Genomic DNA, 72,089 nt, shown 5'->3' with positions numbered 1-72,089 from the left:
CTAAATCACAAATTTGAAAAATTACAAAAATCAATAGAAAATGACATATATCACAGAACAAATGACAGGAATAATTACGCACAATTAACGAACAATTAAAACAGAATTAATAACTCCTAAAATGAATCAAAACTAACAACATGTCCTCGCAATGACACCAAGTTGATAGACGATTGTCGAGTCACTACCAAAACAACTAAGTTTTCTTAAAGGACTTTTGCGGTATAGAGCTCAAATTAGGTCAATTCACAGAGACATATATTCATTTAAATTCAATTTGAGGTTCTTTAATAATGCGAGTAATAGTTTGGGGGTTTGTGAATTTCAAATCAATTAAATTAAACTTATAAATGTGTAACATCCTTATTTAATTTATACAATTTCTAAGGTGACTTTCATGTCAGAGGGAGATAACAACATAAAATATACCTATAAACATATTACAAAACTCATTAAAATTTTAAACTTTCATTTTATTACTTTGGTTTACAAAATGTACTATAGTAAAGAAATAAGGAATAAATAAATTTTGACAAGCTGAATTAAAATACATGTATACTAGTTTCACTAATAAACACGAGTTTAATAATTACAAAACATAATTCTAAAATACATTAAGACTCATGCTATTTACAATATCAAAATAAATCAATTCTAATGAGCAGTTATCTCCACCCCAAAATACTAAGGACGATTCTAGTCGTCATCCCCAAATCATCCCTCTATCTCAGCTAACTCCTCTGAGGACATGTCCTCATTCTCACCAAGATCACCCATACGGCCACCACCTCAATGTCAGTAACTTGCTCAAAGGTAAACCCAGTGGGTCTTCCCATGTACTCGTGGCCAAGGAAGATGTACAAGTAATTTGTCGCACATAGCATCCAGACTCTTCCTTAGTATATGTATAGACTGAGTGTGTGTCAAATTCTACAATGAACTGAGTACTCAAGAGGAATACTATAATCTATATCTATTTTTACTATAAATACATTACTAGATACATCATTATAATCTATGGTAAATTTACAATAACAGAATCGTTGTCACTCTCTAAATACAAAATGTAACCTACTAAGTATGAATCTTTCCTCTATCTTAATGTTTCTCTAGTGTGTGGTCATCTTGCTTCCCTGAAATATTTAGTAAGGATGAGTCTCTTTTCTCATTACTAGACATGATTTACAATAACATCAGGCAATATATACATGAATAACACACCAGTCAATCAGGAATACAAATTCATTCATTTACACACAGTAATCATAAATATTATAATTTTATTCTAATATCCCTTTTTATATTCCTAAATTCCTTATCTCAATCATTCACTGCCCCTGGGATCCCTTGTGGTTATACTTAATATAGATGGTTGCTGGATAGCTGCAATAACAAGGATACGTGTGCCAACCCGATCCCTTTTAGTAAAAGCATAGTTTGGAGTTTAAGTCAGGAAACAAGTGTGAGGCTTGTGGTGCCTTTACTTTAATTAGTTATAAGTATCCACCACCCTTATTTTCTCAAGATTTCCAAAATTGTCTCCATCTTCCATACCTCCAGTCTATCTCTGAACTATCCATAATCATCCTTCATTTCTCATTATGACTTTACTTTTTTTCATTTGTCATCATAACCTGAACTTGTCACTTTCATACCATATATGTATCAATCATTGTTGGAGATCGGACACCTCTGGACTCAGACAAAATTTTACATACATAAATACTCAACACACGTATCATTCAAGTCATAAAGGATAAGGAAAACACATTCCATTAACGATTTCATTCATACATATATTGACAAACAAGAAACACAACAATATTCACATGAGTGCAAAACAATCATGTTCTCAGTAATGGAATAGAACTCTCCTTACCTCAATAAACAGTTTTATGAAAGTTCTATAGAAAGGATCGTCCCAACGATCAAAGTTTTCCTAGATATCACAAAGACATGAGGTTGAAGAATGGATCTCCAAGAAACTTACCAAAGATTCAAAAGGATGGATGTTCAAAGTCGGATTCGAGCCAAGTTCAAAGCTTAGGGGTTTTCTCTTAGAGAAATGATAGAGAGACTTTAGAGAGAAAAGTTTAGAAATGTTCCTTGGATTGCAATGCAAGTTTTCTAGCTGAAAATCTCTTAAATACCCCTCAGATCTTGCACACTTTTGCTTGAGCGAGCTACCTCTTGCTTGGGCGAAGTACCTTCTTACTGCCTCACCCAAGCAAGCCCTTTCTCGTCTGGGCAAGAAAATCAAACAGTGGTTCCTCAAGTTTTTTCTTATATTCTCACTTAAGCGAGGATAGTTCTCGCTTAAGCGAGAAGAGGTCCGAAGAGTTATTCAATCTTTCCTGCAATGCCACTTGAGTTAGCTCCATCTTGCTTGTCGAGACAACAATTGAGCAAAGTTTATCCTGTCTCACTTGAGCGAAGAGGCTCTAAAATCTTGTGGTTTTGGACGCTCAGTCTCGCTTGAGCGAGACCTATCTCGCTTGAGCAACATCTCCTGCACTAAACCTCAATCAAACACTCATTAAATCAAATTAAAACACATTTCGACATCACCTATTATCAAACATTTTATCAAATAATAAATTAAACAAGATTACAAATTAAATTATCATTTAATCTAACTTGAATTTAATTATCAATTCAAAATATCAATCAAATCCTATTTTGAATTCTAATCCACTAAAAAGTTAATCATAATCCTAATTTGGGAGTTAGATTTGAGAGAGGAATGGAGAGGAAGGGGAGGGTTAGAGTAATTTAATTTATATTTGGGAGTTAATTATTTTGGAAGGGACGGTTTAGGGGCTTAATCTTAATTTTACAAGTACTCCAATTCTGGAGGATTTTTTAAAATAAAATTGTGATTGACTAATTTACCCTTTGATTGTTTCTCCCTCCTCACGACTAGGATTACTCTTTCACTCTATCTCTTGGGCCTTCAATACGCTCTTTGCTCTATATCTCTCTTGTTCTCTGCTCTCCGCTCTCAATATCTCGTTCTTTGCTCTCTCTCCGCTCTTGGCGCTCACTGTTCTCCGCTTTCTCTGCTCTTTGCTCTCTTGCTTCTCTCTCTAGCTCAGGTCTCACTATGCAGGTAATTTAGGCTAGTAGAAAGTTGGGTAGCCATTTTACTGGGGTGTTTAGCTAGCAAGCTCATGACTGGTAGAATTATTTTTACTTTTTTTTTCTAAATAAAAATTATAGTAATTTAGATCTTGGAGTTTCAGACTTTAGATTATAAATTTGTTTGGTATGATGATCTATAATGGACTACTTCCTGAACTTTTATGTGGAAACTGAAATTTATAAATTGAACTTGAAGCATTTTCTAGCAGTATTCTTATATCCTCAAAATTCATAATATTATTGCTTTTTCTTTCCCTGTTGTCCCAAGTAATTCTAGGCATATATATGAGATAATTTTTTCATTAAAATCTATGTTTGGGGATTTTAGTGGAGCAAGTATGAATGAACATAATTCTAAGGAGTTGATTCAACGAAGACTGCAATACTAGTAGAAAGTACCAACATTTGGGTATCATGCATTCTTGTTGATTTGTGCAGATTTGGTGTTATGGTGTTGGATGCAGTAAGTAACTAGTACGAGCATTATTCAAGATAAAATATTAAACATTCAAGTTATATATATTAATTGCCTTGCCTAACAAAAAATAAAATAAAATTACAGATAGATTATGCAATATAACATTCTCGGTTCCTTGAATCAGCGATTTTGCTATTTTTTACTTAACAAATGATAAATTAGATCACATGTTCTAATCTCCAATACTGTGTATCTTTCATTTTTTGCATCTTATGATGCTTTTATCCCAAATCAGAAGTTTGTAGCTAACACACAATAAAGTGCAAACTTAGCTTTAATGGTAGATAATTTCAAGAGGATTAAACATTTCAATAGTAATCTAAAATGAAGATATCATCTCTAGATCGCATTGAGTTTCCTGTAAAAACAGACAATAATCATTCCTTGGAGAAGCAAATTAGTCATTTATCCAAATAATAAAACTAAATTTTATTGACATGACAAGAATGATATTTAGAAGAATTTGATGAAATCATTCCTTGAATTTTATGAGTTCACAAAATTTATATATTTTAACATACAGGGTATTGTTGTAGTCATGTTGCCATTGGATGCTTGTATCTGATGACATTTTAAATCATTGTATATACTTGGTATGTATGTTGTAATGAACTTGTTTATTGTAACAGGGGAAGTGGTAAATGATAGTTGTTCTTCACCCATGCTTGCATATTGAAGGCTTTTAGCATTTTATTTTATTTTCATTGCATTTATAAGTTAATAGAAACCTTTATTGTCAATATAAACTTTGTTTTATTTGTCTATCACTGCAAAAAAATATATTAAATTATCAATATACTATCTTTATAGATGGACGAGCAAAAAAATCTTGAATTGCATAGAGAGATTCAAAGACTTCAAATGGCTACTGTTTACATTGTATACCTTATAGTGTATTATTACATAACTAAAATTCATCCTCAAAGTAAAAGAATCTATCATTCATTGACCTTAGAGAAAGATAAGGCCCGAGAAAAGATTATGAAAAAGATTAGTATTGATGAAGGTTGTAAGATAATACGAATGAGCCCTAAAGCCTTTATGGACTTAGATTTCTCGTTAGATCTAAGATTCTACGTCTATTCTGAAGGATTTGAAGTAAGTTTCTTTAAGTTTGAAGTTAGTTTCACCGTTCGTTTCTCTTCTCCTTCTCTTTCTCATAAAAGTTCATGGTGTTCTTAGGAGAAACTCTATTCTAAAGCCAAATCTTCGGTGAATCTTGAGTTAAAACAAGTAATATTCAGTAGAACTGGTGTGAAACATTGTTCTAAGATAAGGGGAGCTTACTTTAGCCTATAAACTATGTTTTGAACGGATTGACATGTTATTAAAGAAAGGTTTGAGTTGATTTTTGTTAGATTTCTTTGATAAAAGCTGAGATATAAAGGATTTAATACTTGAAAGTTAATTTTCTATGTTGTAACTACTGATAATTGATTTAATAACATTGAGATTTGGCTGATTTATTATAAACTTGTTGCGGACTTATATTGTGGAGCAGAGGGGTAATTGGGAGGATATGCTTCCTTTGGTAGAATTTATTTATAATAATAGCTACCATTCAAGTATAGACATAGCACCATTTGATGCTCTATATGGCAGAAGGTGTAGAACCCCTATCTGTTGGTTCCAAGATGGAGTACATTTGATGGTTGGACCTGAAATGCTGCAGGAAACTAAGGAGAAAGTTAAACTTATCAGAGAAAAGCTGAGAGCTACTCAGAGTCGACAGAAGTCTTATGCTGACCGACACAAAAGACCCTTAGAATTTGAGGTTGTTGATCATCTATTCTTGAGAGTGTCACGCATTACAGGTGTGGGGCGAGCCTTAAGGGCTAAGTTAACGCCTAAGTTCATAGGACCGTACCAGATATTACATCGCAGAGGACCAGTAGCCTACGCATTAGCGTTGCCACCTCAGTTGTCAAGACTGCATAATGTTTTCCACATGTCATAGCTGAGAAAGTATGTTCCTGATCCGTCTTATGTAATCGAGCCTGATGTTGTGGGGATACAAGATGATTTGTCTGTGGAGGTCCCAACTGCTCGTATCGAGGACACTAGAGTTAAAGAGCTTAGAGGCAAGTCTATTCGATTAGTAAAGGTAGTTTGGGACCCAGTCACTAGTGATGCCATATGGGAGTTAAAGGAAAGAATGAGAGAGTTATACCCTCATCTTTTCTTTGAGGGATGAAATTTTTTAGGCTAAAAATTTATTTTCAAGGGAAGAATTGTTAGGCCTGTAATTTATAATATTTTATACTTGTTAATTGAAGGATTATTTGGTATTGAAATAGATTTAGATGGAGTTTGAAATTTTGAAAAAAAAGAAAAGAAAAGAAGTGAACAGTGACGGTGTGAACAGTAACTCTACACGTGAACAGTACCAATTTTTTTTTTCTATAAATAGAGGTCCTTAGCACGAAATCTTTATTTCTCCATCCTTCTCAAAGGTTCCAAGGCCATATACCACCATTTTCTCTCATATTAAACCCTCCTAAACTTAGATTTCTCGTCAGATCTGAGATTCTACGTCTATTCTAAAAGATTTGAAGTAAGTTTCTTTAAGTTTGAAGTTAGTTTCACTATTCGTTTCTCTTCTCCTTCTCTTTCTGATAGAAGTTCATGGTGATCTTAGGAGAAACTTCATTCTAAAGCCAAATCTTCGGTGAATCTTGAGTTAAAACAAGTAATATTCGGTAGATCTGGTGTGAAACATCGTTCTAAGGTAAGCGGAGTTACTTTAGCCTATGAACTATGTTTTGAACGGATTGATATGTTATTAAAGAAAGGTTTGAGTTGGTTTTTGTTAGATTTCTTTGATAAAAGCTGAGATATAAAGGATTTAACACTTGAAAGTTGATTTTCTATTCTGTAACTATTGATAACTGATTTAATAACATTGAGATTTGGCTGATTTATTATAAACTTGTCTTAGCTGAGCTGTTGAAATGATTTTAGCCTTGCTGCATCATGTTGAGATATATGTCTTGCATCATTATAGAGCCGAGTTATACGTTTAGGTGGGTAGAAGTGTAACGATAGAGCATGCTGAGCTGTGCTATCTGAATCTAGATACCGGAATGGGTCACTCCTGGACTGGCTCGGTTCTTTCTAGATTACTTAGGCTGTGAAATCAGTTTGAAACTATTTTCATGTTGTGCATTAGATGGGCTGAGAATGCATGGGGCTGTTGCTGTGAGTAAATATTTTGCTCTATATATATATATGATTTTCTTTTATTTCTATAAGCTCACCCTTACATTTCTGTCTATGCTATAGTGTGCGTGAGTACTACGATGATCGTACGGTAATACGTAAGCAGATGTAATAGGTGTTGCATCTACTTCACAGGCTGAGGGCCAGTGAAGAAATGTTAGAAACTGAAGTTTAGTAATTTTGCATTAAAGTCTCATTTCCTTATATTTTGAGACCTCATATAGAGGAAGCTATGTAGTATAATTTTATGTATTTTGAATATTATGAACTAAATGTAATATTATGTTGTTTTATTGAATATTTATTGTAAGAAACTTTGTTTTATTTTGAATGAGAAGTGAATTTTATACTTATATTCTCCATTATTTGTCTATCTTAAAGAAGTAAGTGCTGTAGAAATAATGTTCTCGGTTTCTTATAAAAAAGGGGTCGTGATAGAAATGGATAATGCTCTTGTTGATGCCTTTCTACATCAACAAAATGAGGAAAATAAGGTGGGTGGAAGTTTTACAACAAAGGCTTATGACTCCATAACTAAAAAGTTGCAAGAAAATTTTAACAGACCTTTTAAAAAGGATAAGGTGAAAGGTCATTAGAAATTATTGAAAAGGAGTTTTACCAAATGTTATGAAATCTTCAAAAATTTAAGTGGATTTGCATGTGATTCAAACACAAAGAGATGGCTTGTTGAACCCAAAGTTTGGCAAAAACTAATTCAAGTATGTTACAAAATTTGAACTTCTTGATTTTATATAATTTTATAGTATTTATTTCTAACTTTGTTTAATAACTTATTTGATTAGCTAAACCTAAAGCTGAAGAGTGGATGAAAAAGTCTATTCCAAGCTATGACAAGATGGTGATCATGTGTTGAGAAGATAGGGCAACAGGAGAGTATGCTAAAACTACCCAAGATATTAGAAATAAAAGGTCACTTTCTAGGGAATCAGAGCCATTAGAAACTAATGAAATAACATTAGAGAGTATCTAAGAAGACAATGAGCAAGAAATTAATTCTCCTGTAGTGCAAGTTGCTCAACAAGAAACTAGGGCTAAGAGGTCTAGGAAATCCAAGGATGATATTGAAGCTGAAGGGATAAAAGAGGCACTTTTGAAAATTGTTGATGCTTTTAAAGATAGCAATAAAGCTTTAAGGGAAAGTACACTAGCTTATGATAAAGATCAACAAAAGCTTCTAGTTTCTGAAAATAAGATTTGGAATCTTTTGAAAGAATTGATGATTGAGTCAAATGTTTAACCGTGCATATTTATATCTTCTTAACAATCTTGTAAAGCTTAGAGGACTACTTGGATCTCTAAAGGATAAGCAAAAGAATTTGCTAATGGAAATGGTGTTTGGTCAAGTTGGTTCCTCAAGGTAGATCTCTCTTTTCTTTCTATTTTTTTTTATAACCAACTTTTTATTTTTTTTAAACTTTTTATTTCATTTTGTAAGCCATACTAATATCTAGCTAAAGGTATATCTAGTATATGTTTATCTTGTCAGTGCAGTAGCATGGAGAAAAAAAAATATTTCTTTTATGACTTCTCAGTTTGAACATATTCCCTTCTTTTTATGCTCAGTTCTTCTTTAGTGTGAAAATATATACTTGATGTACTCAACAAAGGTTGCAGATTTTATTATAATTAATACTTGTAGGTTTTCTAATAATTGTATGGAATACTTCTTAGAAAATATAGAAATTATGTTGTCGAGGTGTATGTTTATATTTGATATATAGTATTTTTCTTAGCTAATACTATTTGGTCCTTTATTCTTATCTTACCTGCGTATGTATATCTAAGAATGAATATAAATGTGCAATTTTGAAAATGAAGCAATGTTAAATAGGCATTAATAATAGCTACAGCTTTGAACATTAGTTGTAATACTGGTATTATTTGCTTTGCGATTTATATTTTAAATTTATACTCAAAATGCGATAACAAAAATAACAGAAAAAATTATTTATATTATAAATATGAATATAAATATAAATACGAATATGAATATGGCAAACTAGATATGTAACACGATATTAACCTGCATTATTTATATTATGGTTGTATTTCAATATTTTTCAGTTGTTGTTAATATTTAGATATATTGGTAAAAGGTGTTTTTAATATATAATTGATATTATTTATTTATTTATTTTCCTTACTTAATAAATTTGAATGAGTAAAATGTAATTTGAAATGTCTTTCTTTTATTTAGTTTATTAGAATTTTTTTTTCATGTTGATTATTAAATGAATGAAATAAGAAAAATAAATAAATACTTTTAAAAAAGTATGATGTTAATTTTTAAAAAAAGAATAGGAATTTTTTTTTAAATGATAGTTTTTATAGTGAGAATTTTTTTAAAAATATAAAAAAAATAGAAATATAAAATTTAAAATATTAATTTTTAGAGAGAGAAAAATATATAATGTGTACTTTTTGAAAAAAATTAAAGAAAAAATAAAAATAAATTAATTTTTTTAAAATATATTAATTTTTAAAGTGATATTTTTTAAAAAATTTATAAAAAATAAAAATATAATGTTTAAAAATATATTTTTAGAGTGATAGTTTCAAAATATATTAGTTTTTAAAAGTATTAATTTTTAGAAGAAAAATATTTAATATTTATATTTTAAAAAATAAAAAATATAAAAAGTAATAACGAGGGTAATAATGTTATTTACATTACTAACTCCCTGACACCTTTCCTTCCCCCACTTCTATTAAACATTTAAATAAGAGTTTTAATCTCTCCTCTTTTCTCCTTTAAAATCTTCTCTTTCCTCCATCTCTAAACTCTTAAAAAAAGTCGTAAATATCAATAGAAGAAGCGAGATAAATTTGTTTTAAGATAAAGACTTGAAAAAAGAACATAGTGCACAATTTGTTTGAAAGGATGGGTCTTTAACTTGTTTTTTTTTTTTGGCCATGTCTTATCGTTTTAAAATAGAAATAAATGATTATAGTTATTTAAAAGTAAAATAAAGAGTTTTATATTCCAATAAAAATTTTCACAAAAATTGCACAGTTTTTAATTTAATATAGAATAATTTCAACAAAATAGAATGTTACCGAACTAAGTTAGACGAATGTCTCTAAAACTCAATTAGATTATATTTAAAAAATTAGAATAATTTAGTAATTTTTTATATCCCATGCAATTAATTAATTACACAAAATTAAGATAATTCATTTAATATTATGAATATTTTTTTATCCTAACATTATTCCTACTGTGAATTATATTTTTTTTCCTTATTTTCTTAATCTTCTAGCAACTATTTTTTCTTAATTATAGCGCAAAACACTGTGGGGATAGTATAAAATAGATAAAAATAAGTTTTAAAATTCAAAAATAAATTAAAAATTATTCTAAATTTTTTTCTTAAAAGTAGTACAATTAAAGTCATCGTGTTTTTGTTTCTAAAATTCTAAAACTGATTAATAGAACTTTACAATTTTGGTTACATATGTCCCAAATGTCAATGAGCAATTTGTTCATGATTTCTAGTCTTCGGTAATAAATCATGAAAGATAGTCATAATTCTTTTCAAAGGTCTTTATACTTGACTCTACAAAAATTTATCAAAAGACTTTGGCAAAAATGACGAGTATATATATCCTGTATCATTTTTATTTTTTCCTGAGGCTATCTGGTACATTTGGAAAAACAGGAACTCCTGGATTTTTACTTCTAAATATCTCCTTTCTAATATTCTTCATAGAATTGTGGCTACCATGGGAAATAATGTGCAAATTTTTAATGATCGTTCATTTTTTATGATCTATAATTCCAAAAAAGAGATCTAAGTTGGTTGGACCTTGCCCCCTTATGGTTTTTCTAAATTGAATATAGACAAATCAGTTTTGCTTCCTTGCTCCTTGGCTTCCAATGGTGGAATTATATGTTGGATATTTTATGAGTAGACTAACATAAATTAATTCATGCTGTAAAATTTTGTTTAAATCCAAATTAATTAGATGTCAAAATTATTGAATTATATTGTTTAGCCCATATTATAAATAATTATTGTTATTGGGCTTATCAGCGGATATGGTTGTATGGTTATTATTATTGGGTTAAGTCATAGTGGGTAGGTTTGACCCATTTGATTATTAACCAGAGAGGCCCCTGCTCCTAACCACTTCAGAGTAACTGTTGCCCTATTCAGACAGCTTACGTGAAAGATCTGAAAGGGTGATAGGAGGAGTTTTCTCTCTCTGTTTTGTGTCTCTTTCATCAATCATAGAAAGCACTCAGTCATAGACTCATCAACTTCAACTGTTCTGAGTAATTCTAACATTGATCTCATTATAGTATTTCTTTATCACTTGTCATATTAAGAATTAGATTATAATTTTTTCTTCATTATAAGAAATTCCATGAATAAACAAATTGAATGCTTGCCTTCAATCTACGGAGGGCTTCAATAACCAAGGTTAAATTATAGGGTGATTTACATGGTCTCCATATATTGTTGCAAAGTTGCAGCTCGAGAAGCTGTTGGGGGATATGATTCTAAAGTTATTTTTAAACTCATTACTTGGTTACCTCCCTATCTCTCGTTAGTGTTATTAGAAAGATTTGTAGAATTCTAGCTAAGAATAAAAATATTAAATTATTTCACAGTTTTAGAGAGAGAAATATCGTAGTTATTTATTTGGCTAAGCTAGGTCATTATCTTGATGTTGATTTTCATGTGTGGCCAAACATTCCTTTTCAAGTTAGTAATATTATTAAAGAAAACATTTAGGAAGTTTACTTCCTACGTCAAGTGTCAATTACTTAGTTGTTTTTTTTTCTTTCGTTTTTTGGGCTATTTAGACTTGATCTTAATTTTAAAAAAAAATTATTATTAGGTAAAATGATTTTAAATTTTTTAATCAACTTTAAATTTTTACTATTTTCAAAGAAAAATTAAAATAATAATTTTATAATAAAAAATAAATAACAGTAAAACGAGAATAACAATTAAAAGAATTATTTTATTTGTATTTTTACTTTGAAAATATTGCAAGTCAATATTATGATATTTTGTTCAATTTTTCATTTATAATTACTCATTTTTCATTTTGAAATAATTTATATGTTTATTAAATTTATTCTTTTTTTAAGTATTTAATACAACTGTATTCATTGAAACTTGGATTTGAGACCATAAATTAAATTAGAATACTTTTTTTAAGCTTATCCATATACTCAGTGATATTTTATTAACTATAGATGAATAATTTTATTTATAATTTTATATCTTATTTGAAGTTTATTAAAAAGTGTTCTTTATTTTATAATGAAACTTATGCTTTATTAGTTCATAAAAAAACATTAAAAATATTATGTTTTAATCAACAATTTGCGGATAACAAATACAAATAGAAAGTTTCAAGTAAATTACAAGCTCGTAAGCTATGTTAATAAAATAATCTTATTGATTAAATGCCTTAATTTGGTCAAATAAATTTATAATTAGTTAAATAAGTTCAAAGTTAAATTATTTGACATACAAAACACACTACTCTTACTGGAAGTAAGTATATGACTTATAAATTATGAATAGTTTTTTAATTGTTTGTCAATTTTTAAAATATGATAATATTTTATTATCTCTTTATTATTGTTCTTTGCGCTTATTTAATGTACACGATAGAATAATAAGATGGATAAAGATATAATATAATAAGAGAAGGGTAAAGTCTTATTTTATCTTAAATGTACATCATGACAGTAGAACATGTAATATTTGTCATTATTTTTAATGTTTAAAACAAATAAAAATAATAAATAAAATGAATCTTATATTTAAATAAAAAATTTCTCTTTTATTAAAATTAATATAATTTTTAAAAATAAATTTTATTTACATTTATTTACTTTTTAATATATATATTAAAATTAAAAAAATACTTTAATATACATATAATATTAAAATTAGATATTAAATTATAATAAATTTTTTACCGTTAAATTTTTTCAAGAAATTATAATTAGAACAAAAAATTATAAAATGTTTTAAAATATATATTATAAAATGATTTTTACAAATGTATTTTTAGATATACTTTTCTTAAAAATTATAAACTTTTAAAAATATATAATTTTTAAAAAATATTTTAGATTAAAAATGCTAATATAAAAATATTTTTTTAAAATATTTAAAATGCATAAAGTATGAGTAAAAATGTAACATAAAATAGTTATCTTATGATTCTTAACCCAACATCTCCGACAAGATAAAAGTTTGAACTATATGATAGAATAACTCGGTAGGCTAAAACTATATCATATCCTATTAATCAATAAATATATTATATCTTATCATTATATCCTGTTTACCAAAGAGACCTTTATTTTCAATAAATATATTCACACATAGTTGTTTTATTTTAAATTTCTTTTATAACTTATATTTCATCTAATAATAATTGTAAAAATAATAAATTTGTTCACAAAATTTAAATTTTTAATTATTATACATACACATGCATTCTTGTATAAAATACTTTTTTATATAGGTATATAATATGTATCAATTAAATAGTTTTATTGGAATTAATTTATTTATTGGTATTTAATTTTTATCTTGTTATGCCAAACACAGCCTTAACGGATTCCTTTCATAACAAATGTCAGATCAACCGTAATTTAATAGGAAAAAATGAATAAAAGCCGAAATTCACCCATCCTTTATTAAAAAGAAAGAATCGTGTCAGCAAAAACAGTAAAAGTGGCATATCTTGGGAAATAATTTGAAAGTGGTATAAGATGAGAAAATGCTTTTATAAAAGCAATATATATAAATGGTTGTCTATAAAGTGACGATGCTTTAACAGAGAGATAATTATAAAGTCAAACAGGAGCAAATTCCCCTCCTCACATCACATGTTCCTCCATCCCTCAACAACACAATAAACCTCTGCACATGCCTTCAGGAATTCCCCAACCCTGACCCTAGCTAGCTATTCTGGTCCCTATAAGTCTTGCCCCCACCACACCTTAAGCCTCACTGATTCCTATATATTCATTAGAATGCTGCAACACTGTTCGAGGCCATGAAAGAAAAAGCTTCGTTTTGGAAGCAAGCCAAGAATTGATCCAAGCCAGAGAAACCATACTCTATTAGAGAAGTGGGTCTGCAAATCTCACTGTTGTTTGTTTCTGAAGAAAAGGCTGTGTGAAAATATGGGCGGGGATCAGAAAAGTGTAGCTACGGCTAGGCAGAATAAGAAGATGAAGAATGGGTCTTTTGGATCCATTTTCATGCATGCCGATGCCAAAGATTGGTTTCTTATGGTTTTAGGTACCCTTGGAGCAGTTGGTGAAGGCTTGTCCACCCCTTTTGTGTTGTATATCAGTAGCGGCATGATGAATAATATTGGAAACTCGTCTAACATGGAACCAAACACTTTCGTCCATAACATCAACAAGGTTCCATCACTTTCTCTCTCTCTCTCTCTCTCTCTCATACAGAAGCTTACTGGGTTTGTTTTTATTGATGATGCAGAATGCGGTGGCTTGGTTGTTTTTGGCTGGTGCGTCTTTTGTTGTTTGCTTCCTCGGTGAGTTTCAGTTTGCAACGGTTTTTACTTTTTATTATTTCCCTTTCCATTTATTTACTCGACTTAAAAGTATTGACATTGACTCTTTTTATTATTATTATTATTTTTGGGATTTTGAGAGGGCTATTGTTGGACAAGAACAAGTGCAAGACAAGCTGCGAGAATGAGATGCAAGTATCTGAAAGCAGTACTTAGACAAGAAGTTGCGTATTTTGATTTGCATGTCACAAGCACGTCAGAGATCATCACTAGCGTCTCCAACGACAGCCTCGTGATTCAAGATGTTCTTAGTGAAAAGGTCTCATCAGTTACCAAAAATAGTTATTATTTTCTTTTAGTGCTAGCTTGCAAATTTGCTTATAACATATTATATTTGAAAATTAGGTTCCAAATTTCTTGATGAACATATCTTTGTTCGTTGGGAGCTACATAGCGGCGTTTGCAATGTTGTGGAGACTGGCCATTGTGGGGTTTCCCTTTGTAGCGCTTCTCGTGATCCCTGGGATAATCTATGGGAAAACTTTGATGGGATTGTCGAGTAAAATCAGAGAAGAGTATAATCAAGCTGGAACAGTAGCAGAACGAACAATTTCATCTATCAGAACCGTCTATTCCTTCGTGGGGGAAGGAAAGACCATAAACGCTTTCTCCGATGCTCTTCAAGGGACGGTTAAGTTGGGCCTGAAACAAGGCTTAGCTAAAGGATTAGCCATTGGAAGCAACGGCGTTGTTTTCGCTATTTGGTCTTTCATGAGCTATTATGGAAGCAGACTCGTTATGTATCACGGCGTCAAAGGAGGAACAGTTTTCGCGGTTGGAGCATCAATAGCAGTTGGTGGATTGTAATAAATTATAACTCTCCTTTATCTCATTCCGTCCATTAATTAATTCAATTTTAATATCAAACATTAAGTGTTTAATAAATTTGTGAATTGTTTTGAATAGAGGACTAGGTGCTGGTTTATCGAACGTGAGGTACTTCTCGGAAGCAAGTGCGGCAGCGGAACATATAAAGGAAGTGATAGAAAGGGTTCCCAAGATTGATTCTGACGATATGGGTGGGGAGATTTTGGAGAAGGTTTATGGGGAAGTGGAGTTTGACCATATAGAATTCGCGTACCCGTCAAGGCCAGATAGCATTATATTGAATGACTTGTGCCTCAAGATTCCCGCTGGCAAGAGTGTGGCCTTAGTGGGTGGGAGTGGCTCAGGTAAATCAACAGTGATATCACTGTTGCAGAGATTTTATGACCCACTTGGGGGAGAGATTCGTCTCGATGGGGTGGCCATTCATAAGTTGCAGCTCAAGTGGCTCAGGTCTCAGATGGGCTTGGTCAGCCAAGAACCTGCTCTGTTCGCTACCAGTATTAAAGAGAACATACTTTTTGGCAAAGAGGATGCCACGGATGATCAACTCGTTCAGGCTGCAAAAGCTTCCCATGCTCATAATTTCATTTCTCTTCTGCCTCACGGTTACCATACACAGGTCCCAACTGTTTCTCATTTACGTCAATACATTTGTTTTTCCTAAGTTGGATGCATGTTAAGTACGAATTTTGACACCTGCTACTACAATTAAATAATACTTTTTTATTATATAATGCTTATCAAGTAGCTGCATGATTAACGTTTATTATTTAATTCATTAAAATATATAAAAATAATAATCATAAAAGGTACATTAAGAATGATTAACATCTACCCTCTCAAGCTAATATGAAATATGATGAATAATTTAACATCTTGGAAAGGGAAAGGTTTTATAACGGAACAGAAATAATGCAAAATCATTGCAAGTTAATAAATAGTTTGTTTTCCTTTACAGGTGGGAGAGAGGGGGATTCAGATGTCAGGGGGACAGAAACAGAGGATAGCAATTGCAAGGGCAATAATTAAGAAACCTCGGATTCTACTCTTGGACGAAGCAACAAGCGCGTTAGACTCCGAGTCAGAACGACTCGTTCAAGAAGCACTGGACAATGTAGCTGCGGATTGCACTGCCATCATCATTGCTCACCGTTTATCCACCGTCCGAAACGCAGACGTCATTGCCGTCGTTGGAGGCGGAAAGATCGTAGAGATGGGCTCGCACGACGAACTAATCCAAAACGACGATGGCGTCTACGCCTCCGCGTTCCGTCTCCAGCAACAAACAGAGCAATCTAAAATAGAGGAATGTGCGGAAACGGTTATTCCTGGAATTGTCCCTTCTGCGACGTCAATAACCGACACGGAAAACATGGGCCCTTTGAGCCCAACGCTTTCGTCACATAATGACAATGACCTGGCAGAAGGGAAGAAACAACCGGCGCCGTCGTTTAGGAGATTGCTGGCGCTGAGTGTTCCCGAGTGGAAGCATGTCGTTTTGGGTTGTTTGAACGCGATGATGTTCGGGGCCGTTCAGCCTGCTTACGCATTCACGATGGGTTCTGTCATACTTTCGTATTTTCACCCGGATCATGAGGAGATAAAGAGGAAGAGTAGAATGTACTCGTTCTGCTTTTTGGGCCTCTTTGTATTGTCTTTGCTTGCTAATATTGGGCAGCATTATTGCTTCGGTTACATGGGGGAGTACTTGACCAAACGGGTGAGAGAGAAAGTGCTTTCCAAAATCCTTACGTTTGAAGTTGGGTGGTTTGATTTGGACGAAAACTCCAGTGGCGCCATTTGTTCCAGACTTGCCAAGGATGCTAATGTGGTAAGTTTCTATTTCCTCATTTTTCTTGTGTCTTAAATTTTATCATCTCCTCTGTATACTCTTTTTTCTTTTCTAATTTGAGTAAGTGTGAGTGAGATAATGACAACACTAAGAGAAGTTTTTAAAAATCTCCCAACAATCCCTCTTTTAAAATTTGTTTTCTCTTTAATTTTCTTTTCTTTCTTTAACGGTAAAAGATAGTGTAAGGAGTAATGTAAGGAAAAAGGTAGGTTGATATCATGACTGTTTAAAATTTTGTTGTTTGGTACGTTAAATTCCTAGCTATACATGTATCTATCTACATGCAATGGCTATCGTTGTCGGTGAGAATTTTCTGTGTGTAGTTTCTTTCAGAAAAGGTTTATCGTGTGGATTAAAGTTAGCCAAAGGTTATTCACAATCTCGAGTTGTGCTTACAGCTTCCCCCGTACACTTTTTCTTTTTGAGAAAAAGGGGGAAGGCTCCACCTCACTTTCCGTTCCGTAATTTTCATTCTTAATTTTTCATAGAGAAGGTACTTATAAGGACATAAATATGAACTCGAGGTATATTTTGGTAGGTTGAATAACATTTCTCTCTTGCAAATCATTAAATATTTAAGAACACATTATTTATTTCTAACCAATCAAAAAGAATATTAAATATTCTAGTCTACTTAAGGAAATGAATTTAATTTGCCTACTAATCATTAACGGAACATACGTGTGTTATCAATTTCTTTCTCGTTTTGTTATAGCTTTTCTTAAAGGCCTTACTAATTGGTTAAAAATTTAATAAATAGTAATTATTTATAGAATCATGTTATGATGCATTAAAATTTATGATAGTGAATGTATTTTAATGTTTTTCAATAAAAAATATTTTAAACTTCTGAACAAATATTCCAGATACTAGTTAACATTTTCTTTTTCTTAAAATGTCTTATAATTAAAACCAAATTCAGAAAACGCAAAGAGGATAATATTTACTATTTAATTGCATATTGTCAGTTTATTTGAATTTATTAGTAATAACAGACACTTAACTAATTAAAATGTTTTTAAAATGTGTATGAACATATATAATTTAGTGACTTAATAATAAATTAAAAGCAGAAATATAAGAGGCATGGAACGAGGCCGTGCGACTGGTGTCACGAGTCATGACTGAAGAAAGTGAAAGTTGGCACGCTAGATTATTTCCTCGTCGTTATTTGCCGCCAAACCGGGTTTAGTGCCCAACGCACGCTTTGTTTTTTAGCGTTATCTTCATTTAACTTTTTGTACGTTAATTGCTTGGTATAGTTGCTACGATATCTGACTTGTGATTGCCAGTGAGTGACTGAGTGAGATTGTGAATCGATTCCTGACAATTTTCTGTTTTGGTGTTTGTTTGTGGTGTGAAGGTGAGATCTTTAGTGGGGGATAGAATGGCTTTGCTAGTACAAACATTTTCAGCGGTAGTAACAGCCTACACGATGGGTATTGTCTTTTCGTGGCGGCTTTCCATTGTTATGATAGCCGTACAACCCATTATCATAACATGCCTTTACACAAGGCGTGTCCTTCTCAAGAGCATGTCCAACAAGGCCGTTAAGGCCCAACAACAAAGCAGCAAGCTAGCTGCTGAAGCTGTTTCCAACCTCCGAACCGTCACTGCCTTCTCTTCTCAAGACCGAATCCTAAAACTACTCGATAAGGCCCAGGAAGGACCAAGCCGTGAGAGCATTCGACAATCTTGGTTCGCTGGTGTTGGGCTTGGATGTTCCCAATGCGTCGCATCTTGTATTTGGGCCCTAAACTTTTGGTATGGGGGCAAGCTTATCTCTTATGGATACATAACAATAAAAACATACTTTGAGAGCTTCATGGTTTTGGTGAGCACGGGACGGATCATTGCAGATGCAGGAAGCATGACCAGTGACCTCGCCAAAGGTGCTGATGTTGTGGGCTCAATTTTTTCTATCTTAGATAGGCGTACGAAAATTGAGCCTGATGACCCAAATGGGTACAAGCCAGAAAAGTTAATTGGCCGAATTGAACTTCATGGTGTGTATTTTGCGTACCCAACTAGGCCTAACGTGGTTATATTCCAAGATTTCTCAATCAAAATCGAAGAAGGGAAATCAACGGCGTTGGTGGGGCAAAGTGGGTCTGGCAAATCAACAATCATTGGGTTAATAGAGAGGTTTTATGATCCGGTGAAAGGAATGGTGACAATAGATGGTGTAGACATAAAATCATATAACCTAAAGTCACTAAGAAAGCAGATAGCACTTGTGAGCCAAGAGCCAGCATTGTTTGGTGGGACCATAAGGGAGAACATTGCATATGGAACATGGGACAAGGTTGATGAGGCTGAGATCATAGAGGCAGCAAGAGCAGCCAACGCTCATGATTTCATATCTAGCTTAAAGGACGGGTACGAGACATGGTGTGGTGAAAAAGGAGTACAACTTTCGGGGGGTCAAAAGCAGAGGATTGCAATAGCCAGGGCAATATTAAAAAATCCGAAAGTGTTGCTTTTGGACGAGGCCACAAGCGCATTAGACAGTCAATCAGAGAAGGTTGTGCAAGATACGCTTATGAGAGTGATGATAGGAAGGACCAGCGTGGTGGTGGCTCATAGGTTGAGCACCATACACAATTGTGATGTTATTGCTGTGTTAGAAAAGGGGAGGGTGGTGGAGATTGGAACCCACTCGTCTTTGTTGGCCAAAGGACCATGTGGAGCTTATTACTCTTTGGTAAGTGTTCAAACGAGACATGCAGCCACAGCCAATACCTCTACTATTAGAGGTTCCAAATCTATCAATTAAGCAAGCCAAATTACCAAGTTGTCTTTGTCTGCTTGGGATTGCTAGCAACTAGACCTCCTTTCTGAGGTTGATGGGTGATAGCTAGTGATAAAGATTATATGCGCTGGTCATAGATGAAGGCAACCGAAGGAAGTGGAAGATAGCTAGTATGTTACCTTTCTTATTTTTGTATTATGTCATATCCCGAACGACTTCCATGTTTAAATAATATAATGTATATATCTATGATATGAAGTAGAATACTTTTGACAAATGGTGTGAGGATTTCTTTCTATGACTAGATTAGATTAATACGTTACACCCTTTACAAAGTTTCATTTCGACCCTTTATTTTAAAAATCGGATAGAATTAAATAATATTAAGTATCATGCATAAAATAACGCATCTAATAATTTTTAGTACAATTTAAAAATCTAATTGCTGACTTTAAAGTTTTTAGAAAGTGTATTAGACCTATAAATTTTTACATATTCAAAAATTATTTGATACCTTGTTATCTCACTTTTTTTAATATGTAATATATTTAAAATATAATCAAATAATTATTATTGAATAATATATTTATAAATATCTAAATTCGAAAAAATTATAAATGCGTACAGAATCACACAATATTATATAAATCAAATGTTGGGTTGATAAAATTTTATTTCGATAACAAAATAATTAAAAGTATTATTTTACTGGGTTTGCAAAGATGACAGCGGGATGGGGTGGACAGGATGGTTGCTACCTGCTATCCATGAGCGAATATTTATCCCATATATTGGTAGGTATCTATCTACATATATTCACTGATATTTGTTAAAAAAATATGAAAAAAGAGATTCAATATCTTGAAAATAATCTAACATACACCCATGCAAAAAAAAAATTCTACAGTAAATTTTTATATCAGATAATAATTAATAATTAACTGATTTAATGAAAAGCACAATAATATTTTTAAAAATAATATAAAATCTTTAACATCAGTTATTAAAAATGATATTTTTAAACTTTTTCTAAAAATGATGATGCAAAAAATATTTCAAAAAATTAGAAAAAATGAGAAAAAATGTTGAAATAGACATATAATTTATATAAATCAAAATTTTATGCTAAAAGTTATGTCTCTTTGTTTGGAGTAAGAAAAATTTTCTAAGTTATTAAATCTCCTATCAGATTTTCATGATAAAAAATAGACTATGTTCTTTTAAAGAAATTTGAAGAATTGCAGAGCCTCTTCAAGAAGGTCATATTTCGAGTAATTTTGACAAACATGAAGAGGTACAAAACTAGTCAAAAACTAAGATTGACAAGAAAATTATTCTAAGTTCATAAGATTGAAAGCTTTTTTGAAAAGTTTATGAGGATTTTCTAGTTTCTAGACTGAAAATAACAAAAATTGGTCAAAAAATAGGACTAACAAAAAAATTATTCATTTATAAACTCAACAAAGATTAAATTTTAAATAAATATTGACAAACATTAATACTATTGACATTAACGACCATTGATATCATTAAAAATTTGTTTGTAAAACTGCCAAAAAAGCATTAACGTCGTTGACAAATAAAACCACTTTCTACATCAATTATTCATAATGTAAAAAGTCACAATTTTTTTACAATGTTTGTAAAAAGTTTAAATTTTCTATATTGGTTATATCTACGTTGATTTTCTAATTTATATAAAATGTCTTTTTTAATGGACATAAAAAGCTTTTTTTTTTTCACTAGTAATAGAGTATTTTGCATATAAAAATAAATTTTAAAATATAACATATGTAATTATAAAAATAGTATAATTCTTTTTGTTATAACAACGAAACTGTTAAGTTTACTCTTTTTTTTTTAAATTTTTCATCCAGTTTAATTTGGATCCGACTCGAGTCGCACACTTGAGTATGGTAAGCAAGTCTATCGTTAGAAATTTTTTGCATACATAAGAGCTCAAATTTAAGATCTTACTTAAGCGATATCAAGCTACTTGCCTCTTGAACTAATTTCTAGTAAGTTTGCTTTTATATACTTAAGAATCTTTTAATTTGATGTATTCTAGTATCATTTGTACAGTACCTCAATATTCACCACCACCTCATTGGTAAGTGAAAAAAATCTATTTAATTAATTATACTAGCAAACATTTATAGGTGCAAATATTTTTATCCACAGCGAATTTACTCACAAATATTCCGAAATGAAAACAGTTTTTATCGTCTCCAGATATTTAGTTTCATTTGATTCTGCTATGTAAAATTTAAAAAACTTATAAATTCTTACCATCAAAACTCATTTTAAAAAATTATAACAATACTCTAACAAAAGGAGAATTCATAGAAATTTTTGAAATATAAATCCCTTTACAAATTTCTTATGTCTCTAAAACTTCAAAGAATTTAATGGGGTTATTAAGTCCACTCCACCTTAAGTGTTTATGATCACTGCTCTGACAATATATAATTAATTAAAATATAAAATCACAAGCATTTCAGTCGTAAATTTTAAATGCATAAGAACTTAATTATAAGCCTTCAAAAGAATAATATAACTTACATATCATTTTAACAATATTGTAAGGCTGATATATTAAAAGTGAGTTTAGAAAGACTTTTCTGTTAGCTAAAAGTTTATTTGGCTAATTAAAAATGTTCTTTAATAAACATAAATATATTTGACAAAATACCTGAATTATGTAGTTATTAACATTCTTTTAAAAAAATACTTTAACTAGCCTTTAATAAAAATAAACCTATTTGCTAATTTTCATTTACTAACTTACCTATTTAATAGAAAACTACTCTAGTCTTGACTATTTTGAATAATTTCTCATTTATTCTTTCGATTTTTTAAATTTTAATACTTCTATAAAAACATCCTTATCATCCTATTCTATACTGTAAAATATTTATAAAAAGAGTAAAAAAATTATTATTCTACTTTTTAAGATAATAAATGATTTTAACTAAATTAAAATATACAATTTAAATTTTTTTAAGAATATATAATTATCAATGCTTTTAATTTTAGTTTAGTAATTAATAATGTCTTTATATTTCATTTTATATTTTTTTCTTAAAATATATCATTTTACCTTTATTAATTAATTTCATTAAACATTTTCAAATCAGTTAGTTTTTTAACTATTAATTTTTATTTCTTTGCTAGTTTATTTGCTAATTTTTACAAACATCCTAAATTTGAATTCTAACTCATGAGAATAGAGATTTTTCAAAATCTATGATTATTCATTTTAATGTGTCAAGTTGTTTTTTCTGTTAAATTTATCATAATATGTTATGTTTATTTTTAAATATTATTTATTATATTTATTCTATTCCAATTTATGTTATTCTTAACATTAAAACTTTTACTTTTATAAAATTTGAGTTTATAAAATTTAAAATGTATTTTATATTTTTAATTAATTTCATTTAAAAAGTTCTATATCTTTAATTATAAAATAAAATTAATATTATACTTTTTACTTATTTAAAGCATGTAATGTTTCTGTTAAGGATACACTAGTCTTCCGTAGTCTCTCCTCTTGTCATCTCATGTGACGTCTTTGTAGAATATTTTAGAAGGTAATAAATGCACTCTGATGATGAAGTCAGTATTCGGTGTATGTTAATAAATGCTATTTAATATTCAAAAGTCAACCTTTTACTTGTACTTTTTACTTTCCATTTATAAAAAATATATTGGGCTAATAGGCTTCATGACTCAGCCCTATCTTAACCTTTTGATTTATTCAAGTAATTAGCCTTTTTCTTCTTAATTATTTACTATTAATCTTTTACTTATTTTAATTAGGCCAAAAGGGTACTGATATCCTTCATCCTAGTGTTAGACTGAAGGGGTATTCAATTTTATTTTCCAATGGTGATGACCGAAGTGTCTTATCCAACACACTTGTCCTCCTAAGCCTGAGGATGTATGACGTAAGGGCTTTCGAAGTTGATCTGTGGGCTACTCATTACTTTTGTTGTTGATGTATATTTTTCACTTATATAGGTCGAATGGGCATAGGTACCCTTCGGTGCTGGTTAGCCTGAGGGGGTACTCAATTTCTTGTTTGTATGGTTCTTGTTTATTGGTGTTAGGCTGAAGGGGTACTCGGATTCTTGTTTGTGTGAGAATGACCAAATATCTAGTAAGAGTTTCGTGTTGGCAGATTAAGGTTTCAGCAGATTAAGGTTGCAACAAATTTAGGGTTTCATCGTAGTTTGTGCTTTGAAACGAAAGATTGCACGTGTATAGCCGTTAATCTAAGAAGAGATATGACGGTTGAGAGAAGGGGTGACCCTTCATCTACCTGAAGTCGTGTGTTCTATAAAAATTGTGAATACCTAATTTTATCCGGGTCCCATCCAAAAATAAATAAATAAATACATAAATAATAAAATCAAATAAAATAAAAATTAGGTAAGATTTTAAATTTTAGGTTTATAAAAGGTTAGGATTTTAAATTTTAAATTTTAAATATGTAGATATTAAGGTTAGTGGAGAAAAAAGTGATTAGTTGGTAGATTTAAAGGAAATAGATGAGATGTTTAAGGAAAATGTAAGAGGTGGCCATCAAAAAATAGGAAGGTGGAACCTTTTTTTAAAAAAATAAAAAATAAATAAATTAAATAGGATCTAGGGTTAGGAGGTGTGGCTATAAATAGGAAGCTTAGGTCTTTAGAGGGAGGACTTTTACACTTTATTTTTTTACAAGACACTTTGAGAGCATAGGGAGAAAAATAGAGAGAATCTAGAGAGATAGCTCGGGGAACAAAGAGAAAGAGGAGAGAGCTAAAAAGAAATCAACTGAGAGCATACCAAGGCACATCTAAGGTCAACAGAGAGAATAAACCAAAAGAGTTGAAGGATAAAGTCAACGAAATTCTTATTCTTCAGGTCAAGTAAGATTTCCTTTTTGTCGTTTTGTTCTTCATATATTATTTTGCTCTTATTTCTGCTTGTGTATTTTTTGTTTATATTAAAAGTCTCGAGTTTTGTTTCTAAACAAAATATCTTTTCATCTATTATCTTGCTCTCATTTCTTCCTTCTATTCATATTAAAAGTCTCATATTTTATTTCTAAACAAAAAAATCTCGTTCTTTTAGTATGCGTACTTTGCTTTCAGTTCTGCATTTCTCTTGTTTTGTTTGTTCACACTAAATGCATCGACCCTTTTCTAAATAAAATTGTCTCTTTTTTGCAAACCCTAATCTTCTCGAACCCTAAAAAAATCTTTAAAAAAACATTATTTGCTTTGCCTTTTGCAAACCCTAAAACATTTTCTAACCTTAAAAACATCCTTTTTTGTAAACCCTAAAATATTTTCTACCCAACAATGTCCTTTTGCAAGCCCTAAAATATTTCTTTTCTAACCTTAAAGTATCTTTTTTACAAACCCTAAAACATTTTCTACTCAAAAGTGTCTTTTTTTTTTTTGCAAACCCTAAAAACTTCAATTTCTTTGCAAATCCCAAAAAATGATCCCTAAATCAAACAATAACTATTTTCTTGTTATTTTTGCTCGCTTTGTGTTTGAAGGGCAGACCAAAGTGATCACTCTGATTCCATAATAGACACTATAGAGGCTCCAGTTTGAAGAGGTGATGCGCGTAGCTACTATGGCCCATAGTAGACACTCTAGGGCAGACCAAAGTGATCACTCTGATTCCAAAGTAAACACTCCAGAGAAGGCAAAAGTCACCCAGTCTTGCGCGTAACTACTATGGCCCATAGTAGACACTCTAGAGAGGGTCAATAACATGGTGACCTGCGCGTAATCACTATGAAACCATAGTAGCTACTATGGAAGTGCTGTGCATCATCACTATGATCCATAGTAACTACTATGGGCAAAAATCTCTGCATTATAAGTAGAACTTTAGAAATTAGGGTACGGAGCTTTTACACACTTTTTGCTTCTTTTGCCATTTTGGGGAACACTTTCAGAGCTTAGGTCATCCTTGGGTAACAACCAATGACCAATCTTAGGGTTTGATTTACATTTCTTTTTCACTTTCCTTTAATTTTTACATTGATGTCATTGATTTCCCTTTGTTTTCATCTTAAATTTGTAAGACCCATCCTCATGGAGGGCTAAACTTTCTTATAATCCTTAGTGAGTTCATGGATTCTTGAATTCCTGGGTGTGCATGTCAATATAATTCCCTTTCCTTCATGAATTTATATTTTCCAACTCTTTGAGTTGAATTAATGGTTGAATGAGGGGGACATTGCTTAATTAACCCTAATTCATTTTAATGAAATTCTTAACTTGGTTTGCTTAATCCTAAGTTAATTTCTAAGGTTGCATAATCTTGGGGAAAAGAGTTGGAGTCCATTAAATTTGCTTAAATTCATATAAGGTTTTAAGGTTAATTCTCGCTTGTTGAGTTAATCTAATTCAGAGGAAGAGGAAAAATATTGAATCTTGAGAGGAATAGGGATGAAATCACATGAATGAACTAAGGATTGCTACATTTCATTAATGGAACTCATTAATTTCATCACTTGCCTATACATTAAAATTGGAATCACACAAAACCCCCTTTTTAATTGCTTTCATAGTAAATGTTTATAACATGTTCAATGTATGTTACCAACCAAAGTCATTGGAGACAACCTAGGCTTGCATCCTAGACTACATAAAAATTCTGCATATTTTGATGAGATTGGCAACAAATCTTTATGCAAACGAAAATCGTACCATCAATGAACTACTATAGGACTTAGATTATATTTTTAAATTATGATGTAACTGAATTAGTCTTGTAGCAATCTTTGATATAAATTTGTAATTCTTCACTATTTTGAATTGTTTTATGAAACTTTGTGATGTGATCTTTTATTTAAATGAAAATTTTATTACTCCCATTTTGCGAAATTATTACTTGGAAATTGATTCAAGGTGTTACAGTGAGGGTTTATTGAGTAATCGTGTACTAACTTGAACCCTGTACAAGAGTGAATTTACAAAAAATAATAACAAATTACAAATCAAGCTAAAAAAAAAACTAACCTTTTCTAATTTAAAAAATATCTTTTTGCAAATTTTAAAAAATTAATCTTTCCTAACCCTATAATTATTTCTCTTGTTCATTTTTCATATGTATGTCTTTTTTTTCTCTAAACAAAAAGGATGGATTTATTTCTAAAAAATTAATATTAAAAACATTTTAAATCCACACAACGGCCAAGCAATTTTGATAGAGTGCTAGATCCACCTTCAACATTACTTGGATTGTAAGGGTTTATTGAGTAGCTGTGTGCTAACTTGAATCCTATGCAGGAGTGAATTTACCTAAAAATAAAGTTTTTAAAAAAACAAAAAAATATCTTTTTTTAAATTTATCAAAAACTCAGTTTAAAAAAAAAAAAGAACAACGTGGTAGCTTTGATTCTTCTGTTTCATACGAGAGATACATAGGAGTGAAAACCTGACTCGTCAAGTCTGAAAATTTTTATTTTATTTTTTCAAGTTTAAATTATTTTAAGAAAAATTTTAAAGTATGAGTAATCCAAAATAATTCTAAAAAGAATGAAATTATTATTATTATTTAAAAAAAAGGATAAGTAAATAAAATGTCAAGAAAAAATGTTTTAAGATTATTTTCATTAATGCAAAAATGTAAAAAAAAATGAAAAAAGAGAGGGGGCAATAATATTCTATGATTAAGAATTTTGTTGTTCTTTACATTCAATAAGCATTTTCATAATTAAGTTGTGATATGTATGATGAATTTGACATGATTTCCCTGCATATTCTTAAATTTTTACAGTGGGCAATTGTAAATCTTAAACTTGATTCATGCATAAATCAAAGGAATTTCAAGTGTACAAAGACATGGTCACCCCTGCCTCATAACAATGACCCTTTGGGGAAGAAGTTTCAATTTCATCATCAGAGGTGATCACTTTCATTTCATAGTAGTCACTTTCAGCTAAAGGTAAGTGATTCAAAACTTTTAATTGTATTCTTTTATAAAGAAAATAAAATTAAAACCTAAAAAAGATTGTAAGAATAAGAAACAAGACTAAAAAATAAGGACAAATCAAAAAATAATAAAAAAAGAAACATCAATGATTTTCTTTTAGAGTGAAATAAATATTTTTAAAGTAAAAATAATTTTTGCACAATTGATTAAAAAGTAACTGTTTTAATCAATGGACGTCGTAGGATGTTAATACATTCCTTATGCGTAAACGACTCTCGAACCTAAATTTAGTTTCGAAGATTATTTATATTAAAAGTTTTTCTAATGTTTTTCTTTAATAAATTTTGGCGGCGACTTCTTGTCATCGCTGTCCCGTTGCACCCTCGGTTGCAACAGATGGCGACTCCACTAGGGACTTTTTTTTTAGAGTTAAGCTTAATATAATTAATTGTGCAATATTTTTAACTTTTTTACATAGTTTCACTTTTTATCTTGCTTGTATATTCCTTCTATTTCATTTGTTGTCTAGTATACTTTGTTAATACCTTTGTACCCTTTGTTATTTGTTTGTTGATGGTCGATATTTGGTAAGGTAAAGGTTTGTATGCTCCTTCCACACACATCACTAACACTCACCTCACACACATTTGGGCTCTATACCTGAGTTTGTGTGAGCCTAGGAATAAAAGATGCTTTGACTGCTGCTATTGAGGGGCTTGATGCTCACTTGGTAGTCGTCCGAGTATCACTCAGGTTGTTATTGGCATCATGGCTTAGTCATATTGAGAGGATATGTCCCTACTTATGGCTAGGTTATGAGCTGGGTCCTTATCATTTTATAGGGGCAATCTGGGGACCATAATAGACTTAGGGATTTAGATCCACCTCAAAACCATGCACTAATTAATGGCCATAATGACCACCTCACCATAGGATTCTGCCCTAAATAAGGACACATGAGGAGCTCACTCTCCTTTTCTCTTCATTCATCACAGCCTTAGTAACATGACATGTATACTATGAACATACAATTTTCATTCATTTGCATCTAAAAATAATATAAAACATTGAATATATATATATATATATATATATATATATATATATATTTATTTATTTTGTGAAAATCAAGGTCATTGCATTTAACCTGCATTGGTAAGACATCACATAAACATGATAGGTTACATTCCATTTCATTATTTTCAATCATCCAAATTATCATGCATTCATTAAGTTTATAGGTCAAACATCAATTTTCTTTTATCATGTTTTTTTTTATATTTTTTCATTATACTCATTATTTTATTGTAAAAAAAAATAAATTTAATAGCATTCAAAATGAGAAAGGTTCAAGGTCACACTAGCAATGCATCAATGAGAAGCATCAAAATCACTGTGCTGAACAATGACCTTCAAAGAGTGAATGAGATTCGCCACCATATGCCCAAAGAAGCACATTCAAGCTTTGAAAGGATATACGTTCAAATCCTCGATTTGCTTTCTATATCAGTAGAAACACCGATGTTGAGTGCTCTAGTCCAATTCTGGAATTCAAAACTCAGGTGCTTGGAGTTACCAGCTTGGATCCTATGCCTACTGATAAATCCATATTTTACCATAATTTTTAGTATAGTTTTGTTAATAAATAAGTAGTAAAGTGCTAAGTATACCTGGAAATATCATAAAAATTGCATCAATATTCATAATTGTGTAAATAGTTTTGACTTTTAGATTTTTAATCCAATTCTGAACAATTTGACTTAAAATGACTTAATCCTTGTGCAAAAGCTTAAGCTGAGAATTTAAGTTGAAGATTGAAGTGAAGAAAGTAGAGGAATTAAGCTTAAAAGATGAAGAATAAAGTGTTATGTGTAGGGCGTAATCACTCTGAGCACATAGAGTTAAAACTTTGAAGAAGAAAATTCATGAAGACCAAGAGAGTAGCAATTTCAAGTGTTCAGAGTAGCTACGCAGTTAGCGTGTAGCCACTTCAAGCGTTCAGAGTAGCTATGCCCGAGGCCAATTCACTTATGCACACTGCGCGTAGCCATTTCAAGTGTTCAGAGTAGCTACGTAGTTAGCGCGTAGCCACTTCAAGTGTTCAGAGTAACTACGCAATAAGCGCGTAGCCACTTGAAGTGCTGAAAATAGCTACACGTGAGGATCTTCCCATGTAGAATACTTGCTCGTAGACACTTCAACCACTTAAAGTGTCTATGGAAAAGTAACAGAATTTTAAATACCACTTCTAAGTGTCAACCTTGGACATTTTGAGTTCCTAATTCAGTTATAGAAGCTTCTAGAATACCTTTTATGCTAGAATTCGTAGAGATTAATGTGTGGAGAGGAAAAAGGCGGGAAAAGCATCATAAAAAGAAGTTAGAGGTTCAGAAAATGGGACTTTGGTTCATTTTTGTTATTTTTCACTTTGTAACTGTTTTAACTTCCAAGGGAAGTCAAAGAGAGAGATTGGGAGCGACTTTCAAGCTTCATTGCTAGAGGAATCAGTGTGAAGATTGGGTCTTGGAAGATGTTCTTGTCTTACTTCTCCTTCTTCCATTGTAATGTTGTTCTAAACCTTTTTGGTTAGGGATCTATGGATCCAGATTTGATGTTGTGATGTAATTATGGATTGGATCTTGAGATTTTAATTGAATTAAGTATATGATTCTGTTCTTAATGCAGTTGTGAACTAATCCTTCATTCAATTGAATTTAGAGGAATATTCAACAATGGAAATTGAGTTTATTTCTTGGATTTGAATTATATGCCTAGGTTACTGAGATCTTAGGAATAAGTATCATGATCTAGTAATCCTATAATTTCCAGAACTTAATGCAGTATTTGATTAAATTTCACCTAAGGGATTAGGGAGGTTTAATTAGGTATTAGGATCAATGAGGCAAGGAATTGTCCTTTGGTTAAAGAAGTGAAATTGATTATCAATCAATTAAAATTCTCAAGAGTTCAGAACATGATTACATTGCAATTGAAAATCTGGTGAAGTGATTCTTAACTATTTTCAATATAGCATTCTTAATACAAAATTCGTACTCTATTTTTACAGCAAGTTTCTTACCTTTTATTGCTCTTATTTCTTACTTTTACACGTTGCGAACCTTTAAAATGAATTGTTTTGCTCAACTAATTGTTAAATTGTGAAATGGTAATTGAAATAAGATCCTTGTGGATGATACTTGGGGCCCATATTGAATTCTAAATTTTATTACTTGCTACAACTACCTAGTGCACTTGCTAGTTAGTATCCCTTTCAAATTTTACATAACAAGTTTTTGGCATTGTTGTCGGGGATCTTTATTTTCAATATCATTAGTAGCAAGGAGACAACTGGATTGAGCTGTTTGTTCTCTGTTTTCTTTTTAAAAATTTTATTTTTATCAATTGAATTTCGTATTACATTTTCTGCTAGTTTTCCTGTATACCTTTGTCGTCCAATTTTGTATAATTTCTGTGCCAATGTATTTTGTGTAGTTATGTGTTTAGATGTTATATTTTTTTCTTAATTCTTCATAGGATATTCTGCTAGTAAATTTTTTGCACTATATTATTCTGTATTTTCATCATTTTTTTAGTGTTTTTGCTGTGTTCAGTTTTTCTTAGTGTTATATACGTGGGAAAAATAAAAACAAGACTGCTCTTATGTTTGATCCGGACATAGACAGAACATTGAGGAGACTGAGAAATGAATTGAGAGCAGAAAATTCAGCAAGAAAAGAGCAAGAATTGAAATTTACACCTTCTACTCCTAAATCGGAATAACTTCAAATTCCTTCTCCTACACCACCAACACTTCAAGAGAAGATAATGGCTGAACAGGATATGATAAGAACTTTAGGGGATTATGCAGTGCCTAACATGCATGGATACAACTCCTATATAGTCAAACCTACCATACAAGCCAACCATTTTGAAATAAAACCACCTTTACTTCATTTAGTTTAGCAAGATCAATTTTCTAGTTCAATTTTGGATGACCCTAACTTACATATTTCTAACTTTTTGTAGCTTTGTGACAAGTTAGTGAAGATGCAATTAGATTGAGATTATTTCCATTTTCATTAAGAGATAAAGCTAAATGTTGGCTGCAAGCTCAACCACAAGGAAGCATCACCACTTGGGCAGACCTTGTCAATAAATTTCTTACCAAGTATTTTTCACTATCTAAAGCTGCCAAACTAAGAGGAGAAATTACATCATTTATGCAGCAAGAAGGGGAATCTTTATATAAAGCTCGAGAGAGGTATAAAGAATTATTGAGGAAATGTCCACACCATTGCATACTGAAATGGATGCAATTGGAAAAGTTTTATAATGGAATGAGTCTAGCCATTAGAACCATGATTGACGCAGCTGCGGGAGGATCATTGAATACTAAATCATTGGAAGAAGCTCAACGGATTATAGAGATGATGACTTCATCTATGTATCAAAATTCTAATTTTAGACACTCTATAAGGAGTTGAGGATATGAAGCTAAAATTCTTGAGACTTTTCTTGCACAAAACCAGGTGCAAAGTCAAAAGTTTTCAGAGCTGCACTAACTCAACAAATAAGCAACTTACAGGCTGCTCTAATCCAGAACATTCAACTTCTTATGATTTTTGTGGAGGAAATCATGTTAATGGTGCATGTGATGCACCTACAAATGAATCTTAAGAGCAAATTAATTATATGGGAAATTTTCAGAGACAACAACCTTCATTCCCACCTGGTTTTCATTATCCTAATAGCAGAAATCAACAGTACTCTAATTGGAACACTCAATATTCTGCTGCAAAGAATTCTAATTCTACTTTACCTTTTTCTGGTGCAGGTCCAGTAGCACAGCAATTCTATTTTTAAGGGAATTCAGCCACTGAACCTCAAAGGAATAAAAAATTCTCCAAGCCTATGACTGAAAGGTTGAATGAGATGGAAGAAACCATGCTGCAATTTATGAAAGTGACCCAAACAAGCTTCAAGAATCAAGAATCTTCCATGAAAAAGCTTGAAACTCAAATTGGACAGTTGGCTGAACAATTATCCAGCAGAGAAGAGGGGAGATTTCCTAGCAATACAGTTGTTAATCCAAAAGAACAATGTCAAGCTGTAATGACTAGGAGTGGAGCTGTTGTGGGGAGTCCTAAACCTACCGAAAAAAGAGAAAATAATTCTGCTGCAGAGGAGAAATTAAAAACTGATCTGGATGAAGCAAAATTTTACCTTGCTGAAAAGAGAAAATTTAGAAAAAGAGAGTTCTCCAAGGGCTATAAGGAAGACAAAGAGGCAAATACTTAAGGAAGCTAATCAATCTATTGATGAGGAGAAATATAAGAGACTTCCTTACCCTCAAAGAATGCCCAATCCAAAACAAGAAAAACAATTTGAGAGGTTTCTATATGTCTTCAAGAAACTTCAAATAAATATTCTTTTTGCTGAAGCACTTGAGCAAATGCCTTCCTATGCTAAATTCATGAAGGAGTTGTTATCTAAGAAAAGAAAGCTTGAGAATGATAAAATAGTCCCTTTGCTAAAGAATGCAGTGCTATTTTATAAAGGAAGCTCCCTAAAAAATTAAAGGATCTAGGTTCTTTTAGCATTCCATGTTCTATTAGAAATTGTACCGTGGGAAAACCTTTATGTGATCTTGGGGCAAACATAAATCTCATGTTTCTTGCTATCATGAAGAGACTTGGAATAGAAGAAGTCAAGCCTACTAGCATAACTTTATAACTTGCAGACAGATCTTACACATATCCTTATGGTGTTGTAGAGGATTTGCTAGTTAAGATTGACAAATTTATTTTCCCTGTAGATTTTGTAATTTTTGACATGGAAGTGGATGCTGACATTCCTTTAATTTTGGGCAGACCATTCTTAGCCACAGAGAGAGCTTTAATTGATGTTCAAAAGGGAGAGCTTATGTTGAAAGTGTAGGATGAGAAGGTTATATTTAATGTATTTAAGGCACTCAAACATCCCAATGATGATGTTACCTGTATGAGGGTTGATATTCTAGATTCTATTACTTTCCCTCATTTTATTGATAATGCTGATGAAATTTCATTGTTAAAGGAAACAATAGTTGCAGGGAATCATTCTGCTGCTGTAAAAAAGGAAGAATACTTGAAAGAATATGTGCAGTAGCTAGACACCTTGCCAATTACTCGTTTTTTGGAAAATTCAGCAAATGAAGAACTAAAAAATGAAATGAAGGAAGAAAAGATTGAGAAACTAGAGCTGAAACAGTTACCTTCTCACTTAAGATACTCTTTCTTAGACCAAGAACATAAAAACCCGGTGATTATTAGTAATGATCTCTAGAGAGAAAAAAAAAGAGAAATTGCTGAAAATTCTAAGAGCCCATAAATCTGCAATTGGTTGACATATTTCAAATTTAAAGGGGATCAATCTAGCTTTTTACAAGCATAGAATTATGTTTTAGGAGCATTTTAAACCAATAGTACAACTACAAAGAAGACTAAATCCAGCTATGAAAGAAGTAGTGAGAAAAGAAGTAATGAAGCTGCTAGATGCAAGTATTATTTGCCTAATTTCGGATAGCCAATGGGTTAGTCCAGTCCAAGTTGTCCCTAAAAAGGAGGGATGACTGTTGCTCCTAATGAAATGAATGAATTAATTCCTACCAGGACTGTCATGGGCTAGCGCTTGTGTATCGACTATAGAAAATTAAATGATGCAACTAGAAAGATCACCTTTCATTGACATTTATTGATCAAATGTTGGACAGGCTAGCTGGACATGCATTTTCTTATTTTCTTGATGGATATTTCGACTACAATCAAATAGTGGTGGACCCTATGGATCAAGAGAAGACTGCATTTACATGCCCATTTGGAGTTTTTGCATATAGAAGAATGCCAATTTATATTGTGCAACGCTCCACTAGTGTATGCTGTCCATTTTTTTTTATTTAGTAGAGAAAATTATTGAAGTGTTTATGGATGATTTCTCTATTTTTGGCAATTCTTTTGATGATTGTTTAGCTAATTTGACCACTATTTTGTAGAGATGTCAAGATACTAACCTTGTTTTGAATTAGGAAAAGTGTCATTTCATGGTCCAAGAGGGAATTGTCCTGAGCCATAGAATTTCAGAAAAAAGGATGGAGGTGGACCAGGCCAAAATTGAAGTTATTAGTAAACTGCCTTCACTAATTAAGGTTAAGGGAGTTAGGAGTTTCTTGGGTCATGCAGGCTTTTATAGCAGATTTATTAAGGATTTTTCAAAAATTGCAAAACTTCTTAGTGATTTACTTGTTAAAGATGCTGACTTTGTATTTGATGATTCTTGTTTGCATGCATTTTCTGTTTTGGAAGAGAAACTTATCTTTGTACCTATTCTTGCAAAACTTGATTAGAATTTATCTTTTCAATTAATGTGTGATGCAAGTGATAGTGCAGTAGGTGTTGTTCTTAGTTAGAAAAAAGGATTAGAAATTGCATGTCATTTATTATTCCAACAAAGTCTTAAATTTTGCACAAGTAAATTACACAACTACTGAAAAGGAACTCCTTGCTATTGTGTTTGCTTTTGATTAATTTAGATCATATTTGATAGGATCCAAAGTCATAGTCTATACTGACCATTCTGCACTTAAATATTTGTTGTCTAAACAGGATACCAAGCTAAGATTATTGAGATGGATTTTGCTACTGTAGGAGTTTGAATTGGAAATTAGAGATAAAAAAGGAAAGAAAAATGGGGTAGCTGATCATCTGTCCAGACTTCCATTGGACAATTTTACCTCTAATTCTTTGGACATTAATGAAGAATTTCTAGATGAAAGACTACTTGCTGTGGAAGATCTACCTTGGCTTGCTGATATTGCAAACTTTAAGGCCACTCAACTCATTCTAAAGAAATTTACTTGCCAACAAAGAAATTTATTTTTACATGACAGCAAATTTTATGTGTGGGAAGACCCTTATTTATTCAAAATTGGGGTGGATGTTCTACTTAGAAGATGTATCCCACAAAATGAACAAGCTGAGATATTATGGCATTGTCATAATTCAGACTATGGAGATCACCATGGGAGTTCAAGAACTACTGCAAAAGTCTTGCAAGCAGGATTTTTCTGGCCTACACTCTTTAAAGATGTCAAGAATTATGTTGAGAGTTGTGACAAGTGCCAAAGGACAGGCAACATCTATAGGAAACATGAGCTTCCATTGACAAATATTTTGGAAGCGAAGTTATTTAATGTATGAGGGATTGATTTCATGGGACCTTTTCCCACATCTTTCTCTCATGAATACATTATTGTGGCAGTTGATTATGTTTCTAAGTGGGTGGAAGCCATTCCAACAAGGACAAATGAAGCCAAGGTGGTAATTTCTTTTATAAAAAGGAATATCTTTGCTAGATTTGGAGTACACAGATTTTTTAATAAGTGATGGAGGTGCTCATTTCTGCAACAAGCATCTTGAATCAGTTTTAGCACAATATAATGTAAAACAAAAGGTTGCTACTCTATATCATCCACAAATAAGTGGACAAGTTGAAGTGTCAAATAGAAAAATTAAACAAATTTTAGAAAAAGTGGTGAATAATTCAAGGAAGAATTGGTCAAAGAAGTTAGATGACTCTTTGTGATCATATAGAACTGCCTTTAAGACTCCAATTGGTATATCACCTTACCAATTAGTTTTTGGAAAGACATGTCATTTACCTATGGAGCTGGAACATAAAGCATATTGGGCCACTCAATGGTTGAATTTTGACTTGGCTAGTGCTGGAAGAATTTAGGCAATAGGCTTATGAAAATGACAAACTGTACAAAGAAAGAACCAAGAGAATTTATGATAAATTCATTTTGAAAAGAGAGCTCAGACCTGGACAACAAGTTTTATTGTTTAATTCAAGACTGAAATTATTTCCAAGGAAGCTCAAATCAAGGTGGTCTGGACCTTTTCTAATAAAAAAAGTGTCTCCCTTGGAGCAATTTTAATTGAGGGTCAGAAGACAGGGAGAGAATTCAAGGTCAATGGCCAAAGGTTGAAAGTTTATCATAGAGAGGCATTCACAAAGAACATCTCTTGTGTTAAGTTGATTTCTCTTGAATAAGAAACATAAGGCGTCAAGCTAGTGACGTTAAAAAAGCGCTTGTGAGAGACAACTCACATTTCTAACCCTTTACTCTTGCTGGAATCTAGTTTAGGAATTTTCACTTTTAGTTATTTTTGAGTTTTAAAAATTCTGCATTTTCTGAATTTTTAGTTAAAAGTAATGGTGGAGTATGATTTTCATATTAATAATGAATCACATTGTTAATTGTGTTTACAGATTCTAGTTCAAGTAAGAACAATGTGTGGAATTGTAGTTTGAATGATGCTTATCAAGTAAGTAAACACTTTGAGGAAGAAGAGTTGAGGCGCAGAAGTTCATTCCTGAAGTTGATCATTCAAGTAGACACTTCAAGTGCATAAAGTGTCTACGCAGAAGTCCATTGATTCTGAATTTTGCAGTGAAGCAAGCGCATAGCTACTCTATCCACTTGAAGTGCACATGCGCAAATTCATGCAAATGCGCAAGGCTATATAACAAAAGCTGAAAAAGTGGCTCCTGCGTGGCTACTTTAGGCGTTTGAAGTAGCCACGCGCGTGTTTGCGCAACTACTCTACCCATTTGAAGTAGCTACACGCGTTTAAATGAAGCAAGGTCGCTGCTATTCTACCCATTTGAAGTAGCTACACGTATCTGAGCACATTTGTGCGCTGCTACTCTGCCCATTTGAAGTGGCTACACCCACAGGTCAGTAGTTTTAAGTCCTAACTTCAAACACTTAAAGTGGTCACGTGATTTGCACATTTCCATTTAAGTAGACACTCTGAATGCTTAGAGTGACCACGCTCACCTTTGATTCATTATGAAGTTTCCAGCGTGTCTACTCTCCCTATTTAAAGTGTCTACTTCTGCGTAGCCATATAAACCTTTTAGGTAATAATGCAGAGGCATCCAAACCCTAACGCTGAACCCAGCTCTAAAAATTTGATTTTCCTACTCAGTATTAACTGTGTTTTTGTTGATTATCTATTTTCTTCATCATCTGCGAGTAGGATTACATCATTTCTGCACTTCAATTCCAAGTAATTCTTTCTCCAATTTTGAAATTTATGATTAGGATTCTTTAGAGCTTGAATTGGGGAAAATTTGGGAATTTGAAATTGGGGGCAATTTCTGTGAAATTATTGATTCGAATATGAAATTGAAGGTTAATAAGGTTGATTCCATGCTCAAATTGTAATTTTTAATGGAAGATTAATGCTGCATGAAGGATTTTTGTATGAACATGTTGCTGCACTTGTGCTTGACTATGAGACCTGATTTCTGAAGCAAATTATTGTGAAATTTATGCATTTTAATATCTAAAATTGCTAGAAATATTCTGAAATAATTTTTTATTAATCAATTGTATAGAAAAGGGTTTTCAGAATGAATTTCTTAAGTACTAATGTGATTTTTAGGAGTGAAAATCTTTAAGGTGATTGTTCTTAAATTTTTCATCTAATGCACTACACTGATTGATTCTGAATTCCACATTTTTATCAATAAATGTTGATTCTGCACATGTTGCACATGAAAAATAGGGGTTGAACTGAGCATGAACATCCATTTTGCACCTATACATTGTTGCAATTGTAATGAATTATTGATGATTTGTAGTTGTTTAAATTGTATACAGTCCCTAGACATAATATTCTATATGTTTCAAATTAGAAAAATTATTGAGGTTGTTGTAATACTTGTTACAATTTTATCAAGTTTTGAAATTCATATCTTTTATATTAATTTGTAATTCCAGCAAAAGACATGATAAGCAGACCTAGAGGAACTCCAAGATCTAAGAGGGGAAGATTCTTAGCTGGTCCTTCTTCAAGGACGATACCTGATCATGACCCTAGATTCAGGAGCATTGCACATGAGAACTATTTTAAGGCCAATATCTTGAGGAGGAAAACAGTTCAAGATAGGAATTTTGATCTAGCTAAAGGAGAACACCCTGAATTTTCTGAATAGATTCAGAAAAGAGGATGGGAGATTTTTACTACCTTAGCTGGAAAAGAGTCCAAGGATATTACACAAGAATTCTATGCTAATGCCTTAAGGACCAAGGGTGACCATCTACCTCCAAATCACGTTGTTGTTAGAGGTACTGTAGTAGACTTTTCTGCTGAAAATATTAACAAAGTCCTGAAGATTACTGTTGGAAAAAAAGAAGGACAACAGGAATTTTTAGATTTTGGGAAATTTATGGATAAGGATTACACTGAAATCCTCCATAAAATTGGCAGACCTGGAACTACATGGGAGTTGAGTGCAAGAGATGAAGTTAAAAACATCTCTACTCCAAAGAATATTCTGACCAGAAATCTGCTGCCCTTTGCAAAAGTATGGAGTATTTCCATACTCAGCTCATTTGCCAGTGATCCATAGCTCCACCATTGCTGTCAAGAGAGCTGAACTCATTTTTGTCATAGTGAGTGATTTCTACATCAATGTGGGAGAAGTGATCAACAACTGCATGAAAACAATTCTGAAAACAAAAAGGAACTCATTGGGATTTCTAGTGCTGATTACTCTACTTTGTGAAGATGCTGGAGTAAATTTTGGGGAATATTATGAGAAGAGTAAGGTCAATCCTCCTATTACAGCAACAATGATAAAGGAAATATATGCCACCGCACCAGTCACTGCTGCCTTACCAATTCCTACAAGGTTTAAGAAGGATTCTTCTCTCAAACTCAGGCCTTAATTGCAGAAAATTTTGGATGACAAGATTCCTTGGCTGAGAGGAAGAATGCTTTACATGAGAGCAACAAGGCTGAAATTCTTTTGATGGAAAATATAATGCTGAACATTGGTAAAAAGATGGGCATGACAAAAGAGCAACTCTATGAGTCAGAAATAGAAAATGTCCAATGCCTTAGAGCCACCAAATTCAACAATCTACCTCTCTTCAACACATGCTTCAACATTACCCCAAGAGCCAAAATGAAAGAAAATAATGAGAGTGAAGAAGAAGATGAAGAAGAAGAGGGGAGTTCAGATGAAGAGGATGCAGAAGAGTAATTTAGGAATTTAGTTTTTACTATTTTTCTTTTAATTTTCAGTTTATGTAATTTTTAGCATTTAGCAATTTTTATGTCTGCAAGTTTAGTAGTTAATCTTCAGTTGTTAAAAACTTATTTTAAGTACTTTTTCAGTAGTAATGGAGTATAAATTTCATTTAGTTTTATATTTCTGTATTTTAACTATTCTATTTTTCTGCGTTATTGATGGGAATTTTGGTGTTTTGTGCATAATATGTCACCATTACACAACACCCAAGCACTTGGATTTGACACTTGCATAAGCTGCCATGAAAGGGGGTGAATTTTGTACCTCTTATTCATGAGTTTAGCTTCACATACACTGAAAAATTTCCAGAAAAACACAAAAATATTATATTAGATCATAAACTAACTTCTATGAATACACTGTATTTGATTGCAATTTTGTAAATTCTGATTTTTATTTTTTTTAAGTTGTTTTTCCCATTCTCACATGATTGTCACACTTGTAATTTTCAAAATGAGGTAGTCTTGCTACTTTGTGCATATAGTTCTGAAAAAGTTGATTGTAAGCTTGATTGTTTGACATGTTCACTTTAAAGTACCTTGGTGAGATTTGAGCCTCATGAATAGCAATTTTTGTTGTGTGAAATTAATCTCATTTGTTGTTGCACTTCTAGAACTTGCTTTGTTTCTTGATTGAATATGTAATTTGCAGATCTCACATATATGATGGAGGCCTTCTTTGATCATGCTTTGCTAGCCTAAATGAACCTCCTTTTATGTTTGAGAGAATCCTAGTTTACCCCCATTATACCTTTAGCTTTTTCTTTGAAAAATCTCAATATAAGCCTTGCTACAAAACCATGAGTCCTATCTAAATTAGAAAGAGGAAGTTTGAGTTTAATCAAATATGAATTCTTAAAACTATGTTTGGGGTGACATCTTGTTTTGTATTGCTTGAGGACAAGCAAAGTTCTAAGTTTGGGGTGGGTAGCAGCAAAGCTCTGAGTATTTGAAAAAGAAATAACAAATGTGAAAAACATAAAAGAATTGAAAAAGAAATTCTCTGCATAATTGATGCAATGATAATTCTTTAAATGCTGCATAAAGTTGAAAAATTCTGTGCAAAAATTGGATGAATGGGAAAGATGAGGTAACCTTAGTTTAAGTTTTGAACATTCATCTACTTGAATTGCATCTTTTCTATTTTCAAGTAACCACGTTGTTTGCCTAAATTGATTGAGAGCAAATATTAAGCCTAAACACTGCTGAGTGATGAGAGAAACTATTTGTGAGCTATGAATCATGTTTTTCAATTTTTCTCACATGAAACTTTGCTGAATTATTTTGAACTCAGATGACAAGTTTTTGTTGGTTATTTAACTAATGCACTATGATTGTCATAATGATTGAATGGATTAATAACTTGATTGAGAATGAGAAATTAGAAAACACAGAACTGGAAAATAGAAAATTTTTGAAAAAAGTCAGTTTTGTTGCTTGATTTCAATTAGTGAATGAATCTTTTCCCTTTATATGATTTGATTTGCTTGAGGACAAGCAAAATTCTAAGTTTGGGGTGGTGATAAATCCACATTTTACCATAATTTTTAGAATAGTTTTGTTAATAAATAAGTAGTAAAGTGCTAAGTAAACTTGGAAATATTATAAAAATTGCATCAATATTCATAATTATGTAAATAGTTTTGATTTTTAGATTTTTAGTCTAATTCTAAACAATTTGACTTAAAATGACTTAATCCTTGTGCAGAAGCTTGAGCTGAGAATTTGAGTTGAAGATTGAAGTGAAGAAAGTAGAGGAATTGAGCTTAAAAAATGAAGAATCAAGTGTTATGTGTAGGGTGTAATCGCTCTGAGTACATAGAGTTAACACTTTGAAGAAGAAAATTCATGAAGACCAAGAGAGTAGCAATTTCAAGTGTTCAGAGTAGCTACGCCCAAGGCCAATTCACTTATGCACAGTGCACGTAACTACTTCAAGTGTTCAGAGTAGCTACGCAGTTAGAACGTAACCACTTCAAGCGCTAAAAAGTAGCTACGTGCGAGGATCTTTCCATGTAGAACACTTGCACGTAGACACTTCAACCACTTAAAGTGTCTACATAAAAGAAATACAATTTTAAATACCACTTCTAAGTATCAACCTTAGACGATTTGAGTTCCTAATTCAGTTATAAAAGTTTCTAGAAGACCTTTTATGCTAGAATTCTCAAAGATTAATGTGTGGAAAGGAAAAAGGCGGGAAAAACATTATAAATAGAAGTTAGAGGTTCACAAAATGGGACTTAGGTTTTTTTGTTATTTTTCACTTTGTAACTGTTTTAACTTCCAAGGGAAGTCAGAGAGAGAGATTGGGAGTGACTTTCAAGCTTCATTTCTGTCACAAAGCTGAGAGAACATGAACTAGCAAGTGTACTAGGTAGTTGTAGCAAATAATAAAATTTGAAATTCAGTTTGAGTCCCAAGTATCGTCCTTAGGGATTAATTCTATCAATTACCACTTCACAAATCAATAACTAGTTGAGCTAAACAAATTTTGGAGTGTTTTGAGCATTTGCAAATAAAAACAATAAAGTGTAGAAATCAGAAAATAACAGCAAAATAGAGTGACGAATTTAGAAATGAATTGATGTGTGAATGGAGTTAGGACTGATTTTACCTCTTTATCAATTGCAAAACTGAAGTAGATATGAACTCTAAGCTCATTAATTGATTAATGATCAATTTCACTAGATTAATCAAAGTTCAATTCCTTGACTCATTGATCCTAATATTCAATTAACTACCCTAATTCCTTAGGTGTAAATCAATCAAACATTGCATTAGGCATTGAAAATTAAGAGATCACAAGATCACGAATTCTTATCCCTAAGATATCCATAACCTTGACATTCAATTCAGATTTGAGAAATTAACTCAACTTCCATTGATGTAGAGAGGTTCAATTCAATTGAATAGCAAATTTAAGAATTGCATTAAGGAAAGAATTAAACATTAAATACAATCAAGATCTTAAAATCCAGATCCACAATCAATTTACAATATCAAAATCGGATCAATCAATCCATAACAAAAAGAAATCAAAACATGTTCATAGAAGAAAAAGAGAGAGAAATAGTAGAAGAAGAGGAGCTGCAGAATTTCTTGATAAATCCAATCCCCATCCTGATTCCTCAAAGTCCAGAGCTTGGAAGTCGCCCTCAATCTCTCTCTCTAACTCTTCTAAGTTGTGAAAATGAAAATAAGAAAAAGATACAAGTTTTTGGGCTAATCTCTTATTTATAGAATTTCTCGCCTTTCTGGCGTGATCACTATTTTTCATAAAAGTAGCAATGCAAAGGTTCGTGGTCTGTGCATGTTCACTTTTCCTTACAATGATAACGCGCATCTTGCTTTGATAGAAGCTTCTCTGGAATGATCAATTTTGTGAACAAAAGTGGTAACGTGCAAGTCTTTCTTCAATATTAAGCTTTTGGAACAATCACTTTTATGAACAAAAGTGATAACGCCCAGTTCTTGCTTCACTAGACCTTATTCCTTGATTCCAATTTTTGCTACTTTATTCTACTTTCTCTCTTGTTCCTCCAACCTTATGATCTCAACTCAGAGTTTCCTACAAAACTAACAAAATTACATCAAAATTCTATTAAATTCACACAATTTGAATTATTAAAGACAGCAATTTACTTTATTGAACATTTATATATTTTTGTGCAGTTTTCACATTCCAAATTACATTTTTTTTTTATCAAAAACAACCTAGAAAACTACATAAAAACCTAGTAAAATCTGCATTTATCAATTGCTAGAGGAATCAGTGTGAAGATTGGGTCTTTTAAGATGTTATTCTGCTTCTTGTCTTCTTCTTCTCTTACTTCTCCTTCTTCCATTGTAATGTTGTTCTAAACCCTTTTGGTTAGGGTTCGATGTTGTGATATAATTGTGGAATAGATCTTGAGATTTTAATTGAATTGAGTCTATGATTCTGTTCTTAATGCAGTTATGAACTAATCTTTCATTCAATTGAATTTAGAGGAATCTTCATCAATAGAAATTGAGTTTATTTCTCATGTCAGAATTATATGCCTAGGTTATTGAGATCTTAGGAATAAGTATCATGATCTAGTAATCCTATAATTCCAGAACTTAATGCAGTATTTAATTAAATGTCACCTAAGGGATTATGGAGGTTTAATTAGGTATTATGATCAATGAGGCAAGGAATTGTCCTTTGGTTAAAGAAGTGAAATTGATTATCAATCAATTAAAATTCTTAAGAGTTATTACATTGCAATTGAAAATCTAGTGAAGTAATTCCTAACTATTTTCCATATAGCATTCTTAATACAAAATTCGTACTATGTTTTTACAGCAAGTTTATTACCTTTTATTGTTCTTATTTCTTACTTTTACATGTTACGAACCTTTCAAATGAATTGTTTTGCTCAACTAATTGTTAAATTGTGAAGTGGTAATTAAAATAAGATCCTTATGGACGATACTTGGGGCTCATATTGAATTCCAAATTTTATTACTTGCTATAACTACCTAGTGCACTTGCTAGTTAGTATCCCTCTCAAATTTTACGTAAAACCTACCATGGAAGAATATGAAATGATGGTTTGACTACCAATCAAGGAAGACAATAAGGTATATCTATATAAAGGAAATTACGTGGGATCCAAGAAAATAGCTACTTTGATCGGCCTAAGCACAGAAAGAGCCGAGTTTGAGAACAGGGGATCAGTCCAGGGTTGGAAGAAGAGTTATTTAGAAGAAGAGTTATTTAGAAGAACATTTGGAGTCTTTATACAAACAAGGGAATTGGGACAATTTCAGCAAGACTCTCGCATTATTGATCTATGGACTAGTTCTATTCCCATTCACCTCAAGTTTTGTAGATCAAGCTGCTATAGACGTATTTCACCAGTATGAAACAAACAGAGTGAATTCGGTTCCCGCTATCCTAGTAGATACTTTACTTTCTATGGAAGTATGTCATCAGAGAAACGGGGGTACATTACGATGTTGTTCTCATTTACTGCTTATTTGGTTCACAACCCATCTCTATGCAGCAAATCATATGGGTCAAATACCCGATCCTTTGAAAAGTTTTCATTGCATTCCAATCAAAAAACAAGATGCTCGAGTATGGAAAGAAGACTTCTTGAGATTCAACGCTAAAAATTTTCCATGGTATGCCCTTGGTACCACCTTAGAGACACCATTGTTAGTTGCAGAAAGTTTTCAAGTGTGCCTTTGATGGGACCAAGAAGGTGCATAGCATATACTCCGACCGTAGCTCTCAGACAACTCAAATGGACTCAAACTAAGCCAAGGAATGAAGAACTGGGAGGACTGATATTCCAATATACCAAAGACAGTGCAAATAAGCGTCTAGAAGAAATTAGAGCTGCATGGGAGAATGTTAGAAGAAAGGGAGAGAAGGAGCTGGTAAACCTCGCGTGACCATCTCACCGCAATATTGAGAGTGGAGGGAATCTACAAGAACCCAAAATCAAGCCCTAAAGTAAATTGTCAAGAAAAGAAATCTTCTCAAGCACCCAACGAAGCAGTGACTTCCTTAACAACCAGTTGGAAGGAGCAAAAGCACAAATGAGATTATTTGAAGAGGAAGGAAAACACATCAAGGTAGAGGTTGACTGACTCAAGAGACAATGTCAAAAGAAAGATAGAGAAATAAATCATTTGAAAGATCAATGCGCCGACAGGTTTGACGACTCAAATGGAAAAGGGGCAAAAAGGAAGAGGAACGAAGAAGCTTCTTTCTCCAAAATAAAGAGAATGTGAGATAAGATAAATATGCTAACCGAGGCTCTGAAGGTGGAGAAGGAGGCATCCTTCTCTAAAATGAAGAAAGCGCAAAATGAAATGAATATGTTAAAGAAAGAATTGACTGAGACCCTAGAAAGGGAGAGGAAATTACAAGATCAGAATGAAGCGCTTGAGAATGAGAAAGATAAATTGAGCGTGAGAGCTAAGTACCAATAGGAAAAGAAGAGGGAATGGATGAAGAGGTGCAATGACATGTACAATTGCATCCAACGTCACACCACACCACTGTTAGAACACTTTCGAGAAGCAAAGGAAGAGTACCAGAGGAACCATGAGATTGTGTTCTCTCTTAAAGTCATTATGTCACTACAAGAAAATTATGGTTTACCAATGGTTAATTATAACATTAACGAGGGTTTAAACTATCGTAAATGATGTTACCCGCGGTTGATAAAACCGTAGTTAATTTAAGCGTGGCAAACAGATTACTGGCGGTTTTGAACAACCGCAAGTAATTTTGGTATTTGTCGCGATTAAACCAACCTCTGTTAATTAACAACGGTTTCAGATAACCTTCGTAAAATTGTCAGCGGTTCATTAACCATCGTTAATTGCCCGCGGTTCCGTAACCATTGTTAATTACTTACGGTTTAGTAACCGTCATTAAATTCCCGCGGTTCAGAAACTGTTGTTAGTTAGCCTGGGTTTGGTAACCGTTGTAAAATACTTGCATTTTATAAACCACCATTAAATTTCGTATGGATTACCCGCGGTTTAAAACCCCCGTTAATTTGCCAGAATTGCCAGCAGTTTTGAAACCCCCATTAAATGCATGTGAATATATATAATTTGAATAATTAAAATATAGCTTATTTTTAATTCACCTGTATATCATATAATATTACATAAAATTCAAATAATTTTGTTTAATTGATAAACATAACAAATTTTAAAATCCACAAACACTTGTATAAAATCAAAAGTGATACATAAAGATCTTATAATACAAACTTATAATAATATTCTAATTAAAATAAAACATGTCATGTCTTTCATTCATAGATAAACTACTGCTATAAATCCCTAAGAAAACTACTCTTCAGCTGGAGAATTTGAAGGAGAATGATCAGTCACATTAGTTGGTTGTGCACTTCCTTAATCAGACACCTGAAATATAGTAATTAAGAACAAGTTCAAAATTTGAATTGTATGTAATTTATTTAATACATTATTAAAACAATTAAATTTAAAAGGATTACCAGTGAACTTTGAAACATAGCTAAGTGTGGAGGTAGTTGACCTTGAAAGTTCTGAATGAAAAAATTCATCATTACATCAAATTTTTTATTTTGTTCATCCATTTGAGACTTTAAAACAGTTACTTGATTCTGCAATTCCCTATAAGAAGGAAGAGATGAGGACATTCCACTATATGAACGAGCAGGATATCCAAAGACTTGAGACGGACAAGGACCTAATCCCAAACCTTGGACTACGCCACAATGCTCTTTACTTCCTAAAACATGAGCTAATGAATCTTGAGTAGATATTTCTTGGGATAAAGATCTACTTGATTCATATTCTTGAACTTTTTCCTACAATAGCACCATTAAAATAGTCAAGCTCAAATTACACAAATAACCAAATGTTAATGTTAACATACTTGTGTTTTGTGTTTAAAGATAAAAGCAACATATCTCAATACCAAATATAAAAGTGTATATCATGTAGCAAGTAGTTCAATAAAACATAATATACACCAATTTCTTTGGCCTCCTGGCTAACAACATGTCCATCAGCCAACAACTCTAGGATCATTGACATTGCCTTGTCACTTACTTTACAAAGACATTTAATATGATACAGCTTGACCAAGAATGAAAGTTTTGAATATTTATCACATCCTTCGTACAAACTTTGTTGACCATCCCTAATTAACTCCAAAAATTCTGCATTGTTATTAGGCAAGGCTTGGTTTGATTGTGGACAAATATCATCATTTTCTTGCATATCATCACGATTTATATGATTTCTAAATACATCATTGACCATATCACATATAGGATCACTAGCAATAACTCTATCTCCAATCTTCCGAGACATTGAAGGTGTTTCAACTGTAGTATCTGCATCACTTATCTCTCCGTGTCTTAACCAAACTGTATACCCTTTCGGTAAAGGTTTTACAATCAAATGGTCATTTACTTCTTCTCGAGGTTTCCATCTATTAAACTTGCATTTAGGACATGGACATATTATCCTACCTTCAACACTCCCATTGGCAAATGCAAAATTTAAAAAGCTATTCAATCCTTCCACATATTGTGGTGTATTTCGAGGCATGTTAATCCATGATTTATCCATTATTTCTGAAAAGCAAATATAATGAGTAAATTAAGTTTCAATAATACTAAGTTTAAGCACCCATAAACAAGATAGAATCAATTTATAAAAATACATTCTTAAATAGATCAATTACTCTTTTATCTATATATATATATGTAGGTCGATTGAAAACATGTTACGTTTCTAACTACTTGAAAAATGGCATATAAATAGTATTCCTTAAAGTGGTAATGATACACAAGTTATAGCTATCAGCAATTATCACAAGTTAACCTCAAAATAAATCTTCAAATAATGCTAACTTTGAAATGTAGCTAATGTACACTTACCAAGATGGAAAATTTTCTAACTTTGAAATGTCCTTGTTTGTAAATAGAAACTCAACAAACAATTTTAATCGTCAAGCCACCAAAGGAGGGAAATTAGCCTGCAAAATTGTATAGTGACAATGAATAAGCCTGCAAAAATTGTATTGTCATAAATAAACTAGTTCACACAACAGTGACACTTGTAAATTCATTCCTTCACACTACAACAACACCAATAACTCAAAAATTAAACAATGCACTACAACTTCAAATACTTTCAAGTGAATTATTGGATAATATCTATCTTACCATAACTTTTTGGCAAATGGTCTTGTACTGTAAATATTTAGAGTCTACATCTCTTAATTTGATATTAGTAGTCGCAGCATTACAAATTAAGGTATAGTTAAATGGTCAATTTTTATATTTCTACATTTTTTAAAAGATTTAACTAGTTCCCAAACAATGTTTTGGTTTTTCAATTCTATATAAAAAGATAATTACAAACTCGTAATTCAAACGTAGATGTGGGCTTATGAGTTGTTAACTAATGAATTGCCTTGCACGAACTTATTTGTAGTTTTTAATTCAATTGGTTAACTGAATTTTAAGGGAAAAAGGAGCTAAAAATCCAAGTCAAAAATAATATTTTGATCACAATATAATAGTAATCAAGCAACTTAATGACTCGGCCACTTAACAAGTTTAACAGAGGAAAGTGGTGGTTTCTGTTTGCCAACTCTACAGCAATCTTATGTCTATTGAATAATATTTAAAACTGAACGTAACCTAAAGACGCTTGCTATTTTATATGAAGTGTTTCTTGTTATTCTTGTCAGTTTAGTGTTTACCAACTTCCAAAATCATTTTCTCAATCTGTCAACAATATTCTATCCCCCTAACCACCACTATATTCCAAACTTTACATGTACCTCAGCTGCAAATAATGATAGAGTCGATCAAAATGGATATGCAAGTGAACACAAATTATTTTTCATGACATTGCTTTTGATAAGAAAAATACTGAAATACCATAGCTTTTCTTAAGTGGCATGTTCTAACCATGTTCAAAGTGATTAGGATATATAAGGATCAACCCTCAATGTTACACATTTAATTATTTTTTGTGGATTTAGCATTAATCATTATGATGAATAACATGTAATCAGACAAGGGTCCAAAGCCAATAGTATTTTGCTTTATAATTTACACTACAATTTGATATTTTATTATATATCTTTAGACATATGTTAAAAACATCATTATTTTATTAAAGTTATAAATTATAAACATTTTCAAATTTTTAGATCTATGAATTTTTAATATGAATTACATATCCTGCGAGGAAAAATAATCTACTACAGGGGATCCTGTTCCAAATTTTAAAATAGTTGTATAGTAACAGTACATTGAAAAGGAATAATGGAGACACAGCTGATATTAAATAGCAAATTTTGTGACCCCTTTTCTTTTTTGGCTCAATGCTGAACCAGTTTCAGCTCTCTCTTATTTTCTTTTGAGCTTAAACCACTTTGCTTTTTCTTTCATAAACAACTATCAGGATACATTTGAGTGTAAACTTTACTGCACAAGCTTTGAAAGTAAACACTACCTGAACACAAGATCTACCAGTTTACATCAGCTGAACATGATAGCATGCATAAAAAGAATTGGCTTTTTATTTCTTCAAACAAAAGAAAAATAAAGTTTATATTTGTATGAGGCATTCAGCAAAGCTTTGATTCAGAATTCAGCTCAACAATGAAGTTTTGGGCCAGTGAGGTTTTCAATGGGAAGTAATACACAACACTAAACACTCCCAAAAGTTTTGTCTTGTTACCATTCACTCTATTTCTCATAATTCTTCCTCTTTCTCTTATGATATTCTCACATGAAACATACCCAAAGATATCTACTATCACTACTTTGAACAGCACAAAAGTAAAACAATGTGAAATTTTTTCTGGGAGATGGATTCGTTATCCTAAAGGACCTTACAACAGCAACAAAACATGTCATTTCATTATAGACACACAAAACCGCATCATGTTTAGGAGGCCTGATGAAGATACGTACATTTGAGATGGAAATCAGATAAACGTTATCTTCCACTCTTCAATGCAACTTAATACTTAAAACTTATTAGTGGAAAGAAAATCACATTTGTTAGAGACTTAGTGGCCAGAAATCAGATGCAGTCTTTGTTGTGCCTCCTTAATCATCAACTAAGTTATCAAACCTTGTTTTATTTCTTGATTAATCATCCATATTATAAATGCAACCAAAACAATTGCAAAAAAAACAATTATAAATGTTCATCTAAAACCCTAAACATAAAACTCCAAACATAAAACAAAAAGCATACCTTCGTACGACAATAAGAGCAAAATAACAACACCAAATCGATTCAAAAAGAGACGCCAATTTGTGAGCACAGGGAAGAGAGGATTTGTGAGTTGTGGAAAAGTTAGGCAAGGGACTTTCAGAAAGAGGGCTTTTGTTTCACTTTTTCGAAGAGAGACATTTCTAAGCGCGAAAGCTGATAAAAAAAATTTTAACATTTAGCAGGGGTTTTCTTAACCATCGTTATTTAACAACAGTTACAATACAAAATCGCAGGGAATATTTATATGTTACTATGGTTATTTAAACTGTGGGTAAAATTCAAATTTAACAATGGCTATATGAACTGCAGGAAAAAAACCGTGGGAAAAATTCTTAATTCTAGTAGTGTGTTCTTCAGATATTGTAAAAATCTTGCAATGAGTTTTGGGGTGCATGTGTAATTCCATCGCTTGAAAATGACACTGTATTTATTCTATTTTGAAATGGAATAAAATTTATTTGTGGCATTCATATTTGGATTTAATACGAATTTTACCTATCGAGGGCACCCTTATTCCTAACTGAAGTGATTTGCTATGGAATGAGAGTATGAGGTATATGATGCATTGCTAATGGGTAAGACCTCGTCTATTGAGAAGTGAATGCTTCCTTAGATTGAGTGTCAACTACTTCTCCACCTAAGAAGGATTTTTCTCTAGCGTTGAAAAGTAGGGAACTTCTCTAAAACATTGAATGCTTAACAAAAATATATTCATTTTATTAGTCTTCCTTTTACTCATCATGTTTTTTTTTTTAGAATTAAAATTAGCAAAACTGTAGATCAGACATCCTTACAGAACACGTTCTCAGTCAAAGATCATGGACGAATTAGAACAACATAATAAAGAACTAGGGAATGAGGTCAACCGACTGAAAGATTAAGTGGCCAGAATTTTGGAAATACTGCAATCTGTGGAAAGGAGAAACATTGAGGGGATCATACCAGTTAATGAAGGGCCACCCTTCACTCCCACATATCCACTCGGCTTTATTTCCCAAGGGACAATGGCACCACTAACCTTGCATCCCACTAGGTCTGTCCAACAGGCTAATTTTCAAGAGGCTCAGCTCCCACCTTATGGCCTTCCAGCTGGCTATGCAGCACCTATGGCTCAAGAGGCACAATTTTCATCATACAATAATCTACTCCCAGTTGTAAATGATTCATTAATCACTCAACAACAATCCACCCAACCCCAAGGCATGCCCTCAAACGTCATCGAAAATCCTTAAATCCTCCCAAAAGATACCATCCCTAAACCACAAATTGTCCTCCAACTACAAACACATCTTTTCATCCCACTATGGAAGAGTTTCAGCCAGAAGAGAATGATCATTCTAGAGAAAAGTTGCAACTTTTAGAAGAAAGGTTACGAGCTGTTAAGGGTAATAGCTATGGTACTGGAGATGCAGTTGACCTTTGTTTGGTGCCAGACCTGGTAATTCTGCCAAAATTTAAAGCACCAAAATTTGACAAATACAAAGGCTTTACATGTCCAAAGAGCCACCTAACCATATATTGCAAGAAAATGGCATCGCATGCCTGTGACGACAAGTTGTTAATCCATGTCTTCTAAGATAGTCTAACTAGGGCAGTTTTAAATTGGTACATGCATCTAGAACGTACTTGTATGATGCTTTCCTAAAGTAATATAAGTACAATATTGACATGGCCCCTGATAGATTAGAGCTTCAAACCATGATGAAGAAAGACCATGAAACTTTAAAAAGTACGCTCAAAGATGCCGAGAGACAGCAACATAGGTTGAGCCACCCCTTTCAGAAAAGGAAATGGTTTCCTTATTCATTGATACTCTTAGATCTCCCTTTTATGACAAAATGATTAGAAGTATCTCTGTAAACTTGTCTAATGTTGTCATAATAGGAGAAAGAGTAGAAAGTGGCATGAGAAGTGAAAAAATTGCATATGCTACAGGGGCAACTAGCAAAGTTACTATCAGATGGATCGTACATGAAGCCAAGCACCATGGTGGTTAAAGCATTCGATGGCTCTCGAAGAGTAGTGATTGGGGAAATAAATTTATCGGTGATGATTGGACCTATTATCTTTGAGGTAACATTCCATGTGATGGATATCACACCGACCTATAACTATCTCTTGGGTAGACCATGGATTCACTATGCAAGGATTGTAGCTTCTACACTTCATCAGAAACTGAAGTTTATTATAGATGACAAGTTAGTCATTGTCTTAGCTGAAGAGGACCTGTTGGCGACTAAGCCCTCCTCCACCCCCTCATTGACATCACTGAAGAGGCTCTGGAGACCTCATTCCAGGCACTCGAGATTGCTAATACGGCGTATGTGGGGGAGGGAACATCTATCATAAAACCCCAACCATGAAATACAGCTATGATGATAGCAAAAGTCATGCTTGAAGAAGGTTACCGGCTCGAATGCGGGTTAGGTAGGAATGAGCAAGGATTGATTGAGTTGCCTAAACCAATTGATAATAAAGATCGATTTGGACTTGGTTATAGGCCAAAGGTAAATAAAAGAAGGATAATAGCTGAGAGAAGAGAAAAGAGGATGGCCAAATTAGAAAATAGAGACCCTGAAACTGGAAGGATCCCCTTCTGTGATCTCCTACAAAGCTTTCAAAGTGCAAGATTTGAATTTGTAAATTCAGTGGTTGCTGCTGAGGAAGACACCCCCTGGAGATGAACATGTCAATTTAGTTCGTGCATGCTTGCCGAATACAGAGATCGGCACTTGGGAGATCATTGAGCTTCCTGTGATTTTAGAGTAATTTGTAATGCTGATTCTATTGCTCTGCCTAAGGCTTTAGGATATTTGTTTTTCTCTATTTTGTTTTATTGAATCGAGCATACATGTTTCCTTTCGATATTATCAATAAAATGCATTTTGATTTTTCCAATAAAAATAAATTTCCTTCCTTTCTTATTATTAAACCTTTCGCTATCTTTTTATCTTTTTGTTATTGTAAACTATAAATTGTACAGACCTGATGATGATGTACTTGAAAGTGTCAATGCTAATATCGCTCTGAATAATGTTACTGTCTCATTAATCAAGCTAATAATGAAACTCAACATGAGCATGATCCTTCTCTTGAACTGCTAAGGCTAGTAGAGCAAGAAACTAAAGAAATTTTGCCTCATCAAGAACCTACAGAGATGATTAATCTGGGCCTCGAAGAAGAGAAAAATGAAGTCAAAATCAGCACCTTATTGAAAGAGGACGAACACCATAAGTTGATAGAACTCCTCCATAAATATAAGGACATCTTTGCATGGTCGTACCAAGCCATGCCTGGCCTCGATGCAAATAATGTGGAACATAAATTACTATTAAAGCCAGACTGTCCCCCAATCAAGCAAAAGTTAAGAAGGATGATGCTCGAAATGTCCTTAAAAATCAGAGAAGAAGTGAAGAAACAACTTGATGCTGGTTTCCTAATTGTTGCAAAATATCCACAATGGGTTGCAAACATAGTGCCTGTCCCTAAGAAAGATGGAAAAATCTGAATGTGCGTAGACTATCGAGATCTGAACCGGGCTAGTCTAAAGATAATTTCCCACTGCCCCACATCAACATGCTTGTAAACAACACAGTCCAACACCAATTCTTCTCCTTCATGGATGGCTTCTTAAGATATAATCAGATCAAAATGGCAGAAGAAGATAGGGAAAAGACTACATTCATCACACCCTTAGGTACCTTTTGCTACAAAGTTATGTTGTTTGGGTTAGAAAATGCCAGGGCAACATACCAAAGAGCAATGGTGACCTTATTTCATGATATAATGCATAAAGAGATTGAGATGTATGTAGATGACATGATTGCAAAATCTAGAAGTGAAAGAGGATCATATTGTTCATCTTCAGAAGCTATTTGAGCGACTAAGGAAGTTTAAACTGAGATTGAATCCAACCAAATGTACCTTTGGCGTGAAATCTAGCAAGCTACTCGGATTCATAGTTAGCCATAAGGGGATTGAAGTGGATCCTGAAGAATATGCCACCACCCAACACGGAAAAAGAAATTCAAGGGTTCTTAGGGAGACTAAACTATATTGCCTAATTTATATCCAATTGACTGCTACATGTGAACCGGTTTTCAAATTGTTGCACAAAAATCAACCAATGAAATAGAATGATGATTGCCAAGAAGCCTTTGAGAAAATCAAGCAATACTTACAAGATCCTCCAGTTTTGATTTCACCAGTTCCTGGAAGACCCCTAATCATGTACCTGACAATACTCGATGGATCAATGGGTTGTCTGTTAGGGCAACATGATAACTCTACAAGAAAAGAGCATGTCATTTATTACTTAAGCAAAAAATTCACCAATTATGAAGCCAATTACTCGTTGTTTGAGCAAACTTGTTGTGATTTAACTTGGGCTGCCCGCCGATTGAGACAATATATCCTTAGCCACACGACTTGGTTGGTATCAAAGATGGATCTAATCAAGTATATCTTTGGAAAGCCAGCTCTCACTGGGAGAATTGCTCGTTGGCAAGTATTTTTATCTGAATATGACATTGTGTACGTCACTCAAAAGGCAATCAAAGGCAATGCTCTAGCAGACTACCTAGCCCACCAGCCAGTAGACGACTACCAGTCAATGCAATGTGAATTTCCTAATGAAGACATAATGACTTTGTTTAAAGAAGAAGGGTCAGGAAAGGAAAAATGGATAATGTTATTTGATGGGGCCTCAAATGCATTGGGACATGGAGTTAGCGCTGTGTTAATCTCCCCAGAGAAACACCATATCCCAATCACAGCAAGGCTATCCTTTGATTGTACAAATAATGTGGCAGAATATGAAGCATGTGTCCTAAGGATCCAAGTAGTTATAGAATCAAAGGCCAAGATTCTTAAAGTATTCGGTGATTCGGCCTTGAAGATTCATCAATCGTGAGGTGAATGGGAGACTAGAGATGGAAAACTAATCCCTTATTAAGCTTTTATGATAGAGTTGATAAAGCAATTTGACAAAATCACCTTTCATCATATCCCACGGAAGAATTATCAGTTGGCAGACGCATTAGCTATCCTAGCATCCATGTACGAATTGAGCAACGAAAAAGATATGCCACTTATAAAGATTCAGCGTCGTGATCAGCCAGCCTATTGTCAACTAGTAGAAGAAGAGTTAGATGGACAACCATGGTACCACGACATCAAGCAGTATATCCAAAATAAAAAGTATCTGTCAGAATCTTCAGAGAATAACAAAAGAACTCTAAGATGATTGGCAACGAGTTTCTTTTTAAATGGTGACGTATGCTACAAGAAAAATCATGACATGATACTTCTTAAATGTGTAGATGCCAATGAAGCACAAAAAATTATAAGAGAAGTCCATGAAGGTTCCTTTGGAACCCATAGAAATGGACATACCATGGCAAGGAAGATCTTAAGGGCTGGCTATTATTGGCTAACTATGGAGACTGAATGCTTCAAATGCTTGAAAAAATGTCACAAATGTCAAACTTATGCAAATAACATCCATATCCCACCAACAACATTAAATGTCTTGTCCAGCACCATGGCCCTTTTCAATGTGGGGGATGAATGTCATACGACCCATTGAGCCTAAGGCATCAAATGGACATTGTTTCATCCTGGTAGCAATCGACTATTTCACCAAATGGGTTGAAGCCACCTCATACACCAATGTGACTCGAAATGTAATAGTAAGGTTTATCAAAAAGGAATTAATATATCGATACAACCTACCAAATAAGTTGATCACGGATAATGCCACTAATTTGAATAACAAAATGATGACAGGGTTATATATTAATTTCAAGATTCAGCATCATAACTCTTCCCCATATTGCCCAAAAATGAATGGAGTAGTTGAAGCAGCTAACAAGAATATTAAAAAGATTATTCAAAAAATGGTGGTGACATATAAAGATTGGCACAAAATGCTCCCTTTTGCCCTACATGGATATCGTACGTCTGTCGGCACATCAACCGGGACAACTCCATTCTCTTTGGTATATGATATGGAAGCAATTCTTCTAATTGAAGTTGAAATCCCTTCCCTAAGGGTGCTAATGGAAACCGAATTAGAAGAAGCAGAATGGGTACAAACTCGTTTTGACTAATTAAACCTTATTGAAGGGAAAAGGTTAAATGCAATGTGCCATGGTCAATTGTCCAGAAGAGGTTAAAGAGAATGTTCGAGAAGAAGGTACACCCTTAAGAGTTTCAAGAAGGGGATTTAGTAGTCAAGAAGATACTCCCTATTCAAAAGAGTCGTATTAGCAAGTGAGCTCCAAATTATGAAGAACCTTACGTCGTAAAGAAGGCATTCTCAAGAGAAGCCTTGATTCTTTGGAACATGGACAACAAAGACTTATCATATCCTGTGAATTCTGACACAGTCAAAAAATACTATGCTTGAAAAAAAAAAGGTGAAAGCTCGCTAGGTTGAAAACCCAAAAGGGAAATCTAGGCAAAAATCAGAGCAGCTCGTTGAATTGAAAACTCAAAAGAACGATCTAAGCAAAAATTAGGGCCAAAAAACTCACCCTTAGGCTGTGACCCAAAAAGGTAGCCTAAACAGACATTTGAAGCATTATCCAAACCTTTGAAGTTCCAAGATGAAAAATCAAAACTCTAAAATTAGGGCATCAAAACTGGTTGAAGTTGCAAGGTGAAACAATCAGATGCTTGCAACTTTAGGAAGCATATGCCTAAAGCTTTAAATTAGGGCAATTTATGATTTGCTAAAAGGGTGCTCAAGGTCATTCATGTATGGAGACAGTCACGTGCTTGTAGCTCTAGGAGAAACACATGTCTGGAGCTCTAAACTAGAGCAATTCGTGGTTTGTTTAAAGGGTAGTCAAAGTTATTCATGTACGATATTAGCATTGTTCATCTAGAAAGTGTTCATCAAACAGCTATATACTCTTACCTTCTCCAAATTTCCACTCATCCAAAAAAAGCTTGTTCATGTAAATACATTCTCCTTATTGAGTAAATAAAGTTATCTTCTTTAACCTAACCATGGTTAATTCATTGTGCATTTTGTTAAACACATATCAAGAGGAAACAACCAAAAAAAAAAACAAAAAACAAAAAAAATAGAAAAGGAATGAGTAGAGAAGGAAAGAGAGAAAAGGCATCAAAGGTGTCTTCATAGATTTAGCAATCGCAGTAAGCTCATTGAAATCCCACAACTTTAATCCCCCTACGAACTGTTATTATGGATCGATAATTGCAGTCGAACTAGAATACACCTTGATAAGAATTCAAATAATAAAAAGAGTTAGAAGGTCTAATCTCGTTTCGAACTAGAGGACACGCAATTCTGTAAGGGTGACGAATCCCAAATTCAAAAATGAAAATATATAGTTTTGAAAAGACTCGCATCATCATTGCTTTCAAAAGTCTTGCATCACATCATCATTGCTTTCAAAAGTCTCACATCATTCATCATCATTGATTTCAAAAGTCTTGCGTCATCCATCATCATTGCTTTCGGAAGTCTTGCATCATGCATCATCATTGCTTTCAAAAATCTTACACCATGCATCATCATTACACCATCTTCACATTATGAATTATCACGCATAGGCGAACATTCGCGCTTATAGGCTTTTACCTTACGTAAACATTGAACTTGTCAAAAGTACCATACCCCAGTAATGACAAAATTGACCCTTTTCATAAAGTCTAGAACTTGACTGGCACGTCTACCTTTTGTCCAAAGTTCAAAACTTGACTGCATGTCTACCGTTTGCTAAAGTCCAAAACCTGATTGGCACATTTACCGTTTATCAAAAGTCCAAAACCTGATTGGCACATCCATTCTTTATCAAAAGTTCAGAACGTGACTGGCATGTCTACCTTTTGTCCAAAGTCTAGAACCTGATTGACATGTCTACCATTTGTCAAAAGTCCAGAATTTGACTAGCACATCTACTCTTTGTTAAAAGTCCATGATCTGACTGGCACCCTTTTTCAGACCGCAGATAAAATTGATTCACTTCTTTACCAATTTCTTACCATACTAATATGAAGAAATTCATTATTCATACCATTGAGTAAGAAATAAGTAAAGAGGGGCAATTGTGAATACTCAATTTTATCCAGGTCTCATCTAAAAATAAATAAATAAATACATAAATAATAAAATATAATATAAAAATTAGGTAAGATTTTAAATTTTAGTTCTATAAGAGGTTAGGATTTTAAATTTTAAATTTTAAATTTTAAATATGTAGAAATTTAGGTTAATGGAGAAAAAAGTGATTAGTTGGTAGATTTTAAGGGAAATGGATGAGATGTTTAAGGAAAATGTGAGAGGTGACAATCGAAAAATAGGAAGGTGGAACTTTTTAAAAAAAAAATAAAAATAAAAATAAATAAATAAAATAGCATCTAGGGTTAGGAGGTATGGCTATAAATAGGAAGCTTAGGTCTTTAGAGGGAAGACTTTTACACTTTATTTTTTTACGAGACACTTTAAGAGCATAAGGAGAAAAAGAGAGAGAATTATAGAGAGATAACTCGGGGAACAAAGAGAAAGAGGAAAGAGCTAAAAAGAAATCAATCGAGAGCATACCAAGGCACATCTGAGGTCAATAAAGAGAATAAACCAAAAGAGTTGAAGGATAAAGCCAATGAAATTCTTATTCTCCAGATTAAGTAAGATTTCCTTTTTGTTGTTTTATTCTTCATCTATTATTTTGCTCTCATTTCTACTTGTGTATTTTTTGTTTATATTAAAAGTCTCGAGTTTTGTTTTTAAACAAAATATCGTTTCATCTATTATCTTGCTCTCATTTCTTCCTTCTGTTCATATTAAAAGTCTCATATTTTATTTCTAAACAAAAAAATCTCTTTGTTTTAGTATGTGTACTTAGCTTTCAGTTTTGTCTTTCTCGTGTTTTGTTTGTTCACACTAAATGTATCGACCCTTTTTTAAATAAAATTGTCTCTTTTTTGCAAACCTTAATCTTCCCAAATCCTAAAAAAATCTATAAAAAAATGTTGTTTGCTTTGCCTTTTGCAAACCCTAAAATATTTTTTCTCTTAAAATATCCTTTTTGCAAACCCTAAAACATTTTCTAACCTTAAAATATCCTTTTTTGTAAACCCTAAAATATTTCTTTTCTAACCTTAAAGTATCTTTTTTGCAAAACCTAAAACATTTTCTACCCAAAAGTGTCTTTTTTTTTTGTACACCCTAAAAATAATTTTTAAAATCCCAAGTATTCCCTTTTTACAAAACCCAAAAAGTAACTTTTTTTTAACTCTTAACAATTTCACAAATTATAAAAGTCTAAATTTTCCAAACCCTAAAAACTCTTTTTTTTGTAAATCTTAAAAATTTCAATTTTTTTGCAAATCCCAAAAAATATCCCTAAATCAAACAATAATTATTTTCTTGTTATTTTTGCTCGCTTTTGTGTTTGTTTTTATTGTTCTATATATTTCTCGTTTATTTTTTATTGTACAAAAAATCCAATATTAATAAACATTTTAGTTATCTAGAAATGGGTCTTTTAAATCCACGCAACGACCAAGTAATTTTGATAGAGTGGTGGATCTACCTTCAACATTGCTTGGATCGTAAGAGTTTATTAAGTAGTCGTGTACTAACTTGAACCCTGTGCAGGAGTAGATTTACAAAAAATAATAACAAAGTAAAAATCAAGCTAAAAAAAAACCTAACCTTTTCTAATTTTAAAAATATCTTTTTGCAAATTTTAAAAAATTAACCTTTCCTAACCCTATAATTATTTCTCTTGTTCATTTTTCATATGTATGTCTTTTTTTTCTCTAAAAAAAAAGGATACATTTATTTGTAAAAAATTAATATTAAAAATATTTTAAATCCACGCAACGGCCAAACAATTTTGATAGAGTGGTGGCAACTCCCTGTCATCATTGTCCCGCCGTGCCCCCGGTTGCGACAAAAAGGTTGTGGTCTAGGCATTACGTATGCTTCTTACTCTACACCGAGGGGTATACTCTGCTAAAACATTCAAGTATTCTTCATTTTAAATTCTGAGGTACGTTTGCTTTGTCGTTACCCTACTTCGTCTCTTTTTTTCTTAGTCTTGTGGGTATGGATAACTCAATAAAGTGGGAGGACTTCTTGTCAGATAATGCTGGGCCGAATACTGAACTGGTTAATGAGATGGAGGAGGTGGTCGAGACCGAAGGGGTAAAGGATATTCCTTTTTAACCAAGCAGTGGTATTGTGGGTGATGCAACTGGTATCATCACTTTTAGGAATTTGGGAGACAAAGTGGAATCGTCTAATTCCGAAGAGACAGACTCAAAATCAGACAAGTCACTCCCAAACGCCAGTCCTCTTAGAGAACGCCCCAAATTTCCACCATGTACCATTCCTGGCTATGAGTAGGTGGACGGGAAAGTAGTTGCATACTACTCATACTTCAAACACAAAAGGCGGCTACAAGTTTTTGTAGATCAATGTAATATAGCATTATGGGATGCTTCGGATCCCTATTCAATAACCGTCAATGTTTGCTGAGGCGATGAGTTAGTAAACCCTGAATATGTATTTTTAGGGATAGTACTTCCTTTTGATGAATTTTAAATGGGAGTATTAAGGGTTTTAAACATCGTGCCGACACAACTACATCCAAAGAGGTGGGTGGTGATGCAAGCATTCCAAATCCTTTATAAATTTGGTTATATTGAGCCTAGTGTAGGTTTGTTTCTATATTTTTTTTGTACCCGACCTTCAAACAAAGCAAGGTAGGTATCACTAATAAGGCAGGCCAAATTGCCCTTATTTAAACCTTACACCTCTTCTTTCAAGGATTTCAAAACAAATACTTTAAAGTAACCGTGGACCCTATTGATAAAAAATACCTTTATGATAGTGAAGATAGACCCTTTTTTCCCTTCCATTGGACCCGAATGCCTCATCGGTACAACATCTATCCAGAAGAAATGCTTAATCAGGCAGAGTTATTGGCACTGGATTACTTGAAATCTCTCCCCTGAGAACTCCTCGCCTGAGCACTAATCCTTTTGCTAAAATCTCCTAAGCCTCGCTTGGACTTAAAGGGTATGCTTTGTTACATTTGTTTATGTCCTAACGGCCATGTTATATTGATTTGACTCCTTATTTTCGGTGCAAGTATTATGGTGCAAAGAGGAGCTGGTATGTCCTACCAACAAGCATTAAGGTGTTAAGCTCCGGAAAGGACTTCAGATGAACAACACCGTCATCCTCAAATTAACCATGTTCCAGAATTGGCTAAACCGCGCCCTCTCTCTTAAGACCTTCCTATCGCCGAAGGACAACCAAAGAAAAGAAAAGACAAGAGCAAGGGGAAGGAGTCCGACAAAGAGAGTAGACAAAAATGTGCCCACACCGAAACATTGACTGGCCCAAGTAGCTCTTCAACTCATATCGTTATCCCTCCAGCTATCCTGACGGATAAATTCTTTGTCGATGGGGTTAGGGCTACCAAGCTTGTATCTCTAGACTTGTTATTAGATACTGGGAGGGCTACTGTAAATAAACAAAATAATCGGTCTAGGTGAATATAGTATTACGAGCTATAAACCCAGGCTATGGTAATGGCACACAACTTGGCTTTGGAGCCTGTGCTTCAGCTTGAAAAAACCCAGAAAGCTTTAGAAGTCAGTGAGAAGGTTCGGTCAAATTTAGCCGATACCAACAAAGCACTCGAGGTTGAAGTTGCTCAATTGAAGGAGCACTTCAACATAATGGAAGAGCGGATGCGTGCTGCTAAAAGCTAAGCCATAATTGTCGAGGAAGCTTAGAAGATGAAAAGGTTGGAGTTGGCTAATGCCTTAGCAAGGGAGAGGCGTAACAAGGAGAAGGCTGATGCAGACATGAAGGCATTTGTAGCTGGGTGTCATGGCAAAATTATTACCGAGCACGGGGCCAGATTCTGTCATGCTACAAAGTAGGCATTCCAATTTTGCCAGGTTCTAGCGGACTTCCATTTCGACTTAATGAAAGACTTGTTTAGTGAGAATTTTTTAAGTTATAAAGAAGTGGCTAACGACATGGAGCCTGATGACGATGCTCCTTGCCAAGCTCACCCTGATGCTGCCGAGGGGACCCCAACCTTTGAAAAAAAATAATGATCGGGTTGAAGATGCTACTACAAGCCAAGGGTAAAAGGAATCGGTGATAAGGGATTTTGCTTTTTCTTTTTTATAAATTTTTTGTTTTATAGGCTTTTAGCGCTGATTTTTGTAATGCCTCAACCTTTTGGTGCCGTTTTAATGCAACAAACAAGTTTTGTTCATATATTCGTTTGTGTACTATTCGGTTTATTAAAATTTGACTAAGTTAAAGATAGTAATGATAAAATTGATTTTTATCTTGTGCGAGATATCCAAGAGGTACTAGTTTTGAGTAACGAATTTAACTTTAACTGAGCAAAGTAATAATTCGGTGCTAGGCGAAATAACCGAGTATGATATGTTTGACGAATTGTCTAAGCATTTGCAAATGTAACAATATTATTATCCAACCTTATCTGAGTAGGGCACTCAGGAAGGAATTATTTGATTCAACCTTAGATGAGTGGGTGACTCAGGAGGGAACTATTTGATTCACCTTAGGCGAGGTTGTGATTCAAGAGGGAATATGGAGTTCAACCTTAGCCGAGTAGGTTCCACAAATGCCTTTGTAAATTTCCCTCATTACGTAATTAGTTTTTTCTTCGTTGAGACACTTCAATAGCAAAGTTGAGATCCCTCTTTTATACAATTCTCCACTGAGGAGGGTATATTTTGTTACACGTATTCGCGGGCATTTAGCTTGGTCTAGATTGTCAGGGAGTTTATTGTTGACAAGATATTGGACGATGTCTGTCATCTAATTCTGAGATCCATCTTCAATTTCCATGCATTTATGGTTCAAAATACTTGGTTTGCTAATTTCTTACCTAATTGTGCTTTGAAGTTGTCCCGGCTTCCGATGACTAGCTAACTTGGCTAGCTTATTAGCTTGTTCATTTAGATAGCGTGGGGTGTGGTGGACATGTACCTCATCAAATTCATGGTGTAACCTTTTAAATTCTTGATAATACTTCCATATGGTAGGATCTTTGACTTAGTAAGTGTCGTTGACCTACTCGGCAACCACCTGGGAGTCGCTCCAACATTTAATTCTTCTGACCCCAATCTCCTTAGCTAACCTAAGTTTGGCAAGTAATGCCTCATATTTGGCTTGATTATTGGAAGCCTTAAAGCTGAATCATATTAATTATACTAATATCGCCAAATCGTATTGATTGTTCTAATTTTCCTCTAGATACCTCGAATGTGCACTTTTCTTGATTGAACTGCATCCCATGTCGTCGTGCTTCGGCGAAGACTTCAGTTAAGTGGGTTACATGGTTGACGATCGTGGCAGATTTTACCACCACGTCATCCACATAGACTTTCATACATCTCCCTAACTGCTTAGTAAATATTTTATCCATTAACCTTTAGTAGGTTGCACCTGCGTTTTTGAGGTCGAATGGCATAACTTTATAGCAAAAATTTACCAAGTCAGTGATAAAGGCTGTTTTGTCTTCGTTAAGGGGTACATTTGAATTTGATTATAGCCGGAGTATGAATCTAGGAAGCTGAGTATCTTGTGACCTGTTGTTCCATCAACTAAAATGTCTATATTAGGCAAGGGATATGCATCTATAGGACATGCTTTATTCAAATCCGTAAAGTCAGTGCACATCTTCCACTTCCCGTTCACCTTTTTAACCATTACCATGTTTGCCAACCAAGTGGAATATTGTATTTCTTGGATAAATCCCGCCCTCAACAGCTTACTGGTCTCTTCCTAGATTGCTCAGGCTCGTTCACCCCTAAATTTTCTCTTTTTTTGTGCAATTGGCTTTTCCCCTTTATATATTGACAAACGATGACACAAGAAACCAAGGGTCTATCTTGGGCATATCTACTGCTATCCACGCGAATAGCTCAGTATAATTGAGTAGCACTCTATAAATTACTTTTTGTTCAGTGTATAATAATTCGGCTCCTAGGTATGTGACCTATTTGGGCATTCTACCCAACTGAAAGGGTTTCTTCTCCTCGTTAGGCTCAACTTAAAATCCTTCATCTATTCTTGGATCGAGTTCAATGTTCGAGAGGTCTATTTCTAATCGGGGGATACAATATTGACGTCTCTATTTGAGTTAGGCAGTGGTTTCAAGTGCAAACTTGCAAAGTAGCATTCTCAGGCAATCTTTTGGTTTGCATGGACAGTAACGATCTTGCCCTTGTCCGAGGGGAACTTCATGGCGAGGTGGGGGGTAGAGACTATGGTCTTCAGTTTGTTCAGGGAAGGGCGTCCTAGCAATATATTATACGAGGTACTCGCGTGAACCACCAAGTATGTTATCTTGATGTGCTTTCCCTCCCGTTCAAAACCAAAGAGGGTGTACAAGTCAATGCATCCACGGGTTTCTACTCTCTCTCCTGAAAACCCAATAAATGGCTCATTATATTCTCTTAACTCCTCTTCGGGTATTCCCATCTGCTTAAAAGTGTTCCAAAATAGGATATTGGTCGAGCTTCCCTAATCAATTAGAGTTTTTTGTATAGTACAGTTGTGGATATCAACACTTATGACCATAGGGGGTCATCTTGTACATGGTCTACCCCTTGGAAATCTCGATCTGTGAATGTTATAGGTGAGATCCGGACTCCACTTCCCAGAGATATATTGTTCATTTATCAGACATGCCGCAGGTGCCTTTTTCAAGCTGAATTGTAGAACCTCCTCCTGCAAATCCGCCTACTATGGTATTGATAATGCAACAAGGCTAGTTGTCGCGCTCATTATGGCATTGTTGGGAGGTTTCTTGATCGACTACGGTGTTGTTCTTCTCTTCTATCATGATGTCATCTCGATTGCTCGGTCCATTGAACTTTCTCCCTTTCTGTGTGCTTCGTTACAAAGTCTTAAAGATGTCCTGCTTTGATCAAATCTTCAATGTGCTCCTTAAGGGCTGTGCATTCTTCAGTAGTGTGTCCCCGATTCTGATGATATTAACATGTCTTGGTCTTGTCTGCTCGAAGGGGTGTGTTCGCATACTTAAGAATGGTCAATATCTCCATTGCCAAGGCCTACTCAAGTACTCTAGATTGATTGGTATTAAGCGTTGTGAATTTGTATACCTTGGCCCCCTCAAGAATCGTTCCATTTCGACCTTTCGGTCTTTATTTCCCTGCCTGTTCCTTGGGTGGTTTTCTCCCTCGGGTTCCTTCTACCAGCTACTTGTTCCATTCTAGCTTGGTTACGGAACTCAGCCAGCTCCTCCATCTGCATGTATTTAGTTGCTTGACTACACAATTCATCTAAATTTACTGGAGATTTTTTACAGATACTGTTAACAAATGGGCCCTATCCTAACCTTCTGATTTATCCAAGTAATTAGCCATTTTCTTCTTGTTTATTGACTATTAATCTTTTACTTATTTTAATTAGGCCGAAAGGGTACTGATATCCTTCATCCTGGTGTTAGGCCGAAGAGGTATGTTTTATCATTATTTGAAAATAATAATATATTAGTATATTTTTATTTTTATTTATAATTTTCAAAATTTAAAATATCCATTGATACAAATAAATTACTAATTATTAGCTGTTATAAACCTAATCAAATAGGGTGGAATTGTATTTTTCTCTCCTATGTTAATTTATTAGTTTTTATTTTTTTAAAAATATCTTTTCCTATTTTTATTTTTTTCAAAAGAAAATTATTTTACAATTTTACGGTAGAATTTATTTAATTTTTTCAAATTTATCCTTAAAATAATTATTATCTCAAAATATATTTTCTATCTTCTCTATTCATTTTCTATCTTCTCTAAAAGGTTTTTAATTTAGTAAATTCCATCATTCTATTAAGTTGTCATCCAATGATTCAATTTTAAATAGAATGTGTACATTTTTCTTCTCCCTTAACTGAAATATTCCATTACTGCTATTGCATTGCCCTCTTATATCTCCCTCTTCCATATTTTCCTAACTTTGTTTATTATCTTCATTGTTGTCATTGTTAATATCACCATCAATTTAATTGGTTTTGACGAGAAAAAAAAAGGGGTTTGTTAAAAAAAAGTGATACTCATTTGACTTTGAGATGACTTTGAGGTGTTTGCCAATGTGTGGAAGTAGAGTGTCATTAACAATGATATAAATTTTTTAAGAATATTTGAGGTTGAGGGCTTCGAGTTTGGCCTCCTCGTCATTGAGTGATGAAGAGGTTTTTATCTTTTGTCCATAGCTTCCTTCATTGGCATCTTCATAATTTGGTTTTTTATAAATTAGAACTTTCTAACGAATCTTTACAAATGTGAGATGCACTTATAGTTGTTTGAGGATTTCAAAATTTGGGGGGGGGGGGGGGGAAAGAAGGGGATGCATTTGCAGTGGTGGAGGAGACCCATATCTAAGTTTTTGTGAAAAAAAAAAAGAACTAAAGAGGTAACCGAATATGAGATGCAATAACAACAATGGTAGAACTTGTTCGTACAATTTTTACTTTAAAATTGGATGACAACTTAATCGAGGATGAAATTTGTTAAATTATAAAACTAGAGAATTAAAATTGTGTATATAACTAAAAATCAAAGGAATAAAATTTAACGAACATAAAAATTAAATAACAAAAATACAATTAAGCATATATTTAAAGTGTATCTTAATAAAATACTCATTCTAAAAAACGATAAACAAGAAAGAAATAGAGAGAGTTCGGTTTATAAAAAAAGAAAGAAAGAAAAAAAAAAGTAGATTGCTTAAAATATCTTATTAAACTATTTGCATGATACGTTTGAGTGTCATCGTAGATTAAAAATGAAAATAAAGAATATAATCTAACAATACAGCTTTTAGGAGCACGATAATACAGAGATATTGATTGATGGACTCAATAAAACGATGAAGATTCATCCACCAACCAAAAGAAATAGAGATATTGAGAATAATATGTTTAAAAAGGAACGATTCCATGCTCAAACAATATATGTTGGGGTAGTGTATGAGGATGGAACATCTGTGTTATGTTATAATAAAGCAACTTTGTTCATGCTAATGAAATTGACTTAGTTATGAATTAATAGAATTGCTGGCTACAAAAGTTTTAGATTCGATTCTTACTCATCCTATCATGACCTCGAAAACCGCATAACCCCACTCTTTCGAACTTTTATCCTAAAAAAAATAAAGCAACTTCCTTTAATGCTAAGTGACACTAGCAACTTACATTTCTCTTTAAATTTTGTCCACCGGAAAATAAGAAGTCTTCTTCTAATGTTAAGGGAGTAATGATAATTCCAAATCACAATTATCTCATAATCGACCTGCTGACATACCACCTTATATGAACACCAGTATATATTTGGCATTTTTCACTTGGATTCTTTCTTTCGCAAAGGGACAAAGATGAATTGTGAAAATACTTGAGACAGAATTGATATAATGTGTTCTCAAACAAAAATAAAAGGATGATCTTTTTTATAAAGTCCAATACATTTTTTATTGAGTTTGTAAATTCAAAAATGTTTTTATATATATATTAATTAATAAAAATAAAATATATCATGTATAACAAATAATTTGGATTTGACATGTATGAGTTGACTAAAGACCATATTTCCAATGTGACGAGAATTGTGGAACTCTTGAAGTTTTTTAACTTCAATAGTGGACTTTAAAGGACCGGAAATTCAAATTTTGAAGTATGAATTTTAATGATCGATTATCACAAGTTGATTATATAGTGTGTATTTATATAAGCTGAAAAAAAAAATATTACTTCAATGATTGATTATATGTATATTTGATTAAGTTTCTTTCTTTGCAAAATATTGATGAGATTATAAATTCAATTTTTAATCTTTCTCAAATTAGAATGAACAGTATTTTGATAGTTTTTTTTTTAATGATCATGAGAAATAATCTTTCTCAAATCCACTCTTAAACGGTTGGATGCTTATTCCATTGATAATCAATAATTGAACGTAATAATTAATTAATCTTAAGTTATATTTTAGTGGCTTGTTCTTTACTTAAATCTAACAATTGATTAATTTGGAAAATAGAACATGTTTACTACTGAAAGGCTCAATAATTGGTTATAACAAAATGAAAATTGATTATTTATATTAGGGAATGCACATGATGCTGATAAATTTGATTATTAGTATGGCATAATCACATACCACTCAATTGTTGATTATAATACTTTTCTATTACTTTGGAGTTTTTATATCAGTTGAAGAATCGATATATAAAATATAGTAAACAAAGATATTTTATATGTATTAAACAATTAATGTAGAAAATATTTTCTACATCAATACCATTATAGTTAATATAAAAAGTATATAAATTTTACATTAGTTTTACATTTAATAGTAAACGAAGATATTTTATATTTATTAAGTAATTGATGTAAAAAATATTTTCTACATCAATTTTATTATAATCAATGTAAAAAAATATATTTTTTACATTAGTTTTATACCTAATTCATATAGAAAGGGCATTTTTTAAAAAAAAATACACAACTTGAAAGTAGTATAATGTATTACAACTAAGCATGCACTCATAGACAATGCAAAATTTAAAATATATAATGACAAGAATTATAAAACGATTTATAATTGCTCCATAAAAAAGTTTGTTCACAGACTGTTTAACTTGAAGAATTCAAAATTCAATACAATAACAAGATGAATAAGGTATTGTATTAAATATTAAACAAAAAACTAATGTTTCACTCATAAATAATATTAAAAGAAAATAATATGTCTTCAATTAATAATACCAATTTATCATAGCTTAGCGCTTATCATTATTGAAAAAATCAATTAGGATATTTCAAATTGGAATTCAAGTAGGAAGCAACTAAGTCAACTACACGCCCAAACTAAATCTTCGTTAGTGAATAGATTTGTACATTCTGTAAATCAAAATAAAAGTCGAGGGAACTTGATCAAATATCATAACTAAAATTTAATATTCTTCATCAGCAACCTGAATATACATTACATATATCAACATAAAATTTCAACTGTTTGTCAAAATATATAGGTGGCATAAACCACTTTATGCTCCTCGCGACACCCCATCGCATTGAATATTTTCTCTATATCTGTTATCCACCTCTGAGCACCTTCAAGATCAAATTTCCCTTCAAACTTCAGAGGGTTATGTTTCGTGAACAAACAGAGTCCATTATACTTTGTCGGCTCCGCATCTTGGTTTTGCACCAATTTCTCTAAAACTTGCACCAGGCGGGCCAAGATTTCATTTGTAGCACCAGCAGGTTAATCTCTACCAGCCATAGTTCTAATTCTATAAAAATCAAATTTTGCACATCATTATTCATTCCAACACATTTCATATTAAAATCAAATCATATAAAAATTCCAAACAACTCAACCAAATCAAACAATTTACAACCATTAGGTTGTAATAACAAATAATTCCTGATCAATAACACATAACACATTATCTCAATGAACTAGTCCTATACCCCAGGCACGTTTGGATAAACTACTCTAATACCAAAATGTAACATCCTAAAATCAAAAATCCATACAATGTATATTTTATTCTTAATCATTGGAAATAAAACATTAGTTTCTGAATATAATGAACTTATTATAGCAAATTAGTGAAATTTTCCTTTAAGTTTTTGTATGTAGATGAAAATTTCAAATTTTGCAGTGCTAATATAACAACAACAATAAATACTATAAGTCTTAGATTCATCCTCCAAAAGAACAGCAAATTTAAAATAACATAGTCTTTGATATTCATTAAATACATAATAGAACCTATGTACTGATCTATCTATTAATCTAACTCTTCCCTGAGGCTCTATCATGCTAGTTTCCTGAAAATATTAGTAAGGATAAGCGTCTATTCTATCCTTTACAAAACATTTGTCATAGAATCATACTTTATAAGGTAAATTCAATACATTCAATCTCACAAATTCATATTACAAACATATTCACATCATACATAATTCAATTATTTATTATCCATTTTCCTATCTAATACGTATTTCTAGTGCACTGTGATCACAGATATCAATGCCCCCAGCATTTCTTAAGGTCTTACTCAACTAGGTAAATAGTCGCCGATTAACCCATGCACACAAATACAACATGTACAATAATCGGGCACCTTAGCAAAGGCGTAGTCAGGAGTCCAGTCAGGAAACAAGTATGAGACCATGTGACACATTCGTTCTCAGAAAGAGTGTATACATATACACAAATATCGCTCACCACCCAACGTTTCCTCAAGATTTCCATCGTCTCCGAACTCTATACTCTCAGTGTATCTCTGTAACTATTCTTATTATATCCAATCCATATTTGACTCTTAAGTCATCTCAGAGTTACCCTCTTTTCCATTCATAAGATTGTGCTTAGTTAACCACTTCTAGACTAATTCCATTCCAATCCATTCCACTCATACCATACACTTATTGATATATAAACTATTAAATCCTTGCAAATCAATATCATTTCAGCATATTATTTTACTCATATATATTTCATAAAATCTCATAATAACCACTCAACAAGTTCAATGATATTTCACATCAAGTACTCATCACATATTGCATATACCAATCACTTAGTCTAAACAGCCAATCAATCCAAACAATCAAACAAACATCTTTTCATTCCTTATTCACATAATAAATATCTTAATCACATATTTTCATAAAATATTCATATAGCAGTACTCTATGAGCATAAAATAAATATTGTAATATAACGATAAAATAGAACCCTCCTTACCTCGAAGATGAGTTTACAAAGAGATGTTGAAAAGGATCAAAGGTCAACTATGGAAGTTCTCCTGAATATCAAGAGATATCCATAAGAAACAAAAACATGAAAAACGATAGGAGAAAATCAAGTTTAATCCGAAGAAACTTACTTGGAGTCGTTTAGATTCAATATCCAAGCTTGGGTTCGAAGAGAAATTAGAGTTTCTGAGGCTTTTCTCTGGAAAATAGATGAGAAAGTTCAGAGAAAACTGAGAAGAGTACGTGAGTTTAGAATGAAATGAAATTTTCATGCTAGAAATCTCTTAAATACCCTTCAGTCCCGCACGCTCTCGCTTGAGTGAGGAATAACTCGCTTGAGCAATGACATCTTGCTTGAGCGACAGGTATCTCGCCTGAGCGAGATATGCAAACAATGGTCTCGCCCACTATCTTTTTGATATGGGTCACTCGCCTGAGCGAGATCACTCTCACCTGGGCTAGTTAACAGTTTGGCTGAATTTATTCTATCTCGCTTGAGCGA

At 32.8% G+C, this 72,089-nt stretch overlaps 2 protein-coding genes and 1 non-coding gene across 4 annotated transcripts; 2 read left to right on the top strand and 1 right to left on the bottom strand.

The window, feature by feature from the left end:
* Positions 1-13,779: 13,779 nt before the first annotated feature.
* On the top strand, positions 13,780-20,138 carry LOC113849234 (ABC transporter B family member 15-like). 2 transcript variants are annotated; one of them, XM_027478986.1, is made up of 7 exons: positions 13,780-14,270; positions 14,347-14,401; positions 14,521-14,699; positions 14,786-15,243; positions 15,347-15,887; positions 16,227-17,099; positions 18,484-20,138. In XM_027478986.1, exons 1-7 carry the CDS (start codon positions 14,025-14,027, stop codon positions 19,894-19,896), a joined length of 3,765 nt encoding a protein of 1,254 aa, XP_027334787.1. In that variant the 5' UTR covers positions 13,780-14,024; the 3' UTR covers positions 19,897-20,138. The 2 variants fall into 2 exon arrangements, with proteins under 2 accessions (XP_027334787.1, XP_027334788.1); XM_027478987.1 differs by having other exon boundaries at positions 14,347-14,405; positions 14,540-14,699.
* Positions 20,139-32,012: 11,874 nt separating this feature from the next.
* Positions 32,013-32,119, bottom strand: LOC113851767. The gene has a single exon (XR_003502332.1). It is a non-coding gene; the product is annotated as a small nucleolar RNA R71 (small nucleolar RNA).
* A 23,081-nt stretch (positions 32,120-55,200) lies between these two features.
* Positions 55,201-56,001, top strand: LOC113849467. Its single transcript, XM_027479391.1, has 2 exons — positions 55,201-55,636; positions 55,724-56,001. Exons 1-2 carry the CDS (start codon positions 55,201-55,203, stop codon positions 55,999-56,001), a joined length of 714 nt encoding a protein of 237 aa, XP_027335192.1.
* The last annotated feature ends 16,088 nt before the right edge of the window (positions 56,002-72,089 follow it).

Source organism: Abrus precatorius, unplaced genomic scaffold (genome assembly GCF_003935025.1).
Source record: "Abrus precatorius isolate BTA unplaced genomic scaffold, Abrus_2018 Scaffold9, whole genome shotgun sequence".
NCBI classification, from domain to species: domain Eukaryota; kingdom Viridiplantae; phylum Streptophyta; class Magnoliopsida; order Fabales; family Fabaceae; genus Abrus; species Abrus precatorius.
The sequence above is the reverse complement of the archived record's forward strand: the minus strand, read 5'-3'. Positions and strand labels throughout refer to the sequence as shown.

Bases quoted from the DNA above. Each gene is read 5' to 3' on its own strand.
- LOC113849234 (XM_027478986.1), top strand. From the start codon at position 14,025: ATGGGCGGGGATCAGAAAAGTGTAGCTACGGCTAGGCAGAATAAGAAG. The intron at 14,271-14,346 runs GTTCCATCACTT...TTGATGATGCAG, and splicing joins TCGTCCATAACATCAACAAG to AATGCGGTGGCTTGGTTGTT. The intron at 14,700-14,785 runs GTCTCATCAGTT...TTTGAAAATTAG, and splicing joins AAGATGTTCTTAGTGAAAAG to GTTCCAAATTTCTTGATGAA.
- LOC113849467 (XM_027479391.1), top strand. From the start codon at position 55,201: ATGGATCTAATCAAGTATATCTTTGGAAAGCCAGCTCTCACTGGGAGA. The intron at 55,637-55,723 runs GTGATTCGGCCT...CTTTTATGATAG, and splicing joins CAAGATTCTTAAAGTATTCG to AGTTGATAAAGCAATTTGAC.